This window comes from Manis javanica, chromosome 5, assembly GCF_040802235.1.
Source record: "Manis javanica isolate MJ-LG chromosome 5, MJ_LKY, whole genome shotgun sequence".
Lineage (NCBI taxonomy): Eukaryota > Metazoa > Chordata > Mammalia > Pholidota > Manidae > Manis > Manis javanica.
The window spans coordinates 118616848-118677795 of record NC_133160.1 but is presented as its reverse complement, the minus strand read 5'-3'; the positions used below and the strand labels follow the sequence as shown (position 1 = coordinate 118677795).

General features: G+C 36.7%; 1 protein-coding gene across 1 annotated transcript; it reads left to right on the top strand.

The window, feature by feature from the left end:
* Nucleotides 1-14060: 14060 nt before the first annotated feature.
* Nucleotides 14061-36324, top strand: LOC118973958 (UDP-glucuronosyltransferase 2B31-like). The gene is made up of 6 exons (XM_073237512.1): nt 14061-14827; nt 18677-18825; nt 25145-25276; nt 27216-27303; nt 29573-29792; nt 33377-36324. Exons 1-6 carry the CDS (start codon nt 14086-14088, stop codon nt 33654-33656), a joined length of 1611 nt encoding a protein of 536 aa, XP_073093613.1. The 5' UTR covers nt 14061-14085; the 3' UTR covers nt 33657-36324.
* Nucleotides 36325-60948: the final 24624 nt, after the last annotated feature.

The window sequence follows — 60948 nt, the reverse complement described above, 5'->3', positions numbered from 1 at the left end:
ATCTCTTACAAATCTTTCTGGTGACATTCATGAACCAGCTTAATTATTAAAGAAGCCATTGGTTTTGGTTCAGCCCTCATACCCAGGGAATATTAATGTTGGAATGCTCCTAGAAATAAGCAAATCCACCTCATATACCAGATAAGGAAGCTGAGCCCTTGATAAATTGGATAGTTTATATGGACAAAAGATAAAGGAACAAGATAATGGCATATCTATCATTTAGACTGTGGATTCCAAAATTTTGTACAATACCAGGACATTAGTTCTACTGATTTTGAGATAATATGCTTCCTATTCATCCTTTTCTACAGCAGTGACTAAAAGAGGTGCAGTCAGGAGTTGTTCAAAAGGGAATATACAACTTTAGAAACTTTCAATTTATGAACAAATGGAAATCTATCAGTCATGTTATTTAAGCTAATTTAATACTACTTATCAGCTACACTTCAGCGATGAAGTTTCATAGGATTATTAGCATGTCAGCTTGTTCCATAGGCTCCCTCTTATGTCATGTTCAAGTCAGTCAGTGATTACTTAGGGGAACTCTGGGGTGGGAAATCCAGAGGCAAAATACCTTTGAAAGCAAAATCAGTCCAAGGGAGAAATAAAGTGGGAGAAACCCGTTTACTTCTTACAAGCAGTCCACTTCTGCTCTCCTGTTGTCTCTCCCAACCCAGCTGCAGAAGAAGGGTCCCCACCCAACCTCTCCAGTGATATGCCCTTGCTTCCCCCTGTAATTATCTATTGATATAGAGATGGACTACTTTCTCCATCCCTTGGGAACTCCTATTGATATGGAGATGCCCTAAGGCCAAACAAGAGATTCTGGAATAGCTGCAATTTTACCTACACTTAGCACCCAACAAGGCACTAGGAGTCCATAAGGAAATGGGCCCAGATCTCTACTGGGGCATATTCATTCTTCTTCAGTGACCATGGACAGAATTATTTCTTCTGTTTTGTCAAACAGTAACAGGCCAATGAGGTCTTGGCAGCACTGCTCACCACACCCAAAAGGTAGAAACAACTCAAATGCCCATCAAGGGGTAAATGGATGAACAGAACAGGGTTGACCAATAAACTGCATTATTCTGCGATATAATGAAATAAAGAAAAATGGTCCAAAGCTGCTTTGAAAACTGTGTATGTGGCCAGGGTGGTAGGGAGTGGGAAGGGGAGAGGAATCCCCAGAAACTCAGACATAGAATTAGTGTATGATCAGCAATTCCATTTCAGGGCATTTGCCCAAATGACATGAAAGCAAGGTCTTAGCCATCTGCACACTCATGTTTATTTACAACAGAATGATTCACAACTGCCAGAAGGTAGAGACAACCAGGTGTCCATGACAGACAAATGGATGAAACTGTGGTCTCTACACAGTGGAGTAAACAAGGAAGTCCTGACACCTGCTGCATGGATGGACCCTACCTAAAACCACTATGCTCAGTGAAACACACCCATCACACAAAGACAACTATTGTGTGATCCCACTTATGTGAGGTGGCTGGAGAGTCCCACTGAGGTAAGTCTGGGGAACAGTTCCAGTAAAAGGAAACAGGATCAGAATAAAAAGAGTGCACACAGCTGGGATGGGAGGTGACAGTCGTGGTGGGTCTGTGCACTGGGTTATCATGTGGAGACCCTAACGCTTCCCCCATTTGAGGTCAAGTGTTAGCTCCCTGGGCTTGTGTCTCTGTTTGGCACAGACACTCCAGCATTCTGTGTGCAATGGTGAAGTGGGATGCTGGGGAATTCAAGTGTTTGTACTGACACTACAAGTTTTCCATATGCTTAAAATTGCCTGGAAAGTAATTCCAACTGCAAAATGATCACGTCAGTCCAAGAAGAAATAAAAAGAAGAAAATCCGCACAACACCTCAGGTTTGATGATGAGTTTTAACACCTAACACCAAAAGCCTAACCACCAAAGAAAAATAAATAATCACATGGGTTTTACAGAATTATAATTTTCTACTTTGAAAACCTTGTTCAGAGGACCCAAAGACAAGACTGGAAGAAACTGGGAGAAAATACTTGCAACATACATATTTGATAAAGGATTTGTACTCAAGATATAAAAAAATCCATAAAATGAAAAAGAACCATTAAAAAATATTTTACTATTAAGAAAAATAAATCTTATCTTAGGATCCAAAATTGCTGGTCCAGTATTTAGACAACTGCTTTGAAAAACTACGTCCCAACAGAATCCACCATGTGATTTTACACAGCAGCTCTTTTCGTAATGGCTAAAAACTTACAGATATCAGAATGTTCTTCAGTAGATGATGGGGTAGCAAATTGGGGTATACCCACGGGAAGGGTAGCAGAATATGCCACCCCAAAATATGCCTCTTTTTCACAGGATTATGTTGGGATGATTAATTTTCTAAAACAGCTGACAGGGAGACTCTCTGGAAATTGAGAAGTTGCAGTGTTATGAGGCGCCTTTGCACTTACGCAGTAAATCCACGTGTGTAAGTGTGTCTCCCTCTGTACCAGGAGTGGAAGGCTAACTAAACCTCTAGAAGCTTCTAACAGTGGAGTTCGGCCTGGGCTCAAATCTGCATGACAACCATTTACTTGTGTTTATTCTGCTTTGCCTGATAACCTCCCAGTTAACTTGCTTCCCTCCCCCACTAACACCTTTCTTGTGCTTAGCTGAAGATTGATTTAAAGGTGGTAACTTGGGTCATTTTGAGGAGTTACTTAGTGCTGCTGGGCATCTCCCATGCACACAGGAAGTACACATGTCATTATATTTCTGTCTGCTTTTTTCCTGGTAGGCATTCTTTAATTCTGGGCAGAAGGAGCAGCAGTCTCAGGCAGGAACCAAGAAGTTCAGGGGGGATTCTATTCTGCCTCCCCTACACAAGCAATGAAAACTATTCAGCAACAGAAAGGAAGCAACCGCTAACCCGGACAGAGATGTGGGTGAATCTGTGTGCATGATGCAGAGGTGTCCACATCTATTAAATGAAGGAAGCTGGGAAAGATACTTCATAGTAGACTTTACTTTCTAAAATGGTCTAAGCCTGTCACCTTATTAATCCTTATCGGTGAGCAGTGGACTCTTTGTGTTCTTGACTTGTATTTAACTTATGGCTAATAATGTTGAGAATCTTTTGATGTGCGTATTGGCCATTCATGCAACTTCTTTGGAGACATTTCTCTTTCAGTTCTTCATCCATTCTTAGATGGGTTCTTTGTCTTACTATTGACATAAGGACTCTTATCTATCATATGCACAAGTTCCTTATCAGAAAGATGATTTACAAATATATTCTCAATTAGTAGGTTGTTTGTTCCTTTTCTTCTGGGGCCTCTTGAAATACAATTATTTGCAGAATGTATTGCTTAGTGTGGCTACATCAACTGAGCATTTTTTATTACTGCCATTATGATTATTATATAAGCAGAACATCGTCTACAGGAATATATTACATATTTATTATCTAGAAGAAAATACTAGGACAATTGAATAATAAAATACTTTAAAAGTAAGCAAGAAAGTATAAAAAAGTAAAAATGAAGCATGTTGGACAAATAGGAAGGAAAATATGGAATACAGTGGCATATGCAAATATAAATAAATCAGCAATAGACTAAATCCTTTAAACACAAACACTAGATTTTAAAAACTTCAGCCTAGATTTTTAAAATTAACTGTATATACTATTTACAGGTAATGTTTAAATATATGTCTACAGGAAGCTTGTAAGCAAAGAAGATAAGAAAAGATCTATTTAAGCAGTCACCATGGAATGACTCTGTGGCTATACTGGTATGGGGTACAGTAGCCTGAAAGCCCTATTAAAAATAAAGATGAATATTTCATAATAGTAAATAGGTGAATCTTTCAAAACAATACAAATTATAATTATATGTATGTACTAATAAAGTCTCAGAATAAGTAAAGCAAAAGTAGACCGAAAGAAAAAATACACAAATCTTTACTCAGGAAGCTTTAGAATACCTTTCCAATAACACAGAAAGATGACAAACTAATGTATAAGTACATATAACATTTAAAGAACACAATTAACAAATATAACCTGAGATATATATTGATATATAAATATATTGCTGTATTGGTAATACTCATTTTTCAAAAGCATAAGTAATAGAATACCAGAATTGACCATATATCTGGCCATAAACCAAGAGCCAGAAAATCTGAAAAATTCAACTTACCCTGAATATATTGTCTTCACAAAATTGAAATTTAGTTCGAAATTACCAAAAAAAATATTTTTAATTTTTTAAAATTCCAAGCCACTAATATATCCCTGAAACTGCGGGTAGTACTAAATACTATACACACTGTTTTTTCTTCTGTTTACATGCCTATGAAGTTTAATATATAGTCACAGTATTAACAACAATAACGAATAATAACGAACAATAACATAATAAAAGATTAGCAATAAATAATAATAAAATAGAACAATATTAGAGAAATTAAAAGCAAAACTTGCGAGTGGGTCCCTGCAATCAGCTTCCCTGGGAAAAAAGAAAAACGAGTGCTTTTAGAAAGTCTTAAAGGGACAGGGACCTCACAGCTGGATGAAATCTTCCCAGCACACTCAGCCCAGGAACTGGGAATCCCATGGTAACTATAGGTGACCTATCTCCCTGGGCAGCAGCAAAGCTCTGAAACCCCTCATGGTGATAAGCAGCCTTCCAGTCATTCCCCCGGCTGGCACAGACTCCGACACTCTGGCTCAGTAGTAGAAGAGTAGCTGTGTGTGCCCATAGCAGGTGTTTACCACATGCACTAGTGGTGGCAGTTCCAGAGGGGCCTGGGAGCATGCCACTCCCTGCAGGGCTCTGGGCTACCCTGATGGTGACCCAGTCCATGGCTGCTTAGGGGAATAACCTGAGGGCTACACCAGAGTGCAGCTAAATGACACAAGCAGCGGAGAAAGGCAAGGTGACCAGCAAGAAGGAAAGGACTTTGTTCACCCAGCTGACACATATGCTACCTGCCTACAGCTACCTCTATCACCATGAAAAGGCAGAAGAGTTTGGGCCAGTCCAGAATTACCCAGACAACCTCCAAGAGAGGGCCTGGGGAGATAGACTTCACCAATCTCCCTGAAAAAGAATTCAACTTCAAGGTCATAACCATGATGATGTATCTGCAGAGAAATATGCAAGAATTAAAGGACAAAGATGGGAAAAAGAATACAAAAATAAAACAATCTCTGAAAGGACTTAAGAGCAGACTAGATGAGGTGCAAGAGGCCATTAATGGAATAGAAATCAGAGAACTGGAACACAGAGAAGCTGAGTCAGAGAGAGATAAAAGGATCTCCAGGAATGAAACAATATTAAGAGAACTGTGTGACCAATCCAAATGGAACAATATTCACATTATAGGTATACCAGAAGAAGAAGAGAAAGAAAATGGGATAGAAAGTGTCTTTGAAGAAATATTTACTGAAAACTTCCCCAAACCAGGGGAGGAAATGGCCTCTCAGACAACAGAGGTACACAGAACTCCCATGACAAGGGATCCAAAGAGGGCAACACCAAGACTCATAATAATTAAAATGGCAAAGATCAAAGACAAGGACAAAGTATTAAAGGCAGCCAGAGAGAAAAAAAAGGTCACCTACAAAGGAAAACCCATCAGGCTATCATCAGACTTCTCAACAGAAACCTTACAGGCCAGAAGAGAATGGCATGATACACTTAATGCATGAAACAGAAGGGCCTCGAACCAAGAATACTGTATCCAGCACGATTATCATTTAAATATGAAGGAGGGATTAAACAATTCCCAGACAAGCAAAAGTTGAGGAAATTTGCCCCCCACAAACCATCTCTACAGGGTATTTTAGAGGGACTGCTCTAGATGGAAACATTCCTAAGGCTAAATAGATGTCACCAGAGAAAATAAAATCACAGCAAAGAAAGCAGACCAACCAAATACTAACTAAAAGCAAAAAATAAAATCAACTACTCACAAAAGCAGTCAAAGGGAACACAAAAGAATACAGAATAAAGTACCTACATATAAAGAATGGAGGACAAGGAATAAGAAGGGAGAGAAATAATCATCAGACTGTGCTTAAAATAGCTTAATATGCTAGTTAGACAGTTAGTAAAGAAGCTAACCTTGAACCTTTGGTAACCATGAATCAAAAGTCTACTATGGCAATAAGTACATATCTTTCAATAATTACCCTAAATGTAAATGGACTGAATACACCAATCAAAAGGTACAGAGTAACAGAGTGGATAAAAAAGCATGAACCATCTATGTTCTGCTTACAGGAGACTCACCTGAAACCAAAAGACATATACAGACAATAAGTCAAGGGATGGAAAAAGGTATGTCATGCAAACAATAGGGAGAAAAAAGCAGGTGTAGCAGTACTGGTATCAGACAAAATAGGCTTCAAAACAAAGAAAGTAACAAGAGATAAAGGACATTACATAATGATAAAGGGCTCAATTCAACAAGAGGATATAACCATTATAAATATATATGCATCCAATATAGGAGCACAAACATATGCAAAACAAATATGAACAGAACTAAAGGAGGAAGTAGAATTCAATGCATTCATTCTAGGAGACTTCAACACACCATGCACTCCAAAGGACAGATCCACCAGACAGAAAATAAGTAAGGACACAGAGGCACTGAACAACACACTAGAACAGATGGAATTAACAGACATCTACAGAACTCTACATCCAAAAGCAGCAGGATACACATTCTTCTCAAGTGCACATGGAACATTCTTCCAAACAGATCACATAGTAGGCCACAAAAAGAACCTCTGTAAATTCAAATATATTGAAATTCTACCAACCAACTTCTCAGACCACAAAGGCATAAAACTGGAAATAAATTGTAGAAAGAAAATAAAAAGGCTCACAAACACATAGAGGCTTAACAAAATGTTTCTAAACAATCAATGGGTCAATGACCAAATTGAAACAGAGATCAAGCAATATATGGAGACAAATGACACCAACAGCATAAAGCCTCAACTTCTATGGGATGCAGCAAGGCAAGTTCTAAGAGGAAAGTATATAGCAATCCAGGCCTATCTAAGGAAGGAAGAACAATCCCAAGTGAAAGTCTAAAGTCACAATTATTGAAACCAGAAAAACAAGAACAAATGAGGCCCAAAGTCAGCAGAAGTTGGGACATAATAAAGATCAGAGAAGAAATAAATAAAATTGAGAAGAATAAAACAATAGAAAAAATCAATGAAACCAAGAGCTGGTTCTCTGAAAAAATTAAAAAAAAATAGATAAGCCCCTAGTCATACTTATTAGGAGAAAAAGAGAATGACACACATCAACAGAATCAGAAATGAGAAAGGAAAAATCATGACAGACTCCACAGAAATACAAAGAATTATTAAAGACTACTATGAAAACCTATATGCCAACAAGCTGGAAAACCTAGAAGAACTGGACAACTTCCTAGAAAAATACAACCTCCCAAGACTGACCAAGGAAGAAACGCAAAAGTTAAACAAACCAATTACGAGCGAGCAAAGAAATTGAAATGGTAATCAAAAAACTACCCAAGAACAAAACCTCTGGGCCGGATGGATTTACCTCGGAATTTTATCAGACACACAGAGAAGACATAATACCCATTCTCCTTAAAGTTTTCTAAAAAATAGAAGAGGAGGGAATACTCCCAAATTCATTCTATGAGGCCAACATCACCCTAATACCAAAACCAGGCAAAGACCCTGCCAAAAAAGAAAATTACAGACCAATATCCCTGATGAATAGAGATGCAAAAATCCTCAACAAAATATTAGGAAACAAAGTTCAAAAATACTGGAAAAAGATCATCCTTCATGATCAAGTAGGAGTTATTCCAGGGATGCATTCCAAGGATGGTACAACATTCAAAAATCCATCCACATCATCCACCACATCAACAAAAAGAAGGACAGAAATCACATGATCATCTCCATAGATGCTGAAAAAGCATTTGACAAAATTCAACATCCATTCATGATAAAAGCTCTCAAAAACATGGGTATATAGGGCAAGTACCAGAATGTAATAAAGGCCATATACGACAAAACCATAGCCAGCATCATACTTAATAGCAAGAAGCTGAAAGCTTTTCCTCTAAGATTGGGAACAAGACAGGGATGCCTACTCTCCCCACTGTTATTCAATAGAGTACTGGAGATTCTAGCCATGTCAATTAGACCAAAGAAATACAAGGCATCCAGATTGGTAAATAGGAAGTCTAACTGTTACTATTTGCAGATGACATGATATTGTACATAAAAACCCCTAAAGACTCCATTCCAAAACTACTAGAACTAATATCTGAATTCAGCAAAGTAGCAGGATACAAAATTAATACACAGAAATCTATTGCTTTCCTATATACTAATGATGAATTAACAGAAAGAGAAATCAGGAATACTATACCATTCACAACTGCATCAAAACGAATAAAATACCTAGGAATAAATGTAACCAAGGAAGTGAAAGAATTATACCCTGAAAACTACAAGACACTGTTAAGAGAAATTAGAGAGGACACTTACAAATGGAAACTCTTTCCATGCTCTTGGCTAGGAAGAATTAATATTGTCAAAATGGCTATCATAACTAAAGCAATCTACAGATTCAATGCAATGCCTATTAAAATACCAACAACATTCTTCAACGAACTGAAACAAATAGTATTAAAATTCATATGGAACCACAAAAGACCTGAAATAGCCAAAGTAATCCTGAGAAGGAAGAATAAAGCAGGGGGATCTCGCTTCCCAACTTCAAGCTGTACTACAAAGCCACAGTAATCAAGACAATTTGGTACTGGCACAAGAACAGAGACACAGATGAGTGGAACAGTTTAGAGACTCTGGATATTAACCCAAACATATACAGTCAATTAATACATGACTGCATTCTTACAGTGGACATACAATGGGGAAATGACAGCCTCTTCAACATCTGGTGTTGGCAAAACTGGACAGCTACATGTAAGAGAATGAAGCTGGATCATTGTCTAACCCCAGACACAAAAGTAAATTTGAAATGGATCAAAGACCTGAATGAAAGTCATGAAACCATAAAACTCTTGGAGGAAAACATAGGCAAAATACTCTTGAATATAAACATGAGTGATTTCTTCATGAACATATCTCCCTGGGCAAGGGAAACAAAAGCAAAAATTAACAAGTCAGACTATATCAAGCTGAAAAGCTTCTGTACAGCAAAGGACACCACCAAGAGAACAAAAAGGCATCCCACAGTATGAGAGAATATGTTCATAAATGACAGATCCAATAAAAGATTAACATCCAAAATACATAAAGAGCTCATGTACCTCAACATACAAAAAGCCAATAATCCAATTAAAAAATGGGCAGAGGAGCTGACCAGACAGTTCTCCAAAGATGAAATTCAGATGGCCAACAGGCACATGAAAAGATGCTCCACATTGCTAGTTATCAGAGAAACGCAAATTAAAACCACAGTGAAATATCACCTCACACTAGTAAAAATTGCCACCATCCAAAAAACAAACAAAGGTTGGTGAAGTTTTGTAGAAACAGGAACCCTCGTGCACTGCTGGTGGGAATGTAAACTAGTTCAACCATTGTGGAAACCTGTACAGAGGTTCCTCAAAAAGCTCAAAATAGAAATACCATTTGACCCAGGAATTCCACTTCTAGTAATTTACCCTAAGAATGCAGCAGCCCGGTTTGAAAAAAACATAGGCACCCCTATATTTATCGCAGTACTATTTACAATAGCCAAGAAATGGAAGCAACCTAAATGTTCATCAGTAGATGAATGGATCAAGAAGATGTGGTACATATACACAATGGAATATTATTCAGCCATAAGAAGAAAACAAATCCTACTATTTGCAACAACATCATTGTAGCTAGAGGGTATTATACTCAGTGAAATAAGCCAGGCAGAGAAAGACAAATACCAAATGATTTCACTCATATGTGGAGTATAAGAACAAAGAAAAAACTGAAGGAACAAAACAACAACAGAAACACAGAACTCAAGAATGGACTAACAGTTACCAAAGGGAAAGGGACTGGGGAGGATGGAAGGGATGGGAGAGATAAGGGGGGGCGAAAGAGGGCATTACGAATAGCATGTATAATGTGGGTGGGGGCACGGGGAAGGCTGTGCAATACAGAGAAGGCAATTGGTGATTCTGCAGCATCTTGCTGAGCTGATGGACAGTGACTGTGAAGAGGTTTCTGGTGGGGACTTGGTGATGGGTGGAGTCTAGTAAACAATGTTCCTCATGTAATTGGAGATTATTTATACCAAAATAAAAAATTTAAAAAGTTAAAAACAATAAATAAATAAATAAATAGACAAATAAATAAATACCTGAATAAGTGCTTACCAAAACAAAACAAAAATCTAAAAACAAACTTCTATGGGACTGTTATGCTTAGGCAAATTAAGTCACACTTAACTCATTATTGAGGCCATGCCCTAAGACCCATACTCATATTCCAGGACCATCTTTTCTATTGCTCTGAGTTCCAGCACCCTGGATGGGAGGAAAAGAGGTGTCCCCTAAACTAGAGCTTCCTACCACAGGCACAAAAGGAGAACAAAAATATCCAGCAGCTTTCATTTCTAAAGAATCCCAGTATCCCCACTCATCACATCGACCCACAGGAAACATCCACATTCTTGGCCACAGGAGAGCCCTGCAATCTGCACCAATGTTGGACTCAGCTGATACATTTCACAGAGACTATGCCACTGTTCCCTCCGAAGAACCAATGATATTGCATCACACACAGCCAGCAACTGCTGAGCCACCTTCAGGTGAAAGTCTTTTCCCACTGAAGCCAGTCTGAACAGGCTGGAAAAGGTCAATATACCTGCAAATGAATAGATATCAATGCAATGCCATTAGAAACATGAAAAGGCAGAAACATGACACCAACAAAGGAAAACAATAATTTTCCAAAAACTTATCCCAAAGAAATGGAGACTTATGTCACCAGAAAAATAATTCAAAATAATTATTTTTAGGAAGCTCAGTGAGATTTAAGAGAACAAAGAGAGACAACTTAGTGAAATCTGGAAAACAATGCATGAACAGAACTGAAGTTCAAAAAAGAGATAGAAAACAATAAAAGAAGCAAACAGAAATTCTAGAATGAAAATGAAATAGAAAGCCTCAATAGGCAGAACAAATAATCGGCAAAATTAAAGGCAAAGCTCTTGACATTATCCCATCATTGAGAAAAAGAGAAATTAGAATGAAATAAATGAAGAAAGACTGCTTGAATTATGATAAACCATCAAGTGAACAATATTTGCATTGTGGTAATATCAGAAGGAGAAAGGAGGGAAAGGGCAGAAATCGTATTTAAAGAAAGAGTGCCTGAAGGCTTTCAAGTTATGAAGAGTGACATGGCCAGCCAGGTACATGCAGCTCAAAGATACCCAAATATTCAATCCAAACAAATTTTTACAAGAAACATGATAATCAAAATTCTCAAAAATCAGAGAATACTCTAAAAGGAGAAAAAAAAAAAAAGACAGCACATAAAAAGGAATCCCAATAATTCCATGAGCAGACTACTACACTTTATCAGATAGAATTTTACTTAAGATGTGAAGACTAATAGGCTGAATGTAAAAAGATAGAAAAAGACATTCCATGAAAATGGAAACAAAAAGAGGACAGAGGTAGCTCTATTTACTTCAGACAAAGTAGACTTTAGTCAAAAAATATAAAAAGACATAAACATCATTATATAATAAAAATGTGGTCAATTCATTAAGAGGATAAACAAAATATGTATGCATCTAATATTGAAACACCTGATTATATTAAACACTTATTAACATATCTCAATGCAAAAATACACTGCATGAAACAATGGAATGGGCCTTCAGTACCCCACATTCAACAATGCATAGATTATTCAGACAGAAAAATCAAAAAGGAAATAATAGACTAGAGCTACACTTTGGACCAAATGGACCTAACAGATATACAAAATATTCCATCCAACAGTAGCAGAATGCACATTCTTTGCAGGTACACATAGAATATTCTGTGGGATAGATTATATGTTACATCATAAAACAAGTCTTACAAGTTTGAGAATATTGAAATCAAATCATGCATTTCTAGCCTCAATGGTATGGAACAACAAATCAATTAGAGAAAGAAAATTGAAAAACTGACAAATATTTATAAATTAAATAATGCCCTGAAAAACAACTAGTGAAAGGACAACTGAAAAGAGATATCAAAAAATATCATGAGACAAATGAAACTGGAAATACAATATACCAAAATTTATGGAATGCAGCAAAATCAATTTAAGAGGGAAGTTTGTAAAAATAAATGCCTACATTAAGAAAAAAGAAAGATTTCAAATAATAACCTAACTTTACTCTCCAATGAACTAAAAAAGGAACAACAAACAAAGCCAGAAGTTAGGAGGAGGAAAGAAATAATAAAGATTAGAGCAGGAATGAAATAAAATGTGACAAGAAAGACGATAGAGAAGATTAATTAAACTAAGCTGATTTTTGTTAAGATATACAAAACTGAAAAACCTTTAGCTGGGCCAAGTACAAAAGACAGAGAATACATTAAAATGATCATATATCAAGATCAAGGAGAATTCATCCCTGGGATACAAGCATGGCTCAATATTGATCAAACAAATCAATAAATGTGATACACACCATTAACGGAATGAATGATCAAAAGAAAAACATATGATCATCTTAATAGATTCAGAAAGAAGCACTTTACAAACTTCAAAGTCCTTTCATATTAAACCTCTGAGTAAATTAGATATAGAAAGAATTTACCTTTTCTAGAAAATTATATATATAATGCAATATTATTCTGTCATAAAAAAGAAGGACTTCATGCCATTTATGACAATATGGTTGGACACTGATGGCATTATGCTTATGAAATAAGTTGGACAAAGAAGGACACACATTGTATGATCTCAATTATTGTGGAATTTTAAAAAATTCATAAAAACAGAGTAGATTGGTGATTGCTAAAGCTGAGACAGTGGAAGAAATAGATGAAGGTAGTGATAGGGCACAAATATCCAGTTTCAAGATGAGTAAGTTCTAGTGATCTGACGTACACCATGGTGACTATAGTTAAAAAAAGTGTATTTCATACTAGAAAGTTGATAACTGAATAAATATTAAAATTCATCACAAAAATGTTAACTAGGTGGAATGATGGTTGTGTTAACTAATCATACTGTATAGCAATTTCATAATATGTTAGTGAAAACAATCATCACATTGTTCACCTTAAAACGCTTAATGTTTCAATTATATATCAATGATACCAGGATAAATGTTTAAAATAATACACTTTGCTAAGTAAAGTAGCCAGTCACAAAAACGCATGTAATGCATAACTTCATTTATATGATATGTTCAGTTTAGGCAACACTCTAAGACAGAAAGTAGATTAAAGGTTGGCCAGGGCTGGACATGCAGAAAAAGGGATTTTCGTCCACAGGGTAAAAGTTTCTTCCGGGAGTCATGAAAGTGCTATAAAATTGATTGCCATGGTAGTTGCACAATTCTGTGAAGCTACTGTGAGCTACTGTATTGTATACTTTAAATTTTACAATTGTACAGTTTATGAATTACATGTCATCAAAGTTTTTATAAACAAAACAAAGCAAATATCTCTTGAACCATCATTTCCAAGACATTCTGATTCAGCTGTATCCTTACTTATCTCTAGTTCTCAAGGAGAATACAGACACAATCACATTTCACTTGCCACCATTCTTGGCACACTTCTGAAACATATTACATAAGATAGATCACTTCATATTCAAGGTCACTGACTCTTAACTAGATGGTGTCAATTATAGTAATAACACAAACATGAATCACATTCATGTACAAGCAAGATCATCTACCTTTTTTTGCTTTTTTTCCTTGCCATCCAAATGCTCTGCTCATATAATGCTTTTACTTGGAGGTGGAGGAGTTATATATTAACTTCCTAATTGATTTCTCCCTGATATAAGCAGCAACAGTCGTACAAGGGGACAGAAATTTGAAGAGATGTTGTTCTCCACCAGGATGTCTATGAAATGGATTTCAGTTCCTCTGCTGCTACACCTGGCTTGTTACTTCAGCTCTGGGAGCTGCGGAAAGGTGCTGGTGTGGCCCACAGAATACAGCCACTGGATCAACATAAAGGCAATGCTGGATGAACTTGCCCAGAGAGGCCATGAAGTGGTTGTGCTGGCATCTTCAGCCTCCATTCTTGTTGATCCCACCAAATCACCTGCAATTAAATTTGAGATTTTCCCTACATCTTTAACCAAGGTTGAATTTGAGGATGTATTTGGACAAATGGTCAGTAGATGGACATATGACCTTCCAAAAGAGACATTCTGGACATATTTTTCACTAATGCAAGAAATTGGGGTAAAATATAGTGACTGTATTGAAAAGCTCTGTAGAGATGTAGTTTTAAACAGAAAATTTATGACAAGGCTGCAAGAATCAAGGTTTGATGTCATTCTTGCAGATGCCGTTGGACCCTGCGGTGAACTGCTGGCTCAGCTACTCAACATACCTTTAGTGTACACAATTCGCGCTTCTGCTGGCTATGGATTTGAAAAGTACGGTGGAGGACTTCCTTTACCTGCATCCTATGTACCTGTTATTTTGTCAGAATTAAGTGATAAAATGACTTTCAAAGAGAGGGTGAAAAATATGATATATGTGCTTTATTTTGACTTTTGGTTCCAAACATTTAATGAGAAGAGGTGGAATCAGTTTTACAGCGAAACACTCGGTAAGTCATTCTTTTAGTAGGTAATACGAAGTTCCAATTTTCCTAGGGACTTGGAAGGTAAGTTTGTATAAATACAAAGTCAGAAGAATTTGTCTTTTATAATTTAAATGATATTTCAATCTCACAAATATTATGGGAAGGCTTATATCATACGTTCAGTATGAACCTTGGGGTCCATTATTAGCACAGGATGTTCCAGGAAGTCAAAATCCACAAATCAAAGCCCTGAGAATTTCTTGAAGCAATTACATATCCATTCTTTGTTTGCATTATCCTTTATTTTTTCTTTTAAAAATTTATTTAGGTATTTGATCCTCCTTTCATTAAAAATGGGGTCAAAATTATTAGCCATTGTATATTTTACTTTTTAGAACAGTTTTGAGTTCACAGCAGTACTGAGTGCATATTTCCCATATACCTCCTTTTCCAACACATGCATAGACTCCCCAATTATCAACATCTCCCACTAGAGTTGTACTATTGTTACAACTGATGGATCTACACTGACACATTAGCATGCAAAGTGCATAGTTTACATTAGAGCTCATTCTTTGTATTGGACATTCTATGGGTTTCCACAAATTTATAATGACATATCCATGACAATTATATTATACAGAGTAGTTTCACTGTGCTAAAAGTCTTCTGTGCTGTGCCTATCTGACATGTACTTTTCATTATATTTTTTCCATCTTTAAGAAAAGGTGCTAGAAATTTCACTAACAATCTTGATCAAAGTACACATGTAGATTGAGAAGTTATATTTTGCTAGCACCACTAGTGCAGAGCATTGAAAATACTCTTTCACATTTTCTTCCTCAGTTTCTTTATTTAAAGATTAAACTGTTCTGCCATATTAGGCTTCTTTTACAATGGAGAGATATAATAGCTCTACCCCAGACTCAGGAGTCTATAATTTGAGGTTTGAGATTATTACACATTCATTCATAAATGCCTACAAATCATCTGTTTTTAAGGCCTAAAATCTTGTCAGGAGGTAATATATACATTATTAGTCTATGTTTTTAAAACTGTCTCTCTGTTAAATAATAAATGAACAAACTTAAGGGTGAGGCCAAATTAAGGTTGTCTAATTCCATACTTTATTCCACATTTTATTTGTAAATATTTTTGTTTAATAAACAAATATTAAGCTCCTAACATGAAACAGTGCAGTCATAGGTACAAAGAAGTGAGCCAGAGTTTTCTTGGAAACAACTTCACAGTTTTCTTGGAAAACCTAGGATCAAGGAAAAAGCTTGCTAAACTGTAGAAACTAGACTGAATACTATAGGGAAAGGTGTTTCCACGGGTGAGATGGGGTTAATTGACTGAGGAAATGAAACTGTTTAAATTTGGATGTGTTAGTTTTGTAACTTATAAACAAATGCCTGTTTAATTCTATATGGCATAGACTTAATAACTGCTTATGATTGTGAATGTACTAATGTGCTGCTATTTGTGATGAAAGTGCCTTATCTTTGTCTTGTGTATGTGTGTATATATACATGTATATGTGTATATATATATATATATAACATGCAAATCTTAATATGTATTTCTATAATATATGTGTGTTATCAAGCCATATTTTTTGTGTTTGTCTTATTTTATTTATATGTTTTTTATATTAAGTATATAAAATAAATGCACAGGTCTTAGTATACAGCTTGATGAATTTTGACATGTGTATACACTCATGTAAACATTGCTGAGACCAAGATATCAACATTGTCACTAATTTTCCCCCTTCACATATTTCACCCATTCCCCTACACACACACTCTCCCCGACACACACAACTACCAGTTTTTTCTTTGTGCCCATGAGTCTATTTCTGTTTTGCTCATTGGTGCATTTTTTTGTTTTTTATATTACACATCTAAGTGAAATCACAGGGTATTTGTCTCTTTGACTTATTTCACTTAGCATAACATACGCTAGGTCCATCCATGTTGTTTCAAATGGCACAGCTTCATTTATTTTTTGTAGCTCAGTAATATTGTACTGTGTATGTGTGCCACAGCTTTTTATCCATTCATCTATTGATGGACATACAGCTTGCATCCATCTTTTGGAATGAACATAGGAGTTAATATATTTTTTAGAATTAGGGATTTTGTTTTCTTCAGATAAATTCCCAGAAGTAGAATTGCTTGTATTTCTATTTTTAGTTTTTTGAGAAACTTCCATACCACTTTCTATAGTGGTTGCAACACTTTGTAAACCCACCAGGAGTGAATGAGGTTCCCTTTAATCCACATCATTGAAAACATTCCTTATTTCTTGCCTTGTTGATATTAACCATTCTGGAATCAGGTGGTATATCATTTTAGTTTAGATTTGCATTTCCCTGGTGATTAGTGATGAGCATTTGTTCAAGTGTCTGTCACCATCTGTGTTTCTTCTTTGAGAAGACGTCTATTCAGGTCCTCTGCCCAATTTTTAGTGAGATTATTTGTTTCTTTGGTGTTGAGTTATATTAGTTCTGTATATGTTTTTGATATTAACCACTTATTAGATATATCGTGTGAAAATATATTCTCCCATACAGTAGGTTGCCTTTTCATTTTGTTGATGGTTCCTTTACTGTACAGGAACTTTTTAGTTTGATGTAGTCCCACCTGTTTATTTTTGCTTTTGTTTTCCTTGCCTGGGAGATGTAGCCAGTAAAACATTACTAGCACTGATGTTCAAGGATTTACTACCTATGTTTACTTCTAGAACATTTATGGATTCATGTCTTTGATATGGATTTATGGATATATATCTTTGATCTATTTAGAGTTTGTATTTGTGTATGATGTAAGACTGCAATCCAGTTTCAGCTTTTGCATGTAGTCCCCCAGTTTTCCCAATACCATTTACTGAAAAGCCTATCTTTTCCCCATTGTAATATTCTTGCCTCCTTCGTCATATATTAATTGATTACACAGGTGCGGATTTATTTCTGAGCTCCCATTCTTTTCCACTCATCTATGTATCTGTTCTTGTGACAGCACAATATTGTTTTGATTATGTGGCTTTGAAGTATTATTTGAAATCAGGGCATAGGATACCTACAATTCTTTCTCAATCTTCATCAGTTAGGGGTTTTATGTAGTTCCATACAAATTTTAGAATTATCTGCTCTATTTCTGTGACAAATGCCATTGGTATTTTGATAGGAATTGCATAGAATCTGTAGATTGTTTAGGGACGTATGGCTATTTTAACCAAAGTAATTTTTCCTATCCATGAGTATGGAATAACTTTCCACTTATTTGTGCCTTCAATTTATTTCATCAGTGTCATGGTTTTTAGGGTACACATTTCAACATCCTGGATTAAATTTATTTTAATCAATCAACATATTTTGTTATTTTTATGTGATTGAAAATAGGACTGATTTCTCAATTTCTCTTTATTATTTGTATATAAAAACACAAAAGATTTCTGTGTATTGATTTTATATCCTGAGACTTTACTGAATACACTTATTAATTCTAGTAGTTTTTTGGTGGAGTCTTTAGGGTTTTCTATATATAATGTCATGTTCTCTGCAAATAATGACAATTGTACTTTTTCCTGATCAGTATGTATGCCTTTATTTCTTTTCTTATCTAAGTACTATGGATAGAACCTTCAGGACTATGTTGAATAAAAGTGGTGGGCATGGGCATCCTTACCTTGTTACTGTTCTTAGAGGAAGAGTTTTCAGCTATTTGCCATTAAGTATGATGTTAGCTAAAACCACAGTACTTTTAAACATTTTTGGATTCATTATCCCAAACTTCTTTCTTAAAGTTCCCTAGTGCATTCACATTACATTGTTCTCACCTCCTTTACCTTCTGTTTGTTTCCTTTCAGGAAGACCAACTACACTTTTTGAGTTAATGAGGAAAGCTGATATGTGGCTCATTCGAACCTATTGGGACTTTGACTATCCTCACCCACTCTTACCCAATTTTCAGTATGTTGGAGGCCTCCACTGCAAACCTGCGAAACCTCTGCCTAAGGTAACTGATTCCTTTTTTGTTTTGTGGTATTTGCTTTGAGGCATTCAGTATTCTGGCTTAAAAGAAAGACCACTCCTCAACAATATGAATATGTGTCCCAACAATGTTTGCAACCAAACCTAACATTTCTTTGCTGTCATTCCAGCATTTAAACAATTCCTCATGTGAGATACCAGGGTCTGACATCTTGCAGCATTAAAGGCATTGCTTAGCCTATTAAATCAGGTAATTTCTACTATATATAATATGTGGACAAAATCTCTGTAAAGCTCTCTTGGGGAACATGGTTTTCAACATCATAGTTGACTAACAAAATGAGCACAGAGAAAATGTACACTGCATATATTATAAGGACCATAAATTCTGAATATTTAATAAACAGCAAATAATTTTGACCACTGATATCTGAAAACTGCCATGGTATAAAATTGCAAACAATTCTGTTAGCATATAGGATTATGTTCCCCATGGAAGAATGCAATAATCTCATGTTTTAAATTGAAATTGTATCTTTAAGACATATTTTAAAAGCAGGCATCCTTATTAAATTATTTTATGGCCTCTTAATCATGTTTATTTGACATCAAGAGAAATCTAAGATCTTATTCAAGGGTTAGTCCAGTTTGATTTTAACTACAGAATAAATGTTTACCTATATGTGGTAATTATCACAATATCTAAAGCCTGAGATAAAATAAGTAAATGTTCTATTTAATCTAATGAATCAATCTGTTGTTTTTTCCAGCTTTATTAAAGTATTAATGACATATAAAATTGTAAGATATATAAAGTGTACATCATGATAATTTGATGTACCTACACACTGTGAAGGGATTCCCCTCATGTAGCTAATTAAAACGTCTATCACCTCACATATTTACCTTTTTTTATATGTGTGAGAACATATAAGTTTTACCCCAAGTAAATTTTAATTGTGTAATACAGTGTTATCAACAATACTCACCAGGTTATACATTATATCCCCAGACCTTATTCACATTGCAGATGAAAATTTGTGATCTTTGATCAACCTTTTATTTCCTTTACCCTCCAGTCCCAAGCAACCACTTTTCTTCTCTCTTTTTCTGAGTCTGACTTTTTTTGTAAAGATTACACATATAAGTAATAGTAAGCAATATTTGTCTTTGGCAACTTAACTTAGCATAATGCTTTCAAGGTCCATCTGTGTTGTCACCAAAGCCATAATTTCTTTCTTTCTCATGGCTGAATAATATTCTTTTTTTTTTTTTTTTTTTTTTTTTTGTGTGTGTGTATGTGTGTGTGTGTGTGTGTGCTGGTGTGTGTGTATGTGTAGCACATTACATTTCCTTAATCCAATAATTCATTTACAGTCATTTGGGTTTATATTAGCCATATCTTATCTGTTTTGCTAATGTTTCAATAAACATGGGAATTCATATATCTCTTCTATATCCTGTTTTCATTTACTTTTGATACCCGGACATGGGTTGACTGGATAATATGTTAGTTTTTATTTTAAATTTTTAGGAAAGTACATACTGTTTTCCATAATACCTGCACCAATTTACATTTCCACCAATAGTGCACTGGAGTTTTCTTCTCTCCACATCCTCAGCAAAATTGTTATCTCGTTTCTTTTTGATGATAAGCATTCTAACAAGTGTGAAGTATTATCTCTCTGGTTTTGATTTTCATTTCCCTTATGATTAAGTATGTTAAGCCCTTTTCATGTACCTGTTATCCATTACATGTCTTCCTTGGAAAATGTCTATTCATTTCCTCCACCTAATTTTCAACTGTATTATTTGGTGTTATTTTTATGGGTTCTTCATATATTTTGACTATTAACCCTATATCAGATATATGATTTACAAATATTGTCTCCCTTCTGTAGGTTGTCTTTTAATTTTTTTCAAAATTTCCTTTTCTGTGCAGAAGGTTTTAGCTTGAGATAGTCCTACCTGTCCATGTAGCTTTCATTGCAAGAAAGGCTTTTTTCCTTTCTGATAATTCATTGTTAGTGTATAAATATTCAATGGAATTTTGTGTATCGATTTTGTATCCTGGAACTTCACTGAATTTGTTTTCATTAATTCTAACAGAGTTTGGTGAAGTCTTTAGGGTTTTATATATTTAATATCATGTTTGTAAATAGAGACCATTTTACTTGTTCCTTTCCAATTCGGATGCCTTTTATTTCTTTTTCTTACCTAATAGCTCTGGTTTGGGCTCTCAGTTCTATGTTGAATAAAACTGCAATAGTGGGCATCCTTATCTTGTTCCTGAACTTAGAAGAACAACTTTCAACTTCTTTTGTGGTGTTGGATGTGGGCTTTTCTTATATGGACTTTATTGTGATGAGGTAGGTTTCCTCTAAATCCAGGTTGTTTAGAGATTTCATCTTGAGTGGATGTTGGATTTTGTCCAATGCTTTTTCTGCCTCTAATGGAATGATGTGATTTTTATCCTTCATTCTATTAACATGGTGTATCACATTTATTGATATATGGGTCCTGAACCATCCTTGCATGCCTGGAATAAATAAATCCCACTCAGATAGAGTGAATAATCCTTTTACTTCCCCTTTTATTTTTTGTAAAAACTTTTTGAAAAGGATTGGTACTAATTGTTATTTAAGTATTTGTTTAATTCATCATGAAGCTATCTGGCTGTGGAATTTTCTCTGTTGCAAGATGTTTTGTTACTGACTCACTCACCTTACTATTAATACTCTGTTTAGATTTTCTATTTCTTTATGATTCAATCTTTGTCGGCTGTATATTTCTAAGAATTTATCCACTTTACTAGATTGTCAGATTTGTTGGTATATAATTGTTCTTAGCAGTCTCTTATGTCTCTAATTCTTTGTATTTGTGTCATATCAGTTGTGGTATCTTTTCTCTAATTTGAAATTTAATTAGAGTCCACTTTGTTTTCTAGTATGTCTAGCTAAAGGTTTGTCTATTTTGTTTATCTTTTCAAAATAAATGCACTTAGTTGCAGGAATATTTTCTATTGTGTTTTTAGTCTCTACTTCATTTGTGATACTTGTTATTTCTTTCCTTCTAACTTTGGGCTTAGTTTGTAGTTCTCTTTCTAGTTCCTTGAATGTAAATTTAGGTTATTTATTTGAGATCTTTTTTTTCTTATTCCTCTTAGAATTGTAAATATTCCTCCTTATATTTTTTTTTCTGCATCCCATAAAGTTTGTTATATTTGCATTATTATCTGACTCAAGATATTTTTTTTCTCTTTGATTTATTCTTTGACCAATTGGTTGTTCAGTAGCATTTGGTTGGTCTCCACATATTTGCAATTTCCCAGTTTTTTTATTGTAATTTATTTCTAATTTTACATTATTGTTCTCATAATAGATAATTGGTATGATTTCAATATTCTTAAATTTATTAAGACTTGTCTTGTCAACTAACTTATGCTCTATCCTTGAGAATGTTCCATGTGTGCTTGAGGAGGATGGGTATTCTGCTATGGTTAGATAGAATGGTCTGTAAATATCTGTCAAGTCCTTCTGCTCTAATGTAGCTAAAGACTAATGCTTCCATACTGATTTTATGTCTGGATGATCTAGCTTTTGTTGAAAGTGGAGTATTAAGTCTCCTACAATGATGGTATCGCTGTCTATCTCTCTGCAGGTCTGTTACTATTTGCTTTATATTTAGGTTCGCCTGTGTTAGGTGTCTAAATATTTACAAATGTAATACCTCTTGTTAGATTGACCCTCTTATCAGTATATATGAATTCCTTTGTCTTTTGTGACCATTCTCACACTGATATAAGTATTGTTAGTCCTAATTTCTTTTGGCTTCCATTTTAATGAAATACATTTTCCCTTTCCTTCACTTTCAGTCTGTGTGTGTCAGCACGGAAATGAGGCAGCACATAATTGGGACAATGATTTTTAGTCATTCAGTCACTCTGTGTATTTTGATTAGATAGTTTAGTCCATTTACATTTAAAGTAATTATTGATAGGTATGTACTTACTATTGTCATTTTGCTCAGTCTTTTCCTGCTATTTTATAATTTCTTTTTTCCATCTTCTCTTGCTCTCTTCCTTAGTGGTTTGATGATTTTTGTAGTGGAATACTTAAGTTCCTTTTTCTTTATCTTTTGTATATCTAGTATAGTTTCTTGCTCTATTGTTGTCATGAGGCCTACATAAAACATCTTTTATTTATAAAAATAGTCTATTTTAAGCCAATAATGACTAATTTCAAAGGCAAACTAAAACTCTACATTTTTACTCTACTCCACACACGTTTATGTTTTTGTTAAAATTTATGCTTTTACTCATATCCATTAAAAATTTATTGTAGTGATTTTATAATATTTTTATCTTTTAACCTTAATTGTAGAGTTATAAATGATTTATCCACTACCATTACATTTTTTTGAATTTAACTATATATTTACTTTACCAGTGAGGTTGACACTTTCATAATTTTCCTGTTATTAACTAATATCTTTTCATTTCAGCTTGAAGAACTACATTTAACATTTCTTGTGAGACTGCGTGGGTAAACTTCTTCAGCTTCTGCTTATCTGGAGTCCCTTTCTTTCACTTTCAATTATGAAAGACAACGTTTCTGGGCAGAGCATTCTTCATTGGCAAATTTTTTCTTCTAGTCTATCGAATCTATCATGCCAGTCTCATTTAGGCTGAAAAGTTTCTGCTGAAAAATCTTCTGATAGTTTTATGGTGGTTCCCTGTATATACCAAGTTGTTTTTCTCTTCCTATTTTCAAAATTTTCTCCTTATCTTTAACTTTTGACAGAAATTTCCTGCCTGACACCTCAACCATTATGATAGCTCCAATTTATCTCAGGTGTGATCTCCAACTAAAACATGCATGGCAGGTGCTAACGTGGTAGACAGGATGTTTATGACTGACAATAACTCTGGTATTAACATTGTGATCACAAAACTATATATATTGAAGAGATGCAGTGTGAAGCATTGTGTGTGTACATTCTTATGGGCCATCAATTTTACAACATGATTTCACCATAAAAGAAGTCATATTTAACAAAGGAAATACTGTCGCTCAAATACGTAGCTACATTCACACACACATACACACACACTTAATTGTATTATAAATAAGAAGTTTAGGCTATTTTGTGGAAATTGGAAAATTATACTGGACTCCTTACTATCAGTAATTCTCAACCTCTAGCTATTAAATGATTTAGAGGGAGTGTTTGTGAAATTCTTATGAAGTGTAGGTTTGAATTACATAACTGAAAGAAAACTGTATTAAGTCATCCCAATCAAATGCTTAGTGCTCATATGGAAATAAAATACTAATGGCCAAACTAAAGTAATTAACCAGAAAACCTGCCTGGAATAAACAAGATTCTGCTTTATGGCCTCCTTTCAACAATCTCTATTAGTAATTAGTAGTGATTAAATAAATAGTCTTGGTATAATACTGCCTAATAATATAATCTTCCCAGTACTGTGTGCTGCCTCTAATTGATTCTTACTTTTACATGCACATACACTCTTGTAAAAATACATATAATAATGGAAATCAACCTCATATTTCATGCATCTTTTCAAAGGAATTGAAGGGTTAGGTCCATTTTTAAAAAATACAGTACTGAAAATATAAGTGAGCTTCCTCAAAAAAATTAAAACTAGAATTGCATTCAGCCCAGGAATTCCATATCTTGGTATACACCTGAAATAATTAAAATCAGGATATCAATAAGATATTTACACACACATTTTATAGCAGCACTATTCACAGGAGCCAAAATGTAGAAGCAACCCAGGTGTCCATTGACAGATGGTTCAATAAGCAAAATGTGGTATTTACACACAATGGGATTTTGCTCAGCCATAAAGTAGAAGGAAATTCCATGGTTCCACATGGAAAAGCTTGAGAACATCATGTTGAGGGGAATGCGTCACTCACAGAAAGACAAATCTGCATGTGTCCACTTATAGGAGGTATCCACACTGCTCAAATTCATAAAAACAGAGACTGGAATGATGGTTGCCAGGGATGGTGAAGGGGAAAAGGGAGATTTTTATATAATGATATACAGTCCTAGTTTAGCAAGATGTAAAAGGTCTGCACATTGGTTCCCCAACAATGTCAATGCACACACTACTGAACAATATACTTAGGAATAGTTAGCAAGGTGAGTGTTATGCCCTTGCTTTTCTACCAGAATTTTTAAAAAGCAGGCACTACTCCAATAATTCCTGATTACACTGAGTTTCTCTCTTTAGTTGTTTCTCGCAGTCCTTCCAATAGTGTTCGCTATGCTGTTGCTCTTTTGTGATGGAACCAATGCTTTCTCCACAGGAAATGGAACAGTTTGTCCAGAGCTCTGGAGAGAACGGTATTGTGGTGTTTACTCTGGGGTCAATGGTCAGCAACATGTCAGAAGAGCGAGCCAATGTGATTGCGTCAGCCCTTGCCCAGATTCCACAAAAGGTTAGATAATGGGCCTTAATAGTGTGCAACTACCTAATGAGTCTGTTCAACTCTGTAAAGGGCCTCCTTACAGAAATTTCCTGCATGCCACCTCAACCTTATGATAGCTCCAGTTCATGTCAGGTATGAGGTCAAACTGAGATATTCATGGCAGGTGCCAAAGTAGTCCTGAGGGTGTTTTTGACAGTAACATTGGCATTAACATTATGATTCGCAAAAATACATATTTCAGAGTTGTGGTGTGAGGTTTTGCTCCTATAAAGGTATTGCAGGCAGGTACGGATACCACCGAATTCTATCCTATCTTTTGTCTCTTTTCCCTTCAGGATTCCTGAGGGTTGTGTACCCACTACAGAAATACCCAGAAAGATGTTAAATCTTAGCAGTGACATTAAGCACAAAATGATAAAGTCTGAAAGGCATCATGCAGTTTAGGTTTGCCAGGTCATCCCGGCCTCTCTTATTTTCCCTAAATTTTGAAATAGGCCTATTTAGTGTGCTTTTCAGGGTCCTATTCAGGAAAGGATGGCCAGGGCTCACCAAGCTGCATTAGGTAACCATCCAGCCATGATGATTTAGGAGAGGAAAACTGACATGCCCTGATGGACTCGGCCCTATACAGAGTGAAGGGAGAAGGTAAACGAGAAGGAGGGACGTAGGTCCACCCTCAAGGTGACCCCATGCTTAATGACGTGTGGCCCTGGAAAGGACTCTGCTTTTAACCTATCAGAATAACAACTCCTCCATTTGAGGAAGAAGAGAATATATGAAGGAGTCAACCAGAGGCAAGCTAAACATGGGAAAGTTTCAGATGTCCCCTCTCCATAAAACACAGTAGAATATTATTTTCTGATGTATAGGCTATACCTGCTCTACTGGGGTATTTGTGACCTATTTTTTATTATCCTAACTGAAACAGCTTTTCCTGATCACCTCTGCTAATTTTCTGCTGAGAATATGAAGTTACTTGAACATTCATATAGCAAATATGTATTACGACTGTAAATTATAAATCAGTTTATGAGGATCACTGGGGAACTCCACAAATAGAATCTATTTTGGTATAGGGCATGGAAATTACTTGGCTGTAGGTCCCAGATTACTCAGCATTGTCAGTGCTTTGTGGTACATGACTGAGGTGTGAGCACTCGGTTGAATGAACTTTGCCATCATCACAACTTTGGATTTTTTGCAACCGTTGTATTGTTCTATATGAAGTACTGACAGGCTCTATTAATCTCTCCATTTGAATAATTTCCACACCTAGAAATAGTAAGGATACTCTGGATTCATGTAAATAGCCACCTCTATAAATTTTTCTTGCAAATAGTGCCTAACAATTAACAATCAAGAAGAAGTTAGATGCACGCACTATGGAGAAATTATCTATGTTAACAAATTATTAATAAACAGAATTGTTTATTTCTCAGAAGAAGTAGATTCCATAAATTAGCCTTTTGTAAATTAAGAAATGTAAAACTAATAAAATAACTTATGGTATAAATGGATATAAGTAAACTCTTTTCTGTGTGTTACACTAAAAAATATTGTTACATTGAAAGATAAAAGCAATTAAAATAAAAAGATAAAATGCATGTATAGTGACTTAGTTCTTTTTTGCACTACAATTATAACAGCTACCTAAAAATGTCTTAAATACTTTGATTTCTCATTGATAATCTCAGTTGCCTGACCTCTGTGTGTGAAACATCATGACTGCATTCATAACCTGACTAAATACAAAATAAGAATACAAACTGTGGGTATTCCTATTATACCAGTATTTTATAGTTCTCATTTTTAACATCACTTGTCCTTATCACATATGTATCTATGAAAGGTATTTAACTAGGTTATCTCTTAATTTCCTTAGAATTTTCACATGCTATACCTTCTATGTTTGCCTCATAGAATATGGTTATTTTCTTTACTTGAACAGGTTCTGTGGAGGTTTGATGGCAAAACACCAGACACCTTAGGGCAGAATACTCAGCTGTATAAGTGGATCCCCCAGAATGACCTACTTGGTAAGAATTGAAAACAAACTCTGAAATGAGACCAACTCCACCCAGTGATAATAGTTCACCAGGGAACAAATTTACTGAGCATTAATTATTGAAAAACTCAAAACCAAAAATTAACTTCCATATATTTGTTTTGCAGTCCTACGGGGAAAAGGATAAGCTATAAAAGTTGTCATTTATTATACAGTCTCATTAATTATATTGTCTCCTTATGGCCAGAAACACAGTACTTTTACTTCAGGTGTAATTATTTCTCACAAAGAATTTATTTATTTACTTTATTTTGGTATCATTAATATACAATTACATGAGCAAGACTGTGGTTACAAGATTTCCCCCATTATCAAGTGCCCACCACATACCCCATTACAGTCACTATCCATCAGTGTAGTAAGATGCTATAGAGTCACTACTTGTCTTGTCTGTGCTATAGTGCCTTCCCCATGCCCACCCAAACATTATGTGAGCTAATCATCATGCGCCTTATTTCCCTTCTCCCTCCCTTCCCTCCCAACCCCCAGTGCCTTTCTCTTTGGCAACTGTTATTCCATTCTGGAGTTCTTTGAGTCTGCTGCTGTATTGTTCCTTCAGTTTTAGCTTTGTTCTTGTGCTCCACAGATGAATGAAATCATTTGGTACTTGTCTTTCTCCTCCTGGCTTATTTCACTGAGCATAATACCCTCTAGCTCTATTCATGCTGTTGCAAATGGTAGGATTTGTTTTCTTCTGATTGCTGAATAATACTCCATCATGTACATATATCACATCTTCTTTATCCATTCATCTACTGATTGGCACTTAGTTTGATTCTATTTCTTGGCTATTGTAAACAGTGCTCTGATAAACATACAGGTGCATATGTCTTTTGGAAACTGGGAAACTGCATTCTTAGGGTAAATTCCTAGGAGTGGAATTCCTGGGTCAAATGATATTTCTACTTTTAGTTTTTTGAGGAACCTCCATACTGCTTTCCACAATGGTTGAACTAGTTTACATTGCCACTAACAGTGTAGGAGGGTTCCCCTTTCTCCACATCCTCATCAGCATTTGTTGTTCCTATTCTTTTCGATGTGGTTTTAATTTGCATGTCCCTGATAATTAGTGATGTGGAGTATCTTTTCATGTGCCTGTTGGCCATCTGAAATTCTTTGGAGAACTGTCTGTTCAGCTCCTCTGCCCATTTTTTAATAGGCTTATTTGTTCTTTGGATGTTGAGGCATGTGCGTTCTTTATATATTTTGGATATTAACCTCTTGCTGGATATGTCATTTACAAATATATTGTCCCATACTGTAGTATGCCTTTTCGTTCTGCTGATAGTGTTCTTTGCTGTACAGAAGCATTTTAGCATTATGTAGTCCCATTTGTTCATTTTTATTTTGTTTCCTTGCCTGAGGAGATGCATTCAGGAAAAAGTTGCTCATGTTAATATTCAAGACATTTTTGCCTATATTTTTTTCTAAGAGTTTCATAGTTTCATGACTTACATTCAGGTCTTTGATCCATTTTGAGTTTACTTTTGTGTACAGGGTTAGACAATAATCCAGCTTCATTCTCTTGCATATAGTGTCTATATGCTGGTAGTTGGTCTATTCAGATTTTCTGTTTCTTCCTGGGTCAGCCTTGGAAGGTTGTATTTTTCTAGAAAGTTTTCCATTTCTTCTAGGTTATCCAGTTTTTTTAGCATATAATGTTCATAGTATTCTCTAATAATTCTTTGTATTTCTGTGGTGTCTGTAGTGATTTTTTCTTTCTCATTTCTGATTCTGTTTATGTGTGTGGACTCTGTTTGTTTCTTGATAAGTCTGGATAGGATCAGAGAACTTTTCAATAGTTCCTTGGGTCTTTGCCCTGACTCCTAGTTCTCACACATTATGGCTATCCTTTCCCCTTCTATGTGGAAATTTAGGGTCATGAAAAATAAAATCCTCCTTTACTACTCGTGATTTTCCATTTTCTATAGGAAAATATCTATAATCTTCATGAAGAGATAACACATTTCAGATTAAAGTGCAACTTTTCCTTCCTTTGATTCCAGAGCCATCACTCTCACTTTCCCAGCTGCTTTGATACCCTGTATGTCAGACTCAGTGGCTTCACTATTTCTTTAAGAGAATATTTTCAAATATGCCATCTTCTTTTTTCTCTGCACATTTCTTATATCTGAAATGTTCTGGAACACCCTGTCTCTTTCAGTGCCTTCTATTGTCCAAGTCTCGTTTTATTTATAAGATTCATAATTAATGATTTGCTGAAATTCACCTAATCCTAGGTCATCCAAAGACTAAAGCCTTCATAACTCATGGTGGAGCCAATGGCATCTATGAGGCAATCTACCACGGGATCCCAATGGTGGGCATTCCTTTGTTTGGAGATCAACCTGATAACATCGCTCACTTGGAGGTCAAAGGAGCAGCTGTCAGACTGGATTTGGAGACACTGTCTAGTACAGATTTGCTCCGTGCATTGAAGAGAGTCATTAATGACCCTTTGTGAGTATCGCAATTTTTTAAAATACATAGTATGTACAGATAGGTTCTTTTGTCAAGAGTGAGCATGAGTTTCATCCCATGTTTAAGAGGCTAATTTTAAAACTTTTAACATGATTTCACCCATCTTAAATCTGCTTTTATTTTCAACAAGACATTTATTTCAAAGTTGCATGTTAAGCCCATGACTTAATGAGTACCCAATGTATACAACAATTTTCTATATAAACAAATGCAGAAGGTTATACACGTAATTGTAAAAAGAAACATTTAAAAAAATATAGAATCCAGAATGAAAAAATGAAGAATTTAAAGTTATATAAAATGTTCCAATTCAATACCAAAACTTTATGAATTTTTAAATCTTTTTTGCTGAGTAACATTTATCATTATTTTAATGTATTTTATAATGATATGTAATTTACATACCATAAAATTTCATCTTTATCTATGACATATGTTGTGTGTTACAAAGTTATGAAACCATCATCATAATCTAAATTTGGGACATTTTTATCAGTCCAAAAAGATATCTCATGTTCCTTAGAAGTCACTCTCCATTCTTCCTGCCTTAGCCAACCATTATTATACTTTCTTACAGTTATAAATTACCGTATTCTGAACATTTCATACAAATGGAAACAAAAATATATGGTATTTTGCAACTGCTTCTTTTCACTTATGATGTTTTACAGTTTCATCCATGTGGTAGTTCTGTATTGCTGAATAATATTGTAGGGTATGAGTATGCTACATTTATTTATCCATTTATCAGTTCATGAACATTTTGAATGTTTCCCCATGTGGCTATTATGAACATTGGTATATGCATTTTTGTGTGAACATATGTTTTTCATTTCTTTCGGCTGGATATCTAGGAGTAGAATTGCTAGGTCATATTTGATAACTCTTTGAGGAACTGCCAAACTGATGTCAAAGTAAGTTGTGCCATTTCACATTCCCGTCAGCTTTGTATGAGAGATCCATACTTTATCAACACTTATCATCTATTTTTTTATTATTATTATTATTATTATTATTATTATTATTATTATTATTATTATAACCATTCTAGTGGGTTGAGTGGTCTCTCCTTGTGTTCTTGATTTGTATCTCTCTTATAGCATAGGCTATTGAACAACTTTTCATCTGCTTATTGGCCATTCATATATTCTCTTTAGAATAGTTTGATAAGTTTTGAATTTGGAGGTCTTATATTTGAATAAAATTAATTCCTTATGTACTATGATACAAGTATTTTATCAGATATATGATTTATTAATATTTTCCCTCATTCTGGATAGTTTGGTTTCTGAATTTCTTGATTGTGTCCTTTGAAGCATCAAAGTTTTAAAATATGATAAGATGGATATTAAACTCTTCCATATTATGGGGAAAATAAAGTGGCAGAATTTGTAGGGCCTAGCATGACAACCATCAATTCAGCATTTATTACTACTATCACTATTTATTGTATTAGAAGTTAACACTTAAGAAATACTGTATATTATCACGAAAATGATGGAATAATTGAAGATAAAAATACTTTTAAATAGGCAAAAAATAATAGAAAAGAAATACAAAGAAGGTGTACAAATAAAAAAGAAACAGAATAAACTGGTAAATGAAAATGTAAATATGTCAGTACATACATAGAATCTTAACAGGCTAAATCATTTAAAGAATTTAAAATTGTCAGATACAATTTTAAAAGGTATATATACTGTTTATAATATATGTTTAAATAGAAGTATAGGAGATTATAAGTACAAAGTTAGGAAAAGATCTATTTCAGCCAATAAACATAGAAAGATGTTCAACCTATAATAATATCAGACATAATAGTGCAGAAGCACTACTAAAAATAAAAATGAATCTTTCATGATAATAAATAGATAAATATTTCAAAGCAATATAATTTATAATTGGTAACATCTACTAATAAAACCCCAAATAAAGCAAAAGTTGACAAAGAAAAAACTAGTATATAAATGTATAATTATAATATTATCTAAACACCTTCCTTAAAAACATAGAAAAAATGACAAAATAATGGATAAGTACCTGAAAGTTTTGAGGAACAAAATTTAAAAATGTAAACCCTTTGAGATGTATATAGGCATAGAAATAGATAAAACAAAAGAGAATACACACTTTTCCAGATTGGAAGAGATACTGGAGTTGACCATATGCTGGCTCATACACCAAGACTCAGTAATTTGAAATATACAAATCAGAAAGAATATATAGTCCACCTTACTAGAATTCACTTTGAAATCATCAAAAAGAAAGATCACTGAGACGTCTCTAAATTTTGGAAATTAATATACTCTTACATCATTCAGGGTTAATAAATAAATCATAATCATAAATAAGCCTTTTTCTCAGCAACTCCACTTCTAGATACATACACAGAATGGTAAAAAAAAATGTAAATCAAAAAATGTATGTAATATTTTTATTAATAATTAGTATAGTAATAATAATTAATAAAAATGGCCAAAAAATTGTTGCCACAAATGTCTGTTGTTCATTAAGTCAAGAGACTATTGGTGGTACGGCCAGGCAAAGGAATACTATACAGCAATGGAATTAACCAACAGGTAACACACAAAAGACAAAAGGAAATAAGTACTACTATATGATTCCAAAATATAAATAAAAGAAACTAATTTAAGGTGCTAAAATTTAGGATACCCATTAATTCAGGTAAGATTGTAGTGATTGAAAGGATCAAGGAAAACAGGATGCTTCTGGGTAGCTTGTGATATCCTATTTCAATATCTGAATAATGGGAACATTAGTATATTCACTTCACAATAATTTTCTAATCAATTCTGAAATTTTGAGCAATTAGGCTTATGTACATTTTTCTTATGTATTTCATACTTACATGTTTATTATATAAAATAGAATGCATTTTAAAAACTCTAGGAATCAAGTAGAAAAAAATAGACCACACACGCACACAAATAGAAGAAAGCATAAGTTTGCCATTACAGAGTGGCACAGTAGGAAGGCCAAAATGCCCAGAGGAGAGTGTGCGTGGACCAAAGGATAGGAGAAGAGGTTGCCAGAGTCTGCCCATGCAAGGTCCTGTAGGCCAAGAACAGATTTGGAATTTATTCTAAGTGTGATGAAATGTCAGATGGAAACTTTAGCAAAGAGCATCATAATCTGATGTCTATTTCAAAGAGCCTACTGTTTATAGGACGGAAAATAAGGAGAAGGGGTAGAAGAGAAGAGTGGAAGCACAGGACTGGTGAAGAATCACTTCACCCATCAAGACACAATTCATGTTAAGTGCTTCATGAGGACCATAACAGTGCACTTTCACCGTCTCATTCACCATTACCTCTGCTAGAAAAGATTAAACGATCCCATCTTCACTTTGTCTTCACTTTTTAATTGTCAATCAGAAAATTCCAATTTGAAAGCCAAACCCAACTTAAAAATGTACTACTGTAATTTTAAAACACTTATTTTGAATCATTCATAAGATACTTTTCAAAAACCTTTCATGGGGATGATATGCTTAGGGAAATTAAGTTCCTTTCCATGTTGCTATCTTTGTATTTCCCCTGCAGATATAAAGAGAATGCTATGAGATTATCAAGAATTCATCATGACCAGCCAATGAAACCTCTCGACCGAGCGGTCTTCTGGATCGAGTTTGTCATGCGCCACAAAGGAGCCAAGCACCTGCGGCCAGCCTCCCATGACCTCACCTGGTTCCAGTACCACTCCCTGGATGTGATTGGGTTCCTGCTGGCCTGTGTGGCCACTGCTCTATTTGTCATCACAAAATGTTGTCTGTTTTGTTGCCGGAAGTTTGCTAAAATAGGAATGAAGGACAAAAAGGAGTAGTTGTTTCTGAGGCCAGAAGCTGGGATGACTCACAGATGGGCCTCCTCCAGTTTATTCCAGCAAGAAGCTGCAATGTAAGGTTCCCTTCCTCCTGCGATAAAATGACTTTTCACAATGTAGTTTATCAGATCAAATTTGTTTTCAAGGGATTTGTTACATTTTTAAGAGTTAGAAATATGTCATGCTAAAGAGAAAAAAAACGGCATACAATAAAACTATTTTTCTAATTTGAAAGGTACACCAACAAAAGTGACCTTAACTGGGTTTCCTGCCACGCATATGGACACAAAAGCCTTATTCACAACGAAAGCATTATTGTGAAAAAATTCAGAATATTTTAATTTCCTTTTGGTGCAGAACTTTATCTAATTAATCATTTTTATTGTGCATCTGTCCTAGGCAACACTACTTACCTAAAAACATGGCAAGCTATTTGCCTTCATCTAGTTTAAATCAATTCCCAGAGAAATATTTGTAGAATTAGAAGTATAACAACTGCAACCTTCTTCTGTGGCTCAAGGACAAAGGTGGTCCCCCACCCTGGGCAAGTTCTTTATGAACCTGCTGATAACGAAGAAATCCAGGGAAAGGGGAAAGGGTTTTTATTTGTCATGGCTCAGTCTCTCTCACAGAACTCCCCCAAATCCTCCATCTCTGGCCCCACTAGTAAGCTAGTTCCCCCATCCCATCCCTGTGACTGGGTTGTATGCTCCCCTTAGCCCTGCTTCTTCCTGGAGGAACTCCGTGGTGGGTGTCTGGTGACTGATAGGCATCTGACCAATTACACCCCAGGAAAAGAGGGGAGAAGAGAATGGCCATTTTCTCTCCACCCCTTGCTCCAGGCCAGCCAAGGGGGACCACAGTGGAGTGGTAAACATTACATTGATGTGCAAATAGGTCCTTATATGCATACTACTATCAAGGCCAGGTGGGAAATTCTGCTTGAAAACTTCCATTTACCCCATAGCTTCCTATTATACAATTAAGCTATGTGAAAGTCTTTGATTTCATGACCTAATTTTATTTTCCTCATGATCTTTAATAATATTCACTTGGTTGCTTTCACTCTCACATTCAGCCTTAGATAATGGATGAAAGGTTTCAAACGTAGATTATTAAACCTGCACCTTAAAGGGACTTCATGAATTTTCATTATTTTCAAATGTTCATGAACAGAAATATGCCCGCTTCTTTTATAACATCATGTAGTACTGTTTATCTGCTTACAGATATGGTGTAAAATTCAATGTGTTTGTTGAAATTTGAAATAATGCCTATGGTTCTATTTCACCATACTCAGGGGAGCCTGTCTCATGCTTTTGTCTCTTTTCTCAGGAGTCCAAGATCCCATTCCTCCCACAGCTCTTATGTGTAAACATTAAGTCCTTTGTCATGACAGAAAATAATAATTATTTTATTTAAACCTAGGCACATTATAACTGACATAATCAATAACAATAAGAAGAATATGAAAATGTTGTTAATTTTATGGAATATTGTCAAATCAAAGGAATCCAAAGACCCTCCTAAAAACTACAAATGAGGGACTCACTTTACGATCAAAGTGTTCCAGGTCAGGAGAAGCATACCTCCCTGCTGGTCATACACAATCCAAGTCTTACAACAAACATTCCCTATGCTAAGGCATGAATTTATTTTTTTTTTAATTTAAAACTTGGATTCTTGGGGAATCTTAGGAGAAATTTACCACAGGATTTTCTGTACAAATTCTCAATAATTGACATTTTTTAAACATTCCATAACTTATACAGCACCATAATTGATATTGTTTAATCATGTATATACACTCAAATTATTTTCCTCAAATCTGCATTGCAGCACACATAACACGAGAGGGATTATTATTCATTGCGTAGTGAAAACTGTAAGGTTGAAGGCACTGGGGGGAGGGGTGAGCACGTCAGACACTGATGACGTGCCAAAGTCCCCAGCTGCTGCCCCTCCCAACCTGAAAAACGTGCCTTGGGCTAGCCTATCCTAGTGCCGCTGTAAATCTAAGCTCTTCCTCCCCCTATCTTCTTTAAAAACTCGCTGCCTATCTATTTACGAGCACGTTTCCCAGCCTCCATTTCTGTAGACTGAGAAACCTTGCCTGGGAATTGCGTGCAAATAAACTACCTGGCCCTTTGTTACCTCTCTTCACCTGCTTATTTTGGCTAGAATTTATCTTACAAAAACTACTTCAAATTTCTTATAAAAAGTCAAGCAACCCAATATGAAAATAGGTGAAGGACATGAACAGGATATTCACATAAGCAAAATGGCTAATATCATATATAAATTATGACAAATGTCATTGGTGCTTTGGGAAATGGAATGTGAGTCAATAAATAATTTTTCTACAGATGATTTGCCATGCAAATATCTGGTACAAACTCTTTTTGAGGAAGTATAATGTGGAAAAGCCCTTTTAAATGAAATTTAAACATATCATTTGACATTGCAATTCTACATCCAGAAATCTGTCACATAGAAATACTTGCACGTGTTCATGGTTATATTTAGAATGTTCCCACTAGCATTACATGGCTTTCAGGGAACACACTTATGTCAAACATATGTATAAATAATATATCCATTAGGAAAAAAAGATTACAAGCAAACTGTTGCACACTCTCCATGTCACATTATAATAAACAAGTTCCAGAAATTACAGTCCTGGTGCTCTTTTTTTTGGAAATAGAAATAAATATGTATATGTGAATTTATATGACCATAGAAGAAAAGATCTGGAAGCATACATGGAATTTCCAATGATGATATTTTAACATGTTATTCCGTATACTTCATTATTTGAACTTTTGCAATAGGTTTTTGTTTATTAATAATGTGGTTTATAAAAAAATAACTAGTGAAATATACATGAATTCAAGATATCAAGTTCTAAGATTTTGATATCATGTTATCAACATTAGTTTCATTTCGAACACAAACTGACGATAAATCTGGTATTCTACAAACTGAGGCGTTTTTTGAGGATACCTATTTCATATTCAAAATAATGTAAATAAATATATTACATGTGTTTATTATGTCAGTAGCTTAAAAAAACCTTCCCTTATGCAAAATTAATGATTTTACTTTGGTTTTAATGTCAATATTTAATGAATTTTACAATAGCTGTGGGACTTCTCGTGGTTTCCTTCTAAAGCTTGTATATGTGATAGCTTTGTGTGATGGCTAAAATACTTTCACACCCTCCCATCTAATAATTCCCCCTTCTTGAACTTTAGTAAAACTTGTTGCAGTCTCACAAAAAGAATGTGGTATAAGTGCTGCAGCTTAACTTCCAAGGCTCAGTTCCAGGATGAAGCACCTTTTTCTCTCTGTCTCTGTGGGTGTCTCAGGGAGAGGTCTCTCTGCTCACCATGGAGCCCTGTACCATACCCAAAGTGTCCAGAGTAAACAGACCATTGGAGGAGAGATACACAGATATGCCTAAGAGTGCCAGTTGTTCCAGCCTCTAGAAGTTTGGGTTTTCTCCTGCAAATCACCAAATACATCCTTCCGATGAATTCCTGATCTGTCCCAACCACGATATGGCTGTAACCACCTGGGAAAAGAAGTCTAAGAAGCACGTCATTGCACCCAGCCAACACCCAGAACCATGAGAGAAAAAAATCAAATGAGTATTGTTGCTCTGAGCCCCTACATTCAAGGGCCACTTTATACAGTAATAAAGAGGAATAAAATACTTCTACATACTTTTAATTACATCTTTGTAATAGTATTTCAATTAAGATATGGGTACAAAAACGGGAATGTAAATGTTGCATTTTGTAAGTAATTGTAACCCAGAAAAGGGAGTCACCATAGCATGGTGGTTAAGAGCTTGAAGTCTGGACCCAGAAAGCCTGGATGCAAGTCCCTGAACCCCCCTACAGACTTATGGGCATTAGGCTAGTCAGCTCAGTGCCCTAGGCCCCAGCTTACCCACCAGTGAAATGCACATAAACTAACAGTACTGTGCACCTTATGAGGTTGCTGAAAAGATGAGTGTGTTAACATTGTAAAGCATGAAAAACAGCTGCTATAATACTAATATGTAATTTGCACTATTATCATTTAAATGAATAAAAAAGTTTCCACAATGATTTTAGTCTTCATATAAGTTAATATATTTTAAATGTGATATATTTTGAATGAAAATGATAATAACATAATTTCCTCTTAAATATGCAGAATTTAAATATGTAGGAAATAAACCTATGGTACAAAGGGCTAACAAACTATGGCCACATCTGGAGAGCCATTTGTGTTTTTACCATTAAGTTAAAAGTCATATAGCATCACATCCACCTCTTGAACCATTATAAAGTGTACAATTCAGTGGTATTTCATACATTCACAACGATGTGCAACTGTGACACCTATCTAGACCCAGAGCATTTTCATCACCCAGAAAACAAACTATATACCTAATAAATGGTTATTGCCCCTTCGCCCATCCCCTTGGCCCTAGCAAATTGACTTTTTACATCATTCTACAGACAATTAGGTAAAAATAATAATAAAGAAGACATAAAAGACTATAACTACAACCTGGGGTACTTCCCATACATTTCACATATCTTCTTGGTTCTTAAATTGAAATATCTGATGTATAAAGTACAGGTAACTCCAGCATTGCCCTTTAACTGAATATGTGCAGGAACACTCAGCAGAATGTAGAAAGAACTTCAAACACCTGAACACCCACTTCCCTAATGACAGCATTATACACTCCATGGATCAGCTCCCGTGTGAAGCAAGCATAAGTAATGAAAATTATTTATAAGGCATCCATTTAAATTGTCTAGGAAATGTCCTGAAGACACATGGCAAATAAAGACACACTTATGCAAGCAAGTATAGTTAAATCAGTGACAGCCTGTGGCTTTGAAGCCAAGAACTGCTCTGTCTTCCACCCTTCTTACCCAAAGTGAGGGACTCCACTGCAAGTAGGGCCTGAAAGAACACAGAGATTCCACTCCCCACAGCTCCCACTTGACTGTTATGGAGTCTTCTTAAAAGGGTCAGAACACTCGAAATTCTCACACACACACACACCTGGTCCCAGCTATGTTTTACCAAATCTAAATTCTAGACAAGTGTGGCCAAGAAGGTTCTCTCTCCTTCTGCCCAGCCCCACTCATAGGGCAGAGTTTTAATAAGGTGCAGCACACTGAGAATACTGAATCCCGAAGGGTAAGTGCCCAGCTCATTCATAAGATGGGCTGCTGGGATGGAGGCAGCAAACTAAAAATGGCTGCTACTGCCTTACTGCTAAAGCAGGGGTGTCACTCAGAGGGAACTGTAGCACTGTCACTACCCCCAGGCCTGAGAGAAAATGTCCAGAGATAGGGGGACTCAGGACATAGAACTGAGAGCTCCAAAGCTATCCCCAAAGGAACTTACTTCACCACAAAAGACTGAGGGAAATTCAAACCTTGTATGTGATATCTAGACTAATAAAATTCATAGAAACAGAAAATAGAAAGATGATTGCCAAAGGCTGGAGAATAGGCAGATAGTTTTTTAACTTCCACTTTTACGATATGTAAAAGTTCTTGAGATTTGTTTTTCCATGTGAATATACTGAACTCTATAATTTATAAAGGAAAAATTAAGATGGAAAATTTTATGTTATGTTATTTTACATTTTTTTAAAGGCAGTATTCTAATGATTCCTAATTACACTGGATTTCTCTTTTTAACTGTTTGCAGCTATGTGTTCAATAATGTTTGCTATGCTGTTGCTATTTTGTGATGGAACCAATGTTTTCTCTGCAGGAAATGGAATAACTTGTCCAGAGCTCTGGAGATAATGGTACCATGGTGTTAACTGTGGGATCCATGGTCAGTAACATGTCAGAAGAGCAAGCCAATGTGATTGCACCAACCCTTGCCCAGAATCTACAGAAGCTTAGATAAAGGACCTTAATTGTATGCAACTGTCTCATGAGTCTGCTCAACTCTCTAAAGGGCCTGCTTACAGAAATTTCTGGCATGCCACCAAACCATTATAATAGCTCCAATTTATCTCAGGTATGAGTTCAAACTGATATATTCATGGCAGGTGCTAAAGTAGTGCTGAGGATGTTCTTGACAATAACTTTGGCATTAACATTGTGATTTCCAAAAATATACATTTCAGAGTTGTGGTGTGAAGTTCTGCTACTATAATGGTATTGTAGGCAGGATTCTGGAGGGTTGTGTCCACTCTACCAATGTTCTCTGAAAGGTGGTAAACTGTAACAGTAATTGTACTAGCAATATAATATGAAGGAAAATCGAAGAAAGTCTGAATGCATCATGCAGTTTGCAATTGCTGTACAATCCCAGCCTCTCTTATTTCCCCTAAATTTTAGGATAGGCCTAATCAGTGTGTTTTTCAGGGTGCTACTCAGAGAAAGGATGGCCAGAGCTCACCAAGCTGCCTCCAGGTACCCAAGCCAGCCGTGGTGATTTAGAGGAGGAAATATCAGCCTGGCCTGGTGACTGGGCCCTGCCAGCATAATTCAAGCAGGTAAATAAGAGAGGGTGAACCCTGTGCATGACAGAATCTGGCCACAAAAGGACTCTGCTTCTAACCTGTCAGATTAACCTCTCCTCCTGAGTGAGGAGGGAGAAGGGAATGTAAGGAGTCAAGCGGGAGGAGGCCTGGCATGGAAGAGTTTCAGATGCTTCCTTCCCCATAAAATGTAGTAGTGATATTTTTCTAATATATAAAACACACCTGAAGTTTTCGAGTATTTCTGAATTACTTTTTAATTCCTATCCATTAGTCTTCTAATCAGCTATGCTAATTTTTTGCAGAGAACCTAAAGTTATGTAACAAAGAAAAGTTAATTGAAATAAATCATAATCTGGCTTATGAGGATTGCTTGGAAATTCCAAAGCCGGTAATCTTTTTGATACTAGGTGTATAAGCCATATTAATCAATCCTTCAATGACCTGTGCTTCAATCTTCAGTGCTAAAGATCCACTGAATAAATTTTAGAATCATAATTTTGGAATTTTTTTCAAAAGCCATATTATTATTTACAAATTACCAAAATATTTTTCTTTTCTAAAGTCAAAGAACCAAAATCAGTCAAAGGGAGAAATAAAGTGAAAGAAAACCATTTATTCTTTACAGTCACCCACTTTTGCTTTCCCATGTCTCTTATGACCGACTGCATAAAGGGTCCCACCCAACCTCTCTGATGCAGATATGCCCTCACTTTTTCTTGTAACTCCCTACTGAAATGAAGATGGAATATTTATTTCCACCCCTTGGAAACACCTATGGAGATCCACTAAGGCCAAGCAAGAAATTCTGGGAATATTGCATTTTAACCACAACCCACCCCTCCAGAAATCTTGCCTCACAATTGACTCACTCCCCAGTTTCCACAATGGCCCCTGTGCAAGAAAATTGGAGCAGTGTAACCAGACTATTAACATACAAAGATAACAGCAATCAAGTCATGATAATCCTCAAGCCAGATTATTCAGTTTGGTTAAAAGTCCTATACAGATTAAGTGCATATCTTGTGCATTCCACAGGTACCAGTAGCTGAATGGGTAGAGAGTTCAGAGCAATCATCACGTGGCAGCTAAAGCGAGGAGATGGGTCCAGGCTACTGGGACTGCAGAAGAAAATAACCTTAAGATTAATAAGATACATGTTTTAAGACACCCCCATAGGCAATACTTGTCCATCAGGTAGGATGCATGAAAGAAAGTGGTTTTGTGATAGAACAGTGGCAGGAATGGGATCTCTTACTGGTCCAGTGTAATAGACTTTCACCCTGCTCTCTGTGGGAGTTACAGATGGGTCAGTGTATAGGGCTATGGGAGGTATATGCATTAGCCATAAAGATAAAACAAAACTTCCCCATAAATGCTCTTACTTCCTGGACATTTTGTTTACACTACCATGATCTTTAGGGGCCACTCTGTGTTACTCCAGAAACACACAGGAGGAAAGCTTCCAGACCTCTTCTCCAAGGTGCCAGAAGGGTCAGCTAGCACTGGTCTATGTGTCCAAATGTTCAGGGCCATGTCCACTAAATAGAGTGTCTAGGGTTTAACACAGTTGGGGCTGGCAGGAGGATGTTGCTCTCCTAGCCACACCCTGGCTTCAGTAACACCTCTTTGGTTTGCGATTGCCATTGTATGGGTGAGGCAGCAATGTGTGTTAGCATGTCCACAGGGCTCAAGACTTCTTTTAGGGGCTTCTCATTTAAATGCCATAGCACTGTCCATAAGTGAATTGACCAGTCCCATAGACTTGGTGTCTGATTTCAGGCCAGATTTTGACAAACCATTGTACCATTCTGTCATGCCTGCCCTGGTATGGTCATATGGTACATGAAACTTCTAATTTATTCCTAAATGCTGCACCCATTCTTGTAATGCTTGTCCAGTAAAATGGGTTCCTTGATTGCTCTCAGTCACCTCCAGCCAGGATAAGCTGCAAAGAGATTCTCTAGGCTCCTGGTGGTCATTTGCTGACCAACACAATATGCAGAAATGGCAACCAACAGTCCAGTAGATGAATGCCCACAAGTCACTGCATCCCAATATCCTTCTTATATAGGCAGAGGCTCAATATAGTCTATCTGCCACATGACAAGGGGCATCGGGAAAGGTCACCAGCAAGCCCCACTAATTGTCTACCACCCACATTGTCTTTTGACCCACGTTCAACAAATGCTTATGCAGCCATTGGGCTATATCAGAGACAAGCTTTCCTTCTAGCCAGTGCACCTGGGTCAGTGTGTCTGCTTCATCATTCCCTGGGGATGCCAAAGGCAAATGGCCAGTCACATGATATATGGTAACAGTCTTAGTCTGACCAGAAGCCCATAGGTCTTGCCACAACTCTTTCCCCTAAGGGGCTGATGACCAACCATCCAGTTGCCATGGTACCATGTCTGTAACCACAGGTTTAAGCCCTGATAGATGTCAGTGCAGACAACTGTAGGGGAGGGTTCCTGGGTGATAACGAGCCATACTGCCCACAGCTCAGCCCATTGAGTGCTAAACTAGGAGTAGCCTCATTTATGGGTGGCGCTTTGTGTGGGGCAAGGATAGTTACTAGGGACCCAAAGAAAGATGGGAGAGGTGTAGGGAGCAGCAGATTTCTCATTCCTGTAGTGAACAACTCTTCATCAGGGCCCTGGGTGTCCACATTATAAATAGTATTTTTCATGCCCAGCTCTTATAACACCTGCTACGTTTTCCAGCCAATAGGTAAGTATGGCAAATCACCCCCATTAGGCCATTCTGCACTGATGGCTGTTGTCAATCAATCCAGTAGTGCCTGATTCCCTGAGGTGTGCTGGGCACTTTGCCACCACTACCAGAAGGAAGGGTAAGTTGTCAAGGAAGCTGGTCTAACCATTTCAGAACCTGACATAACAATTTTTCCATCCCCATATCCCAGAGATGCAAAATCCATGTAGACAGAGGTTCCAACAGCTTCTGACAATACCGGATGCTCATGTCCACAAGCTCATCCTGTGTATAGGGGCTGAGCATGAAGTACTCCCTTGGAGGACGCTGCTGTTCCCCCCGAGGAGCCTGCAGTTGTTGTGTTTTATTTTTTTAATTACAATCAGGTGGGCTTTTAATTTGGGTGAGTCTGGTGCCTTGGGTCTTGGCCTCAGCAGCAGCTCTGCCCTCAGCCACACCCCCTCATCCTCTTCTGACATCTCCTCTACTATCTCTGGGCCTGAAGGCACCACACTTCCTACCCCTCCCACGGCCTCCTGCAATGCAACGCGGATTGACCTCCCTTGCTGCTAACTTGTCTTCCAGGAGCGCGACCTGTCTTCTCAATAAGTGACTCTCTTTTTTAAAGGTATACCACAAGTCAGTGCTTAGCTCCTCCAAGAGATGCCAAAGTGTATCTCTCTCCTTGATAACCCCTTCCGATTTCTTAAGAAACTAACATCCCACAATCCTGGCTGCTACATGGCCACTCAGGGCCTGTAAGCAGTCTTGTATCTCATGGAGAGCTAATTCCACAGCTTCCAGTGTTTTCACCCTTCCCCAATTTGGTGAAGGCCCCACCCCTCTGGGAGGTGCTTTACCCTAGACCAATTCCCCATTAGGAGCTTCCCAGTTGGATACCCCACAGATAGGGGGCTCCTGGGTGAAGAAGCATCCTCCACCACTGCAGCTACTGGGCCCTCCCCACCATCCACAGTGTGTTTCTGGGTATTTTCCTACCATCACTACGGGCATGCCACTCAAGGGTCACACAAATGAAGACAGTTTTTGGGTTCAGAGTTCCTGCCAATTACCACCAGATGTAACTCCAGTGGAAAATATTTTCCCAACTTGGGGCAAAATACCTTTGAAACTGAAATCAGTCAGAGGGAAAAATAAAGTGAGGGAAACTCATTTATTGCTTACAAGCAGTCATCCACAGTCGGTTGTTCGCCCATGTCTCTCATGACCCAGCTGCCAAAAAGGTACACCAACCAAACTCTGTGGTTCAGATATGCCCTGTCCACTCTTGTAATCACTTATTGATATGGAAATAAACTACTTCTTTCTACCCCTTGGAAATACCTATTGATATGGAGATGTACTAAGGCCAGGTGAGAGATACTGGAAACATTACAATTTTACCCACACATGGTAACAAGAATAATTAAAATGACTACTGAACAATCGAAGCTAATGTCTCTGGAGTTATAGAGATTCAGATAATGGAAAAAGTAGCACGGGGTATGATTTTCTAAAGGAAACAAAAGATTAATTTACAAACATTTGACAAGTGAGCTTGAGTTTAGGCAAAGCTTTATACAAGAAAATTTTAAATGTAAGATGTAAGAGAAGGAGAGGAGTCAAAAGTATATCAAGATTTTTGTTCCTGAGTAACTGAAAGAATGGCATTGATTGAGATGGAGCAGACAGTGGCTATAACACATTTGGAGACAAGACATGTGTTTGACATGGTTATTACATGTCTGAAGGAAGAACCAATAGACAATTAGACATCTGAGTGTCAATTTTTTTTTAGAAACTTCATTTACGTTTCCAACCAAGTGGCTCCTTTTCGCTCCTGCGTTATTTTTGTTTATTAATTTTTTATTTTGGTATCATTAATATACACTTACATGAGCAGCATTGTGGTTACTAGATTGTCCCCATTATCAAGTACCCACCACATACCCCATTACAGCCACTGTCCTGCGTTATTATTATTTTTATTTTTCTAAGCCATGGTTATCTTTTTTTTTGTTATCATTAATCTACAATTGCATTAGGAACATTATGTTTACTAGGCTCCCCCCTTCACCAAGTCCCACCAACAAATCCCACTACAATCACTGTCCATCGTGAGGTGCTGTAGAATCACTACTTGTCTTCTCTGTGTTGCACAGCCCTCCCCTTTCTCTCATCCCCCACATTGTACATGCTAATCATAATACCCCCTTTCTTCTTTCTCGCCCTTATCCCTCCCTACCTTCCAATTCTCCCCAGTCCCTTTCCCTTTGGTAACTGTTAATTCATTCTTGGGTTCTGTGATTCTGCGGCTGTTTTGTTCTTTCAGTTTTTCTTTGTTCTTATAATCCACATATGAGTGAAATTATTTGGTATTTGTCTTTCTCCACTTGGCTGCTTCATCCTTAGGGTAAATTCCTAGAAGTGGAGTTCCTGGGTCAAGTGGAATTTCTCTTTTGAGCATTTTGAGGAACCTCCATACTGCTTTCCCCAATGGTTTAACTAATTTGCATTCCCACCAGCAGTGTAGGAGAGTTCCCCTTTCTCCACAACCTCACCAACATTTGTTGTTGTTTGTCTTTTGGATGGTGGTGATCCTTACTGGTGTGAGGTGATAACTCATTGTGGTTTTAATTTGCATTTCTCTGATGACAAGCAATGTGGAGCATCTTTTCATATGTCAGGTGGCCATCTGGATTTTTTCTTTGGAGAACTGTCTGTTCAGCTCCTCTGTCCATTTTGTAATTGGATTACTTGTGTTTTGTTTGTTGAGGTGCATGAGCTCTTTATATATTTTGGATGTCAACACTTTATCGGATCTGATATTTATGAATATGTTCTCCTATACTGTAGGGTAACTTTTTGTTCTATTGATGGTGTCCTTTGCTGTAAAGAAGCTTTTCAGCTTGATATGGTCCCACTTGTTCATTTCTGCTTTTGTTTTCCTTGCCCAAGGAGAAATGTTCATGAAGAGGTTGCTCATGTTTATGTCCAAGAGATTTTTGCCTATGTTTTATTCTAAGAGTTTTATGGTTTCATGACTTACATTCAGATCTCTGATCCATTTTGAATTTACATTTCTGTATGGGGTTGGACAGTGATCCAGTTTGATTCTCTTACATGTAGCTGTCCAGTTTTGCCAACACCAGCTGTTGAAGAGGCTGTCATTTCCCCATTGTATGACCATGGCTCCTTTATCATGTATTAGTTGACCATATATGTTTGCGTTAATGTGTGGAGTCTCTAATCTGTTCCACAGGTCTTTGGCTTTGTTCTTGTGCCATTACCAAATGTTCTTGATTACTATGGCTTTGTAGTAGAGCTTGAAGTTGGGGAGTGAGATCCCCCCACTTTATTCTTCCTTCTCAGGATTGCTTTGGCTATTCGGAGTCTTTGGTGTTTCCATATGAATTTTTGAACTATTTTTTCCAGTTGGTTGAAGAATGCTGTTGGTAATTTGATAGGGATTGCATCAAATCTGTATATTGCTTTGGGCAGGATGGCCATTTTGACAATATTAATTCTTCCTAGCCAAGAGCATGGGATGAGTTTTCATTTGTTAGTGTCCTCTTTAATTTCTCGTAAGAGTGTCTTTATTTTTCAGGGTATAGGTCTTTCACTTCTTTGGTTAGGTTTATTCCTAGGTATTTAATTCTATTTGATGCAATTGTGAATGGAATTGTTTTCCTAACTTCTCTTTCTGTTGGTTCATTGTTAGTGTATAGGAAAGCTACAGATTTCTGTGTCTTAATTTTGTATCCTGCAACTTTGCTGTATTCGATATCAGTTCTAGTAGTTTTGGTGTGGAGTCTTTAGGGTTTTTTATGTACAATATCATGTCATCTGCAAATAGTGACAGTTTAACTTCTTCTTTACCAATCTGGATTCCTTGTATTTCTTTGTTTTGTCTGATTGCCGTGGCTAGGACCTCCAGTACTATGTTAAATAACAGTGGGAAGAGTGGGCATCCCTGTCTAGTTCCCGATCTCAGAGGAAAAGCTTTCAGCTTCCGCTGTTCAGTATAATGTTGGCTGTGGGTTTATCATATATGGCCTTTATTATGTTGAGGTACTTGCCATCTATACTCATTTTGCTGAGAATTTTTATCATGAATGAATGTTGAATTTTGTCGAACGCTTTTTCAGCATCTGTGGAGATGATCATGTGACTTTTGTGCCTCTTTTTGTTTATGTGGTGGATGATGTTGATGGATTTTCGAATGTTGTTCCATCCTTGCATTCATGGGATGAATACCACTTGGTCATGGTGTATGATCCTTTTGATATATTTTTGAATTCGGTTTGCTAATATTTTATTGAGTATTTTTGCATCTACGTTCATCAGGGACATTGGTTTGTAATTTTCTTTTTTGGTGGTGTCTTTGCCTGGTTTTGGTATTAGGGTGATGTTGGCTTCATAGAATGAGTTTGGGAGTATTCCCTCCTCTTGTATTTTTTTTTAAACTTTAAGGAGAATGGTATTATGTCTTCTCTGTATGTCTAATAAAATTTCGAGTTAAATCCATTTGGCCCAGGAGTTTTGTTCTTGGGTAGTTTTTTGATTACTGATTCAATTTCTTTGCTTGTAATTGGCTTGTTTAACTTTTGTGTTTCTTCCTTGGTCAGTCTTGGAAGGTTGTATTTTTCTAGGAAGTTGTCCATTTCTTTTAGGTTTTCCAGCTTGTTGGCATATAGGTTTTCATAGTAGTCTTTAATAATTCTTTGTGTTTCTGTGGAGTCTGTCATGATTTTTCCATTCTCATTTCTGATTCTGTTGGTTTGTGTTGATTCTCTTTTTCTCTTAATAAGTTTGGATAGAGGTTTATCTATTTTGTTTATTTTCTCAAAGAACCAGCTCTTGGTTTCATTGATTTTTGCTATTGTTTTATTCTTCCCAATTTTGATTATTTCTTCTCTGATCTTTATTATGTCCCTCCTTCTGCTTGTGATGTTAGACTATTCTTTTGGGATTGTTCTTCCTTCTTCAAGTGTGCCTGGATTGCTATATACTTTCCTCTTAAGACTGCTTTCGCTCCATCCCACAGAAGTTGGGCCTTTGTGTTGTTGTTGTCATTTGTTTCTATATATGCCTTGATCTCTATTTTAATTTTTTTGTTCATCCAATGATTATTTAGGAGCATGTTGTTAAGCCTCCATGTGTTTGTGAGCCTTTTTGTTCTCTTTGTAGAATTTATTTCTAGTTTTATACCTTTGTGGTCTGAAAAGTTGTTTGGTAGAATTTCAGTATTTTGGAATTTACTGAGGCTCTTTACATGGCCTGGTGTGTGGTCTATTCAGAATGTTCCATGTGCATTTGAGAAGAAGTGTATCCTGTTGCTTTTGGATGTAGAGTTCCATAGATGTCTATTAGGTCCATCTATTCTAGTGTGTTGTTCAGTGATTCTGTATCCTTACTTATTTTCTGTCTGCTGGCTCCATCCTTTGGAGAGAGTGGCATGTTGAAGTCTTCTAAAATGAATGCATTGCATTCTATTTCCTCCTGTAGTTCTCTTAGTATTTGTTTCACATATGCTGGTCCTCCTGTTTTGGGTGCATATATATTTATAATGGTTATATCCTCCTGTGGGACTGAGCCCTTTGTCATTATGTAGTGTCCTTCTTTATCTCTTACTACTTTCTTTTTTTTGAAGTCTATTTTGTCTGTTATTAGTACTGCAACCCCAGCTTTCTTCTCACTGCTGTTTGCCTGAAATATGTTTTTACCTCCCTTGTCTTTTAGTCTGTGCTTGTCTTTGTGTTTTTGGTGAGTTTCTTGTAAGCAGCGTATAGATGGCTCTTGCTTTTTCATGCATTCTATTTTTCTGTGTCTTTTGATTGGTTCATTCAGTCCATTTACATTTAGGGTAATTACTGAAAGATATGTACTTATTGCCATTGCAGGCTTTAAATTCAGGGTTACCAAAGGTTCAAGGTTAGCTTCTTTAGTATCTTACTGTCTAACTTAACTCACTTATTGAGCTTTTATAAACACTGTCTGGTGATTCTTTCTTTCTCTCCCTACTTATTCCTCCTCCTCCAATCTTTATATGTTGGTTGTTTTATTCTGTGTTCTTTCATGTTTCCTGTAACTGCTCTTGTGGGTAGTTGATTTTGTTTTTTGCCTTTAGTTAGTATTTGTTTGGTCTGCTTTCTTTGCTATGATTTTATTTTCTCTGGTGACATCTATTTAGTCTTAGGAGTGCTCCCATTTAGAACAGTCACTCTAAAATATCCTGTAGAGTTCGTTTGTGGAAGGCAAATTCCCTCAACTTTTGCTTGTCTGGGAATTGTTTAATCCCTCCTTCAAATATTTAAATGATAATTATGCTCAATTCAGTATTCTTGGTTCAAGGTCCTTCTGTTTCATTGCATTAAATATATCATGCAATTGTCTTCTGGGCTGTAAGGTTTTTGTTGAGAAGTCTGATGATAGATGGGTTTTCCTTTGTAGGTGACCTTTTTCCTCTCTCTAGCTGCCTTTAAATCTCTGTCCTTCTCCTTGATCTTTGCCATTTTAATTATCATGTGTCTTGGTGTTGTCCTGTTTGGGTCTCTTCTCTTGGGAGTTCTGTGTATTTCTGTTGTCTGAGCAACTATTTCCTCCCCCAGTTTGGGGACGTTCTCAGCAATTATTTCTTCAAATACACTTTCTATCCTTTTTTCTCTCTCTTTTTCTTCCTGTACCCCTATAATGTGGATATTGTTCCTTTTGGATTGGTCACACATTTCTCTTAATATTGTTTCATTCCTTGAGATCCTTTTTTCTCTCTCTGCGTCAGCTTCTATGCATTCCTGTTCTCTGGTTTCTATTCCATCAATGGCCTCTTGCATCTTATCCATTCTGCTTATAAATCCTTCCAGAGATTGTTGCATTTCTGTTATCTCCCTCTGAACATCATCCCTTAGATCTTGTGTATTTCTCTGCAGCTCTGTCAACATGGTTATGACCTTTATTTTGATTCTTTTTCAGGAGGATTGCTTAAGTCTGTCTCCTTCTCAGGGGTTGACTGTGATTTTGGTCTGTATCAAATTCTTCTGCCTTTTCATGGTGATAGAGATAGTTGTGCTGAGCTGGCGGAAGTGACGGCTGGGAGAATGTCCCTTCTTGCTTGTTTGAGGCCTTTCTTTCCTGGGAAAACATCGACCTCTAGAGGCTTGTGCTTGGCAGTTGTGCACAGACAGGGCCTCTGATTCTTGCCCAGCTACTGTGGAGTTTACCTCCATGGTTCCTGTGGCTGTGGCTTGGCTCAGGCAACTGCTCCAATATGGCAGAGCTAAGTCAGAGGGGAAATGGCCAGGAGGCTGTTTTTCTCCATGAGGGTCCTCCAAACTGTGCTGTTGCCCAGGGGTTTAGGGCACCCAGAGTTCCCTGGCATACCCAGCTGCTGGACTAAGTGTCCCAGGGTGTTTCTCTCCAGCTGTGGGTTCCCTGTTCTTTAAGACTTTCAAAAGACATTTGTACTCCCAGGTCTTACTGTCCTGTTTACCTAGTTACCAGAACCCCATGCATGCCCTATGTGTCTACACTCCGGTGCGGATGGCTAGGGCTGGGTGTTTAGCAGTACCAGGCTCCCTTTCCCTCCCTGCTCCAACTGCTCTCCTCCTGCCAGGAGCTGGAGTGAGGGGTGCTGGTGTCCCACCAGGCCAGGGCTTGTATCTTACCCCCATCATGAGGCATTGGCTCTCGCAGGTATAGGTGTAGTCTGTCTGTTATCCTGTGTCTTCTGGTCTCTTTTTTAGGAAGAGTTGTATTTGTTGTATTTTCAAAAATATGCCTGGTTTGGGGAGGATATTTCCACTGCTCTATTCGTACTGCCATCTTGGCTCTGCCTGGTGTCTGTTTTAAAATAGAGGAAATAACAGAACGTTGACTCTGTAGGAGATGAACAGATGAGTGACTGAAATGAATTCCTTAAGTGAGAGAAGATAGTAACTAATGCTCAGGTGTGGGGATTCACTTCATTCAGGGCCCCTAAGACAATAGACAGGCAGGTCAAGTGTGCAGGTGCTGTTGCTGGTGAATAGAGGTGGAGGAGAGTTTCCCCAGAATGCTTCAGTTTCACTGAAGGAGGTATGCAATGTCATCATTGGAGAATGGGGATGAACAAGGAGATGTTAGGGGAGATGAGGAGAGGAAAAGAAGCAAAATAGACATCTAGGACAGTAGGATGGTGAACAGAGAAGCATACAGTTGTTGGCAGAAAGATAGACATGAGTGGGGTGGAGAGAGGCTAAAGCCAGTAAAGCTCACTGAAAGGGACTCAAAGAGTTAATCAGATAAAACCAGAGAGTCAGAAAGGACTCACAGAGTTTATTAGTTAATTAGTTGAAGTTTCAAAGGTCAAGAGTGACTTGGAATGTCTGCATATTCCCTAGGTGGAAGAGAAGAATTTCCCAGATACAGAAAAGTATAAGAGTGCAGCCCATGTCTTCACTGTACCAATTAGATCATGCCATTGGAAAAATCTACTTAGCCTGCAAAAGAGGCTCAGTTTATTCTTTACCATAATCTATATGCTGTTCTTCCTCTTCCTCCAATGCCTTAATCAATTAAGTAACTTTGTAACCAGTACAGGAGATAGACTTCTGAAGTGTAGGTAAACATATGTGGATAAAGAATGATGAGATCTGGACCAACACAGTCACCTAAACAACACTATTCTTAATACAAAGCTTCAAGGAACAGTGAGTCACCTGTATACTTCATGCCTTATGATGACTCCTACCAAAAAGCCCTATAAAATCCCAAACCCTAAACCCTTAAGCGCTCTTCCTCTCTGAGTTTGGCCACATTTCCCTTGCTTCTAGTGCAACACCATTTTGCCTTAAATAAAGACTTCTTTCTGCTCAATTTATTACATTTTGTCTCTGTGCTCTCCCAGTGGTAAATGTCTTTGTCACTTTTCTATTTCATTCTATTCGCCAGACTTAAGCACAAGTCTCCACTCTGTCTCTGTTTACTTCAGACAAGTAGGGAGGTGTTGCCTAGAGCTCTGAATCGGGCTTGCAAGTTCCCATTACCTCATAACTCAGAGAGGACTGCAGCTGTGCAGTCTTGCTCTTTAGTACCCTGCCTGAAAATCTCCTTTCTTTACCTTTGGGAAGTTCCCAGAACATAATCTGACTCCATCCAGTACTCTGTGGCTACCCCGAATCCTGGCATGGTAGGGACTTAGTTCCCACACTGGAAAGATTCCAGTGAATCCTGGATATCATGTGACCCTGGCTTTAGGAGTTGGTAAGAGATTCCCCTATGCTAAGCCAGAGTTCAATGAGCTTCCCATTCCTCCCTCTGTATTATTCCTTGTTTCCTGCTGCTACAAGGCAGGTGCCATTCCCTGCTATTCTCACTTTCATAAATTCTTTCCACTTGGACTTCCCTGCACTTATGATTGATTTCTTTCCCTAAAGTATGATGGTAGGGAAGCAATAAGGGCCCACTGGAGGACTGTGATTGTGAATTTGAAGTTAGATCTGTCAGAGTATTTGTGTATTTTTTCTCCAAACATGTTCAACTGCATGGTATAGGAAAAGAGTAGGTGGAGATGTGGATTTTATCAGGGTTGTGGTACAGTGTCAAAGGATGGTGAAGAAAGAGAGAAACACAGGAGTAAAGGGTATTTGCCAGACACAGCTTACAGTGATTGACTATGGTATTTGTAAAAGCTGGATATGACTATGACAAAGAGATACTGATTAACAAGTCAACTAACTTCAATAAGGGAGGCTGCTTCACATTTCTCATGCCTCTGTTTTTCACTCCACCTTGGGAGTTGTATAATAAAAATTATTTTTGGTCAGAGAAATTATATGGTCATGGTTATAAAATTAAAACTAAAAAATATTAATGGAGTAAATCATTATATTGGAATCCATTCCACAAGTATGCGTAGAAATTGAAGAGATGGGTTAGAAAACTATTCAATATATTATATATTAGGAAATAAAATCAGGCATAAGGATAGTATCATCACATAAACCATGTCTTTAGTCTGTGTCTGATTGTGTACCATATTGTTGTGGAGAACAAGATTTTATATCAACCAACATAGTATGCTTGTTGAAACTGTGGTAAAGTCCAGCATTAGAGAAATTAGTGCTTATACATTGATAAAGGCAATACTGTTAAATTTTTTCTACTTAAATTCCTTCTTTTTCATTTTACATATATCACGTTTGCTTGCTTTTCTTTTTACTGTTTTCACTCTTTATTTAATAAAACTTTATTGAGCATATGCCATAAATATTTCATAAATGAACTCTGAACTTTATAAAAATGTATCAGTCATGTTCCCTACTCCCATGGAGCTTACAGTCTAACTGTTGAAATCAGATGTATTCACACATGTCTAAAAAGCATATCTACTGAGAATTTTAAAAAATGGTAAGAAGCCATCTAAAAATTATACAGCAGTTTCTTTAAACATGTGTCACATGACCATTAATGTACAATAGTCCATTAACCCCAGAGAAATGAACACTTACATTCACACAGAGACCTACACACCTACACACAAATATCATAGTAGCTTTATTCATCATAGCCAAAAGTTGTAAATAACCTAAATGCCCTTCAACTGGGTGAATGGTTAAACAAACTGATATATATGGACCATGGGATACTACACAGTAATAATAAAATAATGCACAAGTGACACATACAACTTGCATTGATTTCAGCACAATTATGCTGAGTGAAAAAGTGAAGCTCCAAAAAGTGAAATGCCATTGATATATGCCATTCTTTACAAAATTATAAAGATGTAAAACAAATCAGGGGTATCAGGGATTAGAGACTGAGGATAATGGTATGCAGGAAGTCAGGTGGCTGTCAGTAGCATGAGGAATCCTTGTGAACCAACTATTCTGTATCTTGACTGCAGGGATGGTCACACAAATCCACACATGATAAAATTACATAGAACTAAATATACACATAAAACATAATTGCAGGAGAGGATTAAATATGAGTGGAGAGACAGAGGCTTCCTCCTAAAACTGGATACAATTAGAAAATATAGTTGGTACAACTAATCCTGAGAGAGTGACAGAAAAGAGGATGGTGCCAGACTGCATAAACCTGGAGAAAAGAGCACACCTCATGGAATAAGGTAACATAACAAGGCTGTGGACAGGTGGTACCCAAACCCTTCCCCCACACCAGCTCACTGGTGGGAGGAGGAGAAATGGAGCAGAGAGGGAGTGGAAGGCCTGGCACTGCTCAATACCTAGCTCTAGAAATCTGCTTTGGGGCACAAACCTATATTTCATGGTGCTTTCATGATACTCACATGACTACCGGGTTGGAAAGTTAATACAGGCAAAATTCCTGGAGAGACTGAGATTCCAGCTGCTTGTGGAAAGCAGTGATCCATATCTGGCTGCTCTAGGACAAAAGCTTATACCTGTGTGCTCAGCCCACTGGTTAAGGCAATGGAGACAGGCACAGCAGCCAGAATGTGGGGAACAGCTCTTTCCTCCCCCAGGCACCAATAACGCTCCTCTGTGGCCCCTGACATTGATTCAGGGGTTGAGCAGATCCAGAGTAGAGCTTCTGGACACTAGAGAGCACCATATACAAATATGAAATGCCAAAGGAACCTGGTACAGAGTAAAATTAGTATAACTCCAAAGAAAGATTTAAATGACATGGATCTTATGACACTTCCTGAAAGCGAGTTCAAAATAAAAATCATCAACATGCTAATGGAGGTATGGAAAGATATCCAAGAACTGAACTCAAGAATGAATTCAGGTAGGAGATCCAATCACTGAAGAGCACAATGGAGGGTATTAAAAGCAGGTTGGATGCAGTGGAGGAGATGATAAATGAAATAGAAACTAGAGAAGAGGAATACAAAGAAGCTGAGGCACAGAGAGATAAAAAGGATCTCTAAGAATGAAAGAATATTGAAAGAACTGTGTGACCAATCCAAGCAGAACAATATTTGCATTCTAGGGATACCAGAAGAAGAAGAAGAGAGAGAAAGGGATAGAAAGTGTCTTTGAGGAGGTAGTTGCTGAAAACTTCCCCAATCTGGGGAAGGACATAGTCTCTCAGGCCATGGAGATCCACAGATCTCCCACACAAAGGACCAAAGGAAGACAACAACAAGACACATAGTAATGAAAATGGAAAAGATCAAGGATAAGGAAAGACTGTTAAAAGCAGCCAGAGATAGAAATAAGATCACATACAAAGGAAAGCCCATCAGGCTAACACCAGACTTCACAGCAGAAACCTTACAGGCCAGAATGGAGTGACATGATGTATTCAATGCAATGAAGCAGAAAGGCCTGGAACCAAGATTATGTTATCCAGGAAGATTATAATTTAAATTTGAAGGACTGATTAAACAATTTTCAGATAAGCAAAAGCTGAGAGAATTTACCTAGCACAAACCATCTCTACAGTCTATTTTTGAGGGACTACTAGAGATGGAAGTGTTTCTAAGGTTAAATAGCTGTCACCAGAGGAAATAAAACCACAGTAAAAAAAAAAAGCAGAACAGCTAATTACTAAGCAACTGCAAAATTAAATTAACTATCCCCAATGTCAAACAAGGGATAGACAAAGAATACAGAATATGATACCTAATATATACAAAATGGAGGAGGGAAAAAAAGGAGGAGAAAAAGAAAAGAACCTTTAGTTATGTTTGTAACAGCATATTAAGTGAGTTAAGTTAGACTCTTAGATAGTAAGGGAATTAACCTCGAACCTTTGGTAACCACGAAACTAAAACCTGCAAAGGCAATAAGTACATACCTATTGATAATCACCCTTAATGTAAATGGACAGAATGCACCAATCAAAAGACATAGAGTCACTGAATTAAGAAAAAAACAAGACCCATCTATATGATGCCTGCAAGAGACACACTTTAAACCCAAAGACATACACAGACTAAAAGTGAAGGGATAGAAAAAGATATTTTATGCAAATAACAGAGAAAAAAGCAGGAGTTGCAATACTTGTATCAGACAAAATAGAGTTCAAAACACAGAAAGTAACATGAAACAAAGAAGGACATTACCTGATGATAAAGGAGCCAATCCAACAAGAAGACATAACCATTATAAATGTCGATGCTCCCAACACAGGAACACCCACATTTGTGAAACAAATACTAACAGAATTAAAAGGGAAATAGAATGCAATGCATTCATTCTAGGACACTTTAACACTCCACTCACTCTGAAGAACAGATCAACCAGACAGAAAACAAGTAAGGAGACAAAGGCACTGAACAACACAATAGAACACATGGACTTAACAGACATCTATAGAACTCTACACCCAAAAGCAACAGAATATACATTCTTCTCAAGTGCACATGGAACATTTTCAAGAATAGATCATATACTAGGCCACAAAAAGAGCTTCAGTAAATTCAAAAAGATTGAAATTGTACCAACCAGTTTCTCAGATCACAAAGCTATGAAACTAGAAATAAATTACACAAAGAAAATAAAAAATCCCACAACACCCTCCTAAATAACCAATGGATCAATCACCAAATAAAAACAGAGATCAAGCAATATATGGAGACAAACGACAACAATAATTCAACACCAAAATACCTGTGGGATGCAGCCAAAGCTGTGCTAAGATGAAAGTATATTTCAATACAGGCCTGCCTCAAGAAAGAAGAGCAATCCCATATAAACAGTCTAAACTCACAATTAATGAAACTAGAAAAAGAACAACAAATGAGACCCAAAGTCAGTAGAAGGAGGGACATAATAAAGATTAGAGTAGAAGTAAATAAAATTGAGAAGAATAAAACAATAGAAAGAATCAATGAAAGCAAGAGCTGGTTCTTTGAGAAAATAAACAAAATAGTTAAACGCCTAGCCAGACTTATTAAGAAAAAAAAAAGAGTCTACACACATAAATAGAATCAGAAATGAGAAAGGAAGAATCACTACAGACACCACAGAAATACAAAGAATTATTAAAAATACTATGAAAAATTATATACTAACAAACTGGATAACCTAGAAGAAATAGACAACTTTCTAGAAAAATACAACCTTCAAAAGCTGACCAAGGAAGAAATAGAAAATCTGAACAGACCAACTATCAGCAATGAAATTGAACTGCTAATCAAAAATCCAACAAAGAACAATACTCCTGGACCAGATGGCATCACTGCTGAATTTTATCAAAGATTTAGTGGAGACCTAATACCCATTCTCCTTAAATATTTCCAAAAAAAAGAAGAGGGAATATTTCCAAACTCATTCTATGAGGCCAGCATCACTCTAATATGAAAACCAGGCAAAGACACCAGAAAAAAAGGAAATTACCGACCAATATACATGATGAACATAGATGTAAAAGTACCCAACAAAATATTAGCAAATCGAATTCAAAAATACATCAAAAAGATCACCATCATGATCAAGCTGACTTTATGCCAGGGATGCAAGGATGGTTCAACATTCAGAAATCCATCAACATCATCCACCACATCAACAAAAAGAAGGAAAAAAAACCACATAATCATCTCCATAGATGCTGAAAAAGCATTTGACAAAATTCAACATCCATTTATGATAAAACTCTCACCAAAATGGGAATAGACGGCAAGTACCTCAACATAATAAAGGCCATATATGACAAACCCACAGCCAACATTATGCTTAACAGTGAGAGGCTGAAAGCTTTTCCTTTAAATTGGGACCAAGACAAGGATGCCCACTCTTCCTACTTCTATTCAATATAGTACTGGAGGTCCTAGCCACAGCAATCAGACAACACAAAGAAACAGAAGGCATTGAGATTGGCAAGGACAAAGTTAAACTTTCCCTGCTTGCAGATAACATGTTATTGTACATAAAAATCCTAAAGAATCCACTCCAAAATTTCTAGATATAATATCTGAATTCTGCAAATTTTCAGGATGCAAAATTAATACACAGAAATTTGTGGCATTCCTATATACTAACAATTAACTAGCAGAAAGAGAAATCAGGAAATGAATTCCATTCACAATTGCATGCAAAAGAATAAAATACCTAGGAATAAACCTAACTAAGGAAGTGAAAGACCTATACTCTGAAAACTACAAGATACTCATGAGAGAAATTAAAGATGATACCCATAAATGGAAACACATCCCATGCTCATGGATAGGAAGAATTAATATTGTCAAAATGACCATCCTGCCTAAAGCAATCTATATATTCAATGCAGTTCCTATCATAATACCACCAGCATTCTTCAATGAACTAGAGAAAATTGTCCTAAAATTCGTATGGAACCACAAAAGACCTTGAATAGCCAAAGCAATCCTGAGAAGGAAGAATAAAGCAGGAGGAATTACGCTCTCCAACTTCAAGCTCTACTACAAAACCACAGTAATCAAGACAATTTGGTACTGGCACAAGAACAGACCCATATACCAATGGAACAGACTAGAGAGCCCTCATATAAATCCTCCCATATATCATCAATTAATATATGATAAAGGAGCCATGGACTTACAATGGGGAAATGACAGCCTCTTCAACAGCTGGTGTTGGCAAAACTGGACAGCTACATACAAGAGAATGAAACTGGATTATTGTTTAGCCCCATACACAAAAGTAAACTTGAAATGGATTAAAAATTGAATGTAAGCCATGTAACCATAAAATTCTTAGAAGACAACATAGGCAAACATCTACTGAATATAAGCATGAGCAACTTCTTCCTGAACCCATCTCCTCGAGAAAGGGAAAGAAAAGCAAAAATGAACTCATGGAACTATATATCAAACTTAAAAGTTTTTGTACAGCTGAGGACATCATCAACAAAACCAAAAGCATCCTACAGCATGGGAGAATATATTTGTAAATGACATATCCAACAAGGAGTAACATCCAAAATATATAAAGAACTTACACACCTCAACACCAAAAGATCAAATAACCTGATTAACAAATAGGCAGAGGATATAAAGAGACGGTTCTCCAAAGAAGAAATTCAGATGGCCAACAGACACATGAAAAGATGCTCCACATCACTAATCATCAGGGAGATGCAAATTAAAAACACAATGAAATATCACCTCATACCAGTAAGGATGGCCAGCACTGAAAAGACTAAGAACAACAAATGTTGGTGAGGATGCGGAGAAAGGGGAATCCTCCCATTCTGCTGGTGGGAATGTAAGTTAGTTCAACCACTGTTGTAAGCAATATGGGGTTTCCTCAAAAAACTAAAAATAGAAATACAATTTGACCCCAGAATCCCACTTCTTGGAATATACCCAAAGAATACAACTTCTCAGATTCAAAAAGTCATATGCACCCCTTTGTTCATCACAGCACTTGTTACAATAGCCAAGATATGAAAGCAACCTAAGTGTCCATCTGTAGATGAATGGATAAAGAAGATGTGGTACATATATACAATGGAATACTATTCAGCCATGAGAAAGAAACAAATCCTACCATTTGCAACAACATGGATGGAGCTGGAGTACATTATGCTCAGTGAAATAAGCCAGGTGGAGAAAGACAAATGCCAAATGATTTCCCTCATTTGTGGAGTATAACAATGAAGCAAAACTGTAGGAACAAAATGGCAGCAGACTCAGAGACTCCAAGAATGAACAAGTGCTTACCAAGGGGGAGGCTTTTGGGAGGGCGGGTGGGGAGAGACGGAGAAGGAACTGAGGGGTATTATGTTTAGTACACATGGTGTGGGGATCACAGGGAGAACAGTGTATCACAGAGAGGGGTCATAGTGGATCTCTGGCAACTTGCTGCACTAATGGACAGTGACTGCATTGGGTTTTGGGTGGGGACTTGATAATATGGGAAAATGTAGTAACCACATTGTTTTTTCATGTGAAACCTTCATTAGAGTGTATATCAATCAAATCTTAATAAAAAAATAATTGCATATTTTTAAAACCGGTAAGGCTGATCGATTTTCTCAATATCAACTTCCTGGTTGTGATATTGTACTACAGCTAAGCAAGATGTTACCATTTTGGGAAACTGGATAAACCATACACAGAATCCCTCTGTATTGTATTTTAGAACTGTATGCAAATCTACAGCAATCTGAAAATTAAGATGTTTTTTCTTAATGTTAAGAAATTTCAGAAAAGAAGAGGTTATGTCCACTTAAGGGAGTCAAGGAAGGCTTCAGTGAAGATGCCTCATGTGAACCATATTTTAGATTTTGGTATAATCTAGTCACCTATCTTCATAAAGTATAACCTTTATTGGGGGTATCATTTATCTATAATTACATGAGCAATATTATGTTTACTAGACTTCCCCAATCATCAAGTCCCCCCCACATACTCCATTACAGTCACTGTCCTTCAGTGTAGTGAGATGCTATAGAATCACATGTTGTTGCAAATGATAGGATTTGTTTTCTTCTTATGGCTGATTAATATTATATTGTGTATATGTACCACATCTTCTTTATCCATTCATCCACTGAAGGACACTAAGGTTGCCTCCATTTCTTGGCTTTTGTAAATAGTGCTGCAAAAAACATAGAGGTGCATATGTCATTTTCAAACTGGGTTCCTGCATTCTTAGGGGGCATTCCTAGGAGTGGAATTCCTGGGTCAAATGGTATTTCTTTTTAATTTTTCTGAGGAACCTCCATACTGCTTTCAATAATGGTTGAATGAATTTACATTCCCACCAGCAGTGTAGGAGGGTTCCCCTTTCTCCACATCCTCACCAACATATGTTGTTGTTTGTCTTTTGGATGGTGGCCATCCTTACTGGTGTGAAGTGATATCTCATTGTGGTTTTAATTTGCATTTCTCTGATGATTAGTGATGCAGAGCATCTTTTCATGTGTCTGTTGGCCATCTGAATTTCTTCTTTGGAGAGGTGTCTGTTCAGATCCTGTGCCCACTTCTTAATTAGATTATTTGCTTTTTTGTTTGTTGAGGTGCGTGTGTTCTTTATATATTTTGGATGTCAACCCTTTATCAGATCTGTAATTTATGAATATATTCCCCCATACTGTAGGATGCCTTTTTGTTCTATTGATGGTGTCCTTTGCTGCACAGAAGCTTTTCAGCTTGGTCTAGTCCTA

Excerpts from the sequence above, each read along its gene's own strand:
- LOC118973958 (XM_073237512.1), top strand. The coding sequence starts at position 14,086 with ATGTTGTTCTCCACCAGGATGTCTATGAAATGGATTTCAGTTCCTCTG. Across the intron at positions 18,826-25,144 it reads CTGCGAAACCTCTGCCTAAG|GAAATGGAACAGTTTGTCCA; the intron begins GTAACTGATTCC and ends CTTTCTCCACAG. Across the intron at positions 27,304-29,572 it reads CCCCCAGAATGACCTACTTG|GTCATCCAAAGACTAAAGCC; the intron begins GTAAGAATTGAA and ends ACCTAATCCTAG.